This window comes from Bidens hawaiensis, unplaced genomic scaffold (assembly GCF_021521415.1).
Source record: "Bidens hawaiensis isolate Kalapana, Puna unplaced genomic scaffold, B.hawaiensis_p1.1 tig00019072_1, whole genome shotgun sequence".
NCBI lineage: Eukaryota > Viridiplantae > Streptophyta > Magnoliopsida > Asterales > Asteraceae > Bidens > Bidens hawaiensis.
Window position 1 is genome coordinate 342,239 of NW_027492893.1, and position 62,226 is coordinate 404,464.

A 62,226-nucleotide genomic window follows, 5' to 3' on the forward strand; every position below is an offset into this window, starting at 1 on the left:
ATAATTCCCGGGTTTGTCAAACCAGCTCAATCAGTTGTGAAAGTGAATACTAATGTTTCTACTTCGCGTGCAGATGAAGTAATCATTGAGGATTGGGTGGACGATGAGGAAGATTTACTTGTTTTGCCTAATAAAGACAATTTTAATAATGCTCGTTTTGAATTGTGTGATTTATCTTCTGTTAAGACTAATGCTTGTGTGGGCTCTGTTTTTAAGAGCATAAACAATCGTGTGGTTGAATGTTCTAGTAGTATTAATAAGTGTGATGTATCTTTAAATACATATGTTAAACAGGAAAATGCTAGTAAATACACACCACCAAAACCTGTTAAAGAAGTAAACACAGACATGAAAAGTGCAAGTAAATCAACCACTAAGGTCGATGCGAGACAACAAAATTTGCTGTTGGTACATGATGTCAGTAGTTCAGTGTCTAGTGTCTGTAATCGAGTCGTTTGGATTTGAGTTTGTATGTAAGCGAAGTTGCTAACAAGTTCGCTGATATAGGCGAACTTGTTAGACAAGCAAAGTTAGTGACAACTTCGCCTGAACATGTCAGGCGAAGTTGTCGTGATATATATGTCCTAGGTTACGGCTTAGAGACGAATTATTATTGAACGAGTTCATTTATTCAGAGAACGAGTTAGAGAGAGTCTGTATTTGGTGATCTTTGTGTCACGTGTTTACGGTTGCAATATAACGTGTTTGTGTTTATTGTAACGTGTTTAATCGTTTTGTCTTCTACGCTCGTAACGTCTTACGTAGGGATTCCGCACCTACGTAGAACGCGATATCTCGTGTAGATCCGGCTGGGAACCTACAATTGGTATCAGAGCTTTTGCTCGATTGTGTGGTTCAGGATTATCACGCGGGTGTAGAAATCGTTCCGTTCGACTATTCGCGGGACGAGTTTTCTGAGTTTTTGTGTCCTACTCACCTCCTACAATCATAAACAACCCATAACACCTTCACAAACCTCGTAAAATCCAGAAATCTAACCTGCATATTCATCGTGTTCATCAGGCGAAGTTGCCGTCACTGTTCGTAGGGTTTCAGCGAAGATATAAGGTTAAGCGAAGTTATCCACAACTTCGCCTACCTTCTCAAGTTCGCTTATCTCAAGCGAAGTTACCCACGACTTCGCCTACTTCACAAGTTCGCTTACCTTAAGCGAAGTTATACACAACTTCGCCGAATCAGGCGAATTTAAAAAAGAAGCGAAGTTCAGAATCAGCGAAGTTCAAACTTAAGCGAAGTTATCCACAACTTCGCCTACAGTACTGTTAAAAATAAAATTTTTATTTTTTTATTTTTCGGGTTTCTGTGGGTTTCGTGAAAGATGTCTTCAATCAACATTACGGAACTAGTTAAGATGGAAGTGGAAGCGGGTTCGGCTACAAAGGCACCGAAGATGCTTAAGAAAACTGATTATGTAGCGTGGAAAGATCGTTTTGAACAATATGTCAAGTACCAAGATGCTAAGATGTGGGTATGCATACAAGATGGTTACATTCCACCTACTACTGAGTATGAGGGTCGTGATCAGATAAAGAAATACAAAGAGATGGAAGAAGAAGAGAAGAAAATGTATGAGGCTGAAAGCAAAGCTCATGCTGCGATTACTATGGCTCTTCCACAAGAGATTCTACACACCTTCAGAAAGTATAAGACTGCTAGAGAGCTTTGGGAAGCTCTTGAAAGCCGTTTTGAGGGTAATGTGGGAATTCGTGCTTCAAAGATTAAACTACTTAAAACCCAATTCTCGGTCTTCAAGTACTTGAAGAATGAATCACTTGATGATATCATCACTAGATATTATCATCTGATGACCGAACTCAACAATTATTCAATTGCTTACAAAGAAGATGAGATTGTTGAAAAGCTTCTTGATGCTCTCCCACCGAAATGGGAGATGTACACCGTGTTGATGAGAGAAGACAAAGACTTTGCCGACTATGATTTGGAAACGGCAGTAAACAAGCTACGAACTTTTGAACTAAACATGGTTCGAAAAGAGACACCTACTGATCAGGTTCAAGATCTAGGAATGTATGGTGCAAAGGTTAATACAAGTTCAAGTTCGAAGTCTGATTCATCTACTTACTACTCAAAGGGAGAGTCGGGCGCTAACTCAACACATGAAGGTCATGTATCTCTCAACATGAATGGTGATGTATGCTTTGTAGCGGGAGGATCAAATGCTTCTAACCCTCAAGCAACCAAGAGTAGTTTTTCCCCAGGTGTTTCGAACAACAACTACTCATGGATGCCCATGAGTGTTAAATCTGCTGAACAGCAGGTTGCTCTCTATGCATCCTTCATTGCTTCATATGAAAATTACATTCAGGGTAAGATTGTTGATCCTGCGACTTTGGATGAAGATTATGATCAGATCGATGCTGATGATCTGGAAGAGATGGATCTGCAGTGGCAGATGGCGATGATTGTGAGAAGGGTTAAGAGGTTTATGAAGAAGACAGGAAGGAAGTTTGTTGGTGAGAGACCGGGTTTTGACAAGTCAAAGGTGCGCTGTTACAACTGTCAACAGAATGGCCACTTTGCGAAGGAGTGCACGAATGAGAGAGTTGAACGTAGTCAGAACAGGTCGACACACCAGAATGGGGGTGGTAATGAGACTAGAGCCATGATTTCCAGACAAGACGGGGAGTATAACTGGAATCTGCATGTTGAAGAAGTGTTCGAACATGCCAATTTGGCAAATATCAAAACTGCAGATACTGAGGAAGTGACTGGCGAAAGTGAAGCTTACATGGCAGAGGATCAAAATGAAGCTTGTATGGCAGATGTGAAAAATCAGCTCACCGAGGTAAGTACTAAACTCCCTTGCACTAAGTGTGAAAATCTGTCTGAGCAATTGACAACTATAACTGATCAGTATGTTAGTTTGGATGCTCAATTTAAAACCTTAAAAGAAGAACATCATTTCACTAAGGCTAGAGAAAATAGTTATAAAGTAAAAATAAAAGCTAGTGAAAAAGATATTAGAAGTCTAAAAGCAAATCTAGCTGAAAAAATTAAAGTAATTGATCTGAGCTATGAAGTGTTAGAAGAAAAAACCAAACTAATAGCTGAAAGGGATAAACAGATAGCTGATCATCAGGTGAGAGTGGTGGAACTAAACAGGAAACTTGAGAAATTCAGAAATTCCACCGCTATACTTGATCACCTCGTTAGTGATCAAGGTTCCCCAGTTAAAAGGGGAGGAATTGGTTATCATGAAGTTCCACCACCTTACAATCATAATTACACTTATGATCCTAGTAATCAAAAATCTGTTGATGTGGATTATAGTCAGACAGTTCCGGTTAAGGTAACTATTAAAGATCCAGAAGTTAGTAAAGGCGAAACGAGTAAGCCTGTGTCTAATGTGAAAATTTCTGTGCCTAGTCCTGTCTCATCTAACTCGGACAAGTCCTCCGAGTCGAGTGAGACAAAACAAGAGGCAGTGTTACCAAAAAGTGGGGAGAAACATAAAACAACTGAAAAGAAATCTCCACTAAACCCGTATGTCCCACCTTATGTGAGACAAACGGGCAGTAATACAGCCTCAACATCTAAAACAACTATGGAAAAGAAAGTTGAACACAGGAGTTGTTTCAGATGTAATCAATTAGGACACCTAATTGCTGACTGCCCTCTGAAGAAGAGATTCAGAGGTGTGAGGTCTTCAAAATCTGAGAAAAGAAACAGTAATCAATATAATGGAAAAAATGAAAACTCATCAAAGTTCAAAAATTGGTCTAATTCAGGTTTTCAAAGAAATAGATCTTAGTTTTTCACTGCTAACAACCAAACCATAAGTAATAATTCATTTAATTCATGATGGTTTGGATGGCCTCATAGTCAATCTCCAAGAAGGTATCCTTTTAGGACTTACAGAAATTATTCCGATACTAACTTTGGACTACCAAGGTACGGGATGTATCGACCCAAGATCAATAGGTCTTGGGCCCCCAGATTTTAATCATCTGCTTTAATCGTGCAGGAACAGTTGAACAGGGCTGCAAACAATCAATGGGTTGTGGAAAGCGGCTGTTCCCGGCACATGACGGGTAACAAGAGTTTGTTACACGAATGGAAACCTGTTCAAGGAGGAAGAGTGAGTTTCGCTGGAGAGAGCGGTGGAAGGATCACAGGAATTGGGACTGTGACGAATGGAAAGATGACTTTAGAGAAAGTGAACTTTGTTGAAGAATTGAAGCACAATCTGCTGAGTGTTTCGCAGATCTGTGACAAGGATTACACCATGCATTTTACCAAGAATGAGGCGATTGTGTTGCATCCTGGTTTTAAGATACCCGAGGATTGGATTGTTATGAGGGCTCCAAGAGAGAAGAATACGTATATCATGGACATGAGGTCGACTGAAATGGCCACAGAAGAATCGTGTCTTTTGACGAAAGCGACTGAATCGGAGTCCGAATTATGGCATAGGAGAATGGGGCATATTCATCTTCGGAAGATGAACTACATTGTCAAGAATGGGTTGGTGTTGGGTGTTCCCTTGAAGAATTTCAACTTCGAAGACCAATGCTTATCATGCAAGAAGGGAAAGAAACACAAGAAATCCCATCACACCAAGAAGATTAATTCTATAGTCAGTTCCCTAGAACTACTTCACATGGATCTCTTCGGTCCAGTGAATGTAAAAAGTCTAGGAGGAACATCTTACTGCTTGGTGATCACTGATGATTTCTCTAGATATTCCAGGGTATATTTTCTGAAGTCAAATGATGAAACTGTTCAGATGGTAAAGAATTTGATTACCAAGGTTGAGAATATCATGGGAAAAAGGGTTAAGTACATCAGAAGTGACAATGGGACTGAGTTCAAGAACTATGAGATGGAGATCTTCTGCTTACAGAAGGGGATTGAACACCAGTACAGCGCTCCGTATACACCGCAACAAAATGGAGTGGCTGAGAGGAAGAACAGAACTTTAATTGAAGGAGCTAGGACCATGCTGGCTGATTCGAAACTTCCCGTGGTGTTCTGGGCTGAAGCAGGTTGCAACAGCCTGTTATATCCTTAATAGAGTGTTAACTGTTAAAAGATTAAATAAAACCTGTTATGAACTTATGCATGGGAGAAAGCCCAACTTGAGTGGTCTTGAACCATTCGGGTCACCGTGTTCGATATTAAAGACCAATTCTAAATTTGGTGAAGTAGCCGACGAAGGAATCTTAGTCGGATACGTTGTTGGGACTCCCAACAGCGGGTCTTTAATACATCGACCAGCAAGGTTGAGGTGGTGTGTAACACTGATATCACAAGTTACAAATCACCAAAACCAAGCACGGGACCCGCCGCGGTTTTCGACTATGATAGACTTTTTAATTCTTTTAACATACCTTATTTGGATTTTGCAGAAGTTGAGGAAAGAATGGCTAGGAAGATGATATGCGATGAGGAAGACACTTTGGTGCAACGACCACAGTATGATGAATGTCAGCCTTCTTCGTCAAATGCTGTCAATACCCCTGCTGCCTCTACTGAAGAGGAATTCATCAATCCGTTTCACTCTCAACATCAATCACCCATTGATGAGCTATCTTCGAACTTGGAAGATAATCTGAATGTCAGTGCGGTTCCGACTACGAGAGTTCACAAAATCACCCATTGAAGAATGTGATAGGTGATCTGTCCGACGGTGTACAAACAAGACAAAGCTTGAATGAGCACACCTGTGTTTATACAAGCATTAAAGATTCAGGCATAATCACCGAATGCTTATACACCTGCTTCATCAGCCAGATTGAACCAAAGAACTATCAAATGGCTCTCAAGGACAACTCGTGGGTCGAAGCCATGCAAGAAGAATTAGCCCAGTTTAAGAAGATGGAGGTATGGAACTTGGTTGCAAAACCAAGGAATGTGCATGCGATTGGCACAAAATGGGTCTTCAAATGCAAGAGAGATGAGAAAGGGATTGTTATCAGGACCAAGGCGAGGCTGGTTGTTAAAGGCTTTAATCAGTAAGAGGGGATTGATTACAATGAGGTGTTTGCTCCTGTGGCAAGATTGGAGGCCATTCGTTTGTTTTTGGCATTTGCTTCTCATAAGGAGATGAAGGTTTTTCAGTTAGATGTGAAGAGTGTGTTCCTAAATGGTAAAGTCGATGAGGTTGTGTACGTTGAGCAACCTCCGGGTTTTCCTGACCCTGACTTTCCCGATCACGTGTACAAGCTAAGTAAAGCACTGTATGGACTACATCAGGCACCTCGTGCCTGGTACTCAACGTTATCCGACTACTTGCTTGAGAATGAGTTTGAAAGAGGTAAGATTGATAGCACATTGTTCTTCAAGAGAAAAGGGAGCGACTTACTACTGGTGCAAGTCTACGTGGACGACATTATCTTTGCTGCATCAAAGGTCGCCATGTGTCAGGAGTTTGAGACCGTCATGAAGAAGAGATTTGAAATGAGTGCTATGGGTGAACTAACTTTCTTTTTAGGACTGCAGGTTGATAAGAAGAAAGATGGTATGTTCATTCATCAGACGAAGTATGTCCATGATGTTCTCAAACGTTTCAAGATGGAGGACAGCACTCCATACGATACTCCAGTCTGCGTCAACCACAAATTGGGTGCTGAGTCAGAAAACGATGCAGACGTGGACCCAACCCAATATCGGGCTATAATAGGTTCTTTAATGTACTTAACTGCTTCTAGGCCTGATATAATGTTTGTTGTTTGTCTTTGTGCTCGCTTTCAGGCAAACCCAAAGGAATCTCACTTGAAGGGTGCGAAGAGAATATTGAGGTATCTCAAAGGCAAACCTAAGCTGGGGTTGTGGTACACAAAAGGAGGAGACTTGGAGTTGGTCGCCTACACAAATTCTGATTATGGAGGGTGCAATCAGAGTCGGAAGTCTACAACTGGTGGATGTCAGTTTCTTGGTGGCAGACTAGTGTCCTGGCAATGCAAGAAGCAGACCTCAGTCGCAATTTCAACCTGTGAAGCAGAATACATGGCAGCATCCAACTGCTACTCCCAGGTTCTTTGGATTTAACAACAGTTGCGCGATTATGGTCTGAATTTTACTCTTACTCCTATTTGCATTGATAACACTGCTGCTATCTCAGTAACTAACAATCCCGTTAAGCACAGTAAAACTAAACACATTGACATACGTCATCATTTTATACGGGATTGTGCTGAGAAGAAACTGATTGAGCTCGAAAAGGTTGATACGCTAGATAATTTCGCTGACTTGTTTACGAAAGCGTTTGACAAAACTAGATTTCAAAACCTTGTTGAGCTGAATGGGATGATCAATCCCGAGTAACCATGCTTTATGTTTTTGTAGAATATGAGGATAGCCATTAACCAGATGACTGAAAGTGACCGGGGCGGTTTATGATGTGTTTTCATTCTTTCGCTGAAAATTAGTCGATCATACTTAGTTAAAAGGACACATACTTGTATGTGGTCGGTCCAGCTGATCCATTGGATCTTGGGACAGCCGTTTACCTGAAAATTTCAATTTGATCGGGGCGATTGAAGTTAAAAATTTTTTGGGAGATGAAATTATTTTTCAAGTCTACTACTTCGTAAGAAGTTCCTTTACTATGTTTAACAGAAAATTGATCCAACCTTGGAAAGTGATACATATATTGATTCTGTGTGCTTAACTAGTGAAGTTATTAGGCCTAAAAGACTTTAGAACAGTCATTGTATGTCATGGTAGCTTTTTATGGTGCGTAAAAGTATAAGTGATACTAACTAAATCTACTCGATTTTACGTGGAAACTTCTTAAGAGTTGTGCATGTCTCCATATATATCTTTCTGAATGATAGGCAGAAAAGCGATTACCCAGTCATACACGAGCCCGTGAGTGTTCTGATTCCCGTAAAGATAGCGTGTCAAGATACTGCAGTGATCCAGATTCGGGACTTGCAGTAGTTTATCTGAAGTTGTGTAAATACTTAAAAAAAATGTGTGAGTTACTAAGACATTATAGAGTTCATAATGATAAGACGTCTCAATCAAGATGCAAGATAGAGAACGGGAAGATGAGTCTGAAAATCGAAGAGTAATTTCTATTTAATCAGACACTAAGGGTCGAGGTCAACTCGGGGTGACTTGGGGAAAGCCAAATATGCTTTGAGAATAGATAGGAGGCATCATAATCTCTGAGTTGTTACCCACTTAAGTTTTGAGCTTAATTGAACCTAACCCGTATCACAGAAACGATGAAAACCATTCTAAGTTATTTACCTGCTTACAACCTGTTTCTTTTTGTCATAATACAGCTGAACACGGATCTGTGTGACAGTCATGTAGTTAGTATGATTCCTGTTCGGATCTTTTCTAAAACATGGTAGTCCCTATCGAGACTGAAATTTGATCCCGTGTACTTTATTTTTAAAATTTTTCTACTTATATAGTTGTATGATTTTATACCTGGTTACTTGGTCTTGATCATATCATTTAACGCCTTAAAGGATGTTTTAAAACTTAATTGCAAATTGTTCAAATTATAGGGGTTTGTTTTGAAAATTTTAATATATAGGCGAACTTATCCATAACTTCGCCTGCAATAGGCGAAGTTATCCATAACTTCGCCTGTCAAATTTTGACCCTATATAAAGAAGTTTTAAGGTCAAACAGTATCATTATTTCAAAAACCTAAGCGAACTTATCCTCCGAAACCTAAGCGAACTTATCGTATTATCGATCTCAATCTTCTGTGTTCATTCTTTCTTTGTTCTAAGTCGATTAAAGGTGTGTAGGGTTTATAGTTTCATATACTCATTGTTTTTGAGGTTCATCATCGGTCGTTTCGACTCGATTATCGACCTCGTCTTTCGAAACCTTAAACACCCGATTTCAAGCTTGTTATTACGTGTTCGTAATATACCTGAACGTCTAAAACGTCATTAAATCATGTGTTACGGAGTCCTCGATCTCCAATTTCATCATCTACACGTCATTCGATAAACCTAACTGTTGCCGATTCGAATTCGGCGAAGTTACAGTTTAGGCGAAGTTATCCGTAACTTCGCCTGATTATGGATTTTGAAACAGTTTATGAGGCGATGTTGTGGTTAGGCGAAGTTATCATTAACTTCGCCTGGACCTTTTTACTTAACAGTTATCAGACGAAGTTCAAGTTGAGGCGAAGTTGTTCCCAACTTCGCCCCACCTCTAACTTCGCCTATACAGAATAAATCACAACTTCGCTCATGGTAACAGGCGAACTTGTGATTTGCGTTGACGTGTATCTAACTTAGTCTGTTTCATGCAGATATGGCTGCTGTAGGTGGTGCAGGCGGTGATGACGGTGGTGATAACCAAAGACAGTTCTTCCCGGGTCATAACATGTACATAACATTAGACCCGGAGGCGAGCGGAGTTGATGATTTCCGCGAAATCATCACATTCTTACTACGCTGGCGTATATTCCACGCGATTACGACAACACTGCCGATATCCTTGCCCAACATTGAGGATTTTTGGCAGACCGTGGAATATGACTGTAGAGTCGAGCCCCCGGTGATGCGCTCAACAGTCAACAATCAGATTGTTCAGTTCTCTTCTGAATAGATCCGGGCGGCTTTACGATTTGGAGATGAGACGAGGGATGACCCGACAGATTTTGTGGCTCCTTTCCGTGATGGAGCGTTTTTGAGGATGGGATACTCTGGTCCCTTGGGAGATACGCAGAGAAGAAAGGGGTTTCTGCTTGACCAGTGGCGCTTTCTCATGCATGTCATGATTGTGTGCATGTCAGGGAGAAAGGCGGGCACTGATGGCATGGGCGCGACCATGCAGTCGGCTATGACTGCTCTGACTTATAACAAGCGTTACAGCTTTAGTCAGATGGTCTTCTACGAGATCGATCGACAACGAAGAGTTGTGGCGCGTGAGAGATTTATCATGTATCCAAGATTTCTCCAAATGATCTTGAATCATGTTGCTCCAACGCTACCTCAGCGCCGCCCAATCTGATACATAGAAAGTGTAAGCAAAAGGATCTTTGCCCAATGCAGATCCTCCAGTGCGAGGAGCAAATCTGAGCTCCGTCCTCGCCATACTCCACTATTTGGGTACTTAATCAACCCTGGGTATGTGCCTGCTCGTGGGGACGAGTTTTGGGACCCGGCACCACAATAGGCAGGAGCACCTCAAGCTATACCTGCTGCTCCTGTTGTGTCACCGGAGGAGAACGTTGACCTTGACGCAGAGTTTGGCGGTCAAGGATTTTTTGACATGGAGAGGGTTGATACAGAGGAGTATGTGCAAGTCTCGGTTGAGAGGGTGTCGACTGTGAATGTTACTAGGACAGCTGCTACGGTGGCTGGTTCTGATGAGGCAAGAAGGATGTTGGTAACACATGAACGGACTCATGAGAAAAGAAAGAGAACTGATGATGATAGCGAGTCAGATTACGAGGAAGAGGTACAACAGTTAATACACAGATCAAGAAGGGAACGGATAGGTGCAGGTTCTGGAGCTGGTGAGAGCTCGAGGGTGGTACGTTTCACCCCACTCGCACTATCCGGTATGACAATGGTTCCCTCATCATTACAGGTTACAAGGCCAAGCGCCACGGACGTTCCCTTGGTGGCTACCTCATCTGCCTTTGGCCTCCCACCAACTTCATTCCAACTACCGACTCCAGAGATCGTTTCGTTGCCGCCTACGATTGTTACTCCAACGGAGGTCGTGGCACACTTTATTGAGTCGACGGTTGTGGCCACTGCAGGGTTATCGGTGACGATACCACCTGCGGTTACGTCTTTGCCTACTTCTGAGGTCCCGGTTACATCGGAAATCCCTCCTCAGTACACTCAAGATATATCACATCTGAGGTTTGATTTCGATGCAACCTTATCAGACTCAGAACGAATAGCAGCACTTGAACGGGTCGTGGCAGAACAATCAAGGATAAATCTTATCCAGACCCAGGCTATTCAACGCCTAGTTGTAGAGAATCAGATGCAGTCGTCCCTGCTGGTAGAACATGGAAAAATCATAGATGCTCTGAAGGAGTTCTTGGCATCTCAGGGGGGAGACGAGCTGTAAAGGCGATGAGTTGAGGACGAAGAAGCGCAATGATAGAGATGATGATCCCAATGCATCGAAAGGTGCAGGTGGTGAGTTGCCAAGAACTGTACAAGCTCTTGGGACTTCCACAACTCAGGGGGAGTCGACAACTGCAGCTGGTGGTGATGATGTGGTGGAAGTGGAGGTTGAGGAGATGGATGATGACTTTATGTGTGATGATGATGTATTACCGAGTGATGAGATAGAGAAGATTGGTGAACAGATTGTGATTGATGATGAGATAGAAGAGGGAGAGATAGTAGAAGAGAATGTGGAGCATGAGATACCGGAAGTAGATAACGCAGATATGAGTCAAGAGATTGGGAATGATGAGACTGAATGGGAAGAGCAGCCTAGATGGAAAGAAGGCTATGCTCAGTGGTTCGTCAAAACGAAGAAACCAGCGGTCACTACAATGTTCAAGAAGAGTTACAACATTAGAGGCTATGCTGAAGCGAGAAAGGGGATTATTTGCTGGATATACGATGAGCAGTTGAGACTCTTCGTGATTAAGAGATATGATGGCGTTCAGTACTTCAAAAGACTTTTAAGATCGTTGAATACACTGCCAGAATGTGAAGTGAAAGACTTAGCCAGATTGGGATTGATAAATCGAAGTGATGATAATATGGCTAGAGTTATTGGGAAGATTGTTTGGAAGGAAAGCATAAAAGAGAAGAAGTTTGAGCTGTTGAAACCACAAAAGGGAAAACTTATCGAAGACAAAGATCGTGGATTGAGAGTAGATGGTAAACCTTGGATGATTATGAAGTATAAGCCGATCCGGTGCCTTAAAGAAGTGCTGATGAAACAGATGCCCAAGGATGTGCTCAAAGATCTAAAGTGGTGGTTTGTTGATTGTGAAACAGCTGAAGCAGTGATAGAAGACGAAGATGAACAAGAGCTGCTAAGAGTTTATGATCCGATGCATCTAGTGAACTTGTCGCAAGCTGATCTGCAGGTGCTGAATGAGAAGAAAATCTTTTATATTCCTACTTGGAAAGACGAAGCGAAGAAATATCAAAGAATTGTATCAGTTTGTGTACGCGAAGGAGTTCATGCTTGAAGATGAAGATGCAAGGTCGTTGAAGATTACAAGACACGTGTTTGAAGATAAAGAGTTGAAGCTACTGCCAAGGGGGAGTCTGTTGGTACATGATGTCAGTAGTTCAGTGTCTAGTGTCTGTAATCGAGTCGTTTGGATTTGAGTTTGTATGTAAGCGAAGTTGCTAACAAGTTCGCTGATATAGGCGAACTTGTTAGACAAGCGAAGTTAGTGACAACTTCGCCTGAACATGCCAGGCGAAGTTGTCGTGATATATATGTCCTAGGTTACGGCTTAGAGACAGATTATTATTGAACGAGTTCATTTATTCAGAGAACGAGTTAGAGAGAGTCTGTATTTGGTGATCTTTGTGTCACGTGTTTACGGTTGCAATATAACGTGTTTGTGTTTATTGTAACGTGTTTAATCGTTTTGTCTTCTACGCTCGTAACGTCTTACGTAGGGATTCCGCACCTACGTAGAACGCGATATCTCGTGTAGATCCGGCTGGGAACCTACATTTGCAAAGTAGATCGGGACCAGGAATTGGCCACCCAGATTTACATGTGAAGCGACAAACTTGCTTCAACTGTGGCATTCCTGGTCACATTGCTAGAAACTGCCCGCATCGTCCTTATGTCCCATATTATGGACACCGTCAGAGGAGCGTGCCTCGGAATACTTTCAACAAATCACATTCAAATAAATCAAAGTATTTCAAGGCAAGTCGTTTTGATGGAAATTGGATATGAGACAAGGCCGATCGTGCCAAAGTTAGACAAGCAACTCCTGCCATGTCTCGAAAACATGTCAGAAAACTGAGTTTGGTTTCGAGACCTTCACATGTTTCGAGATCGAAATTAAAAAACAAATCAAATCTTTCACGGTCTTCCGATCATAAACCTGAGACAAAGCAAATCATTTGCGTGAGCCAAAAAATTTTAAAACCGAAATACAAATGGTTACCTAAGTCTCCGGTTTTCAAAACTCAGAACTCCTCATGTACAATTCTAGATAATCGGGAAGACATGTCTTGGTTACCCGTATCTAAAATTGATAAACTTGGTGTGCCCAGAGTGACTATGGACTGGGTACCAAAATCTAACTGATCTCGCACATGTTGCAGGAACGGTTATGGAGGAATATCATCAGACCACGGTATGTTGATAGTGGTTGTTCCAGGCACATGACAGGAGACATATCTCAACTGCATGACATTCAAATCTTTAATGGAGGGTATGTTTCCCTTGCGAGAGGGGAGAAGGGAAAAGATTACACAGAAGGGTACTTGTCTATCAGATTTATGACAAAGGTTATCTGGATGCAACATCGATTGATGGACTACGGTTTGAAATTTCTTAATACTCCTATTTTCTGTGATAATGATGCTGCAATTGCCATTGTTAAAAACCCGGTTCAACATTCTAAAACCAAGCACATACATATTAAAATTCATTTTATTCGTGATTGTTACGACCGGAAGCTAATTCATCTTGAACAGGTCCACACTGATTATAATGTGGCGGACCTATTTACTAAATCGGTCAGAACAGCCAGATTCAATGGGCTTGTAGGGTTTCTTAAGATGCTACATTTTGAGGACTGAGTATTTTTGAGGTTTAAATTATGTACATAAATTTTTTTTCTTTTCATAATTTCTGTACAAATTTAGGGGGAGAAAAAGAAAAATACACAGAAAATTACAAAAAGAGTGTGTGTGTGTGTGTGTGTGCTTAATAAAAAAAATCAAATTGTTTTGCTCTGTTGCTTAAAATCATGCCGGTTGCTCAGGTTCAACGGACATATTTCATATGTTTGGTCCCGTCATCAATTCTTGACTCACGAGATAGCCATTAATCTACGGACTGAAAGTGACCGGGGCGACTGAACATTTATAAAAAAAAAAAAATTGTTGGTTTAACTATCGTTTTAAGTTCTCTCACTGAAAATTATGTCGGTCGCCTAAAGTTTGAGTGACACATTTTATGTGTTTGGTCCTATCGTCTACCTGTAGACTCATAGGATAGCCATTCACCTAAAACCTGAAGGTAACTGGGGTGATTGGATTTAAAATTGTCTTCAGGATTACCATCTAGGAAGTGATATTAATATTTAGCTAAAGCTTATTAGAAGCTCAAAATATTTTCAAATGAAATTGATCCAACCTTTGAAAAATGATAGAAAAATTGATTTTGCGTGCCTAACGTGTGAAGTTATTAAGCTAATAAAGGATTTTGATAAGTCATTGATGTGTTTGGTAGCTTTCTATGATAAGTAAAAGTTTGAAGTGATATAAACTAAATCTGCTAAACTTTTGTGAAGAGTCATTTTGAAGATGCGAGCATGTCTCTAGGTACATCTCTCCGAATGATAGGCAAAAAAGTAATTACCCAGACATACACGAGCCCGTTAGTGACTTGAAGCCGAAAAAAACTAACTTATTTCTGATTAATTAATTAAATAATTTAAATTATTTTAAAGGCTTAAAGGGGCACCAGGGAACTACAGGGGTGGGGCATTCAAGTATGTCCTAAACACCCTGAATTTAAGGCTTGTAAGTCCGGATGGCGTGTAAGTCCAACGTTCAACCTTAAAACCTAAAATTTATTTTGTATATAAAATTTCTTTGATCAAGCACTAGGGGGTTGGAGTCAAATTGGGGTGATATGGGGAAACTGAAATTCGCTTTTAGAAGAGATAAGGGGCTTCATGGGTCCATAAGTGATGAACATATTAGCTTTATGCCTAATTGAACCTAATCATATCACTATCGCAATGAAAGTCATACTAAGTTCCAAATACCTGCCATCAACCTTTTCACTATGTCAAAATAATGCTGAAAATGGATCATTGTGAAAGTATCTTAATCAATATGATTTCATGTTCGGATCTTTTCTTAAAAAGAGTTGCTCATTTTTAAACAGCTGAAATTTGATCCCAATATATGTTAAATGCTCTAAAGGCTAGATAGGTAAATTATTTTTGTTTTAGTTTACTTTTTATTCTATTTTATTTTTAATTTAACTTTATTTTTATTTTTTACCTCATGACTGCTTGTGTCGAAACAAATGTCTTTAAGAAATCATTTTTCACATGAATCGGGGATCGTTTTAGATTATGAATTTTGACGGTTACTAGTCTTGACCCTTAGGCCATTCTGTTTAGCACAATATGTCCATAATATTTGTGTTTTTGCCCAGTCATCTTTGGGCCAAGCTGTTTGTGTTAATGGTGCTCTCGGCCCATCTGGGTTCTCGGTTCAGATGGGTATCTCAGAAGTTCAAAAAGTTTTGTTTACAGATTTGATTAAGTTCGGAAGGGAGTCAAAGTGGTTTATCAAGGTCTTCATCCATTGGTTATGTTTAGAAGATTTGATGAGATCAAGACAGATGTTGATGCTGCTGGTGTAGCTGTAGCTGAGGAACATGTGGTTCCTGCTCAAAGGCACGTTACCACCTTTGATACATTGTCCAGTGATGATGAGTCTGATAGTTCTCCTTCACAACCCATGGAGACTGAACATCAGATACAAAAGTCAGTACCTACTGCTGAACAAGTTAAAGAGTTCGAAGCGTTCAAGAAAAAGTTCCAGTTAACTGCGTTGAAGCCTCCTCAATCAGTCGCTGTGACACATGTTGAAGACGATATTGAAGAAGAACCAGCCACCGATCTCATTCCATGAAAACGACAAAAGTAAGATCCAAGACCGGGTGTGCTGGCTAGTGATGTGATACCAACTACTCAACCAACTGTTGCTGAGCCTGTTACTGTTGAAGCTCAGACAGCTCAAGGCCCATCTAATGTTGCTCAACAAACTCAAGAACAGATTTTTGAAGATATTCTCGAGCACGACTAAAATCAAGCAATAAACCAAGGGGGAAATTGTTGGGCTATATTTATGGTTTATGCTTTATTTATTAGACGTAGTTTTTGGGCTTAACTGGGCTAATATATGTAAACCGAAATCTTGATTTCGGTGGGCTTTACTTTGTTTTGGGCCTAGGTTGGTAGTCTATATATATGATGTATGTAACTCATTGTAAGTGGTTGATCATCAAGGTTGGTTCATTAACTTTTGACCGTGTAAGTTGTTAAGGGCTTAAGCACCCGAAGTATAATATATGTGTGTTTTGAAGCTTCTTTATTGTGTTTGGTGTGTTCTTGATCGTTATCATAGAATCAACTTAGCGGTTAGTTTCCGCCTAACTGTTAAGTACATTGATATCACATTGAAAGATCCAACACGGGACTTACAGTATGTGAATGTGCCCCATGCGTCGATGCCAAAGGATAGAGTCCTTTTCTGTTGCTTTTGATACGAAACACGTAGCCAAGAGCGAAACACTTACATTACAACTCATGTCTAGTACATTGATATCATTTGATCGAGGTGATCTTGACAACCATGTCTTCAGGAATCGCCGGTTTAAGGATAACACATTCCGTATCTGTGAAAATTGTGGTAAACTTCTTATCACATATCTGCGAAACACTTAGCAGATTATGATCCATCTTTTCACAATAATTAACCTTTTCAAACGTCACTTTCCCATTTGAAACTTCTCCCTCCTTAGTAATCATCCCACCGTTGTTACCAGCAAACCCCACGTAACCCCTTGAATATCTTTGATGTTATTCAGAAGATCCAAGTTGTCGGTGATATGCCGAGAACATCCACTATCCAATATCCACTTGTGACTTGACACGGATCTAGATGAACTCTGCACAAAAGGGTAAAAAGATTAGGTCAAAATGGCAGCCCAAGCCTCAGTCTTGGGCTCTCCCTTTGATACTTTCGGAGATAAATATAAATTAACACTAGCATTCGGTACTTGAGAATAGGTGACCGGTTTCTGGGTTTTCCTTTTTAAGTAACCGTCACGTATTATTCCCGAATCAATGTTCTTACAGATTGGTTGAACACGGTCAACGAATTTGTTTAATACATTAATAGGTTCAACCCGAACGACTTTCTTTGGATTGACATATGAATACATTATAACACACTCATCAATTTGTTTTTCTTTCATATTCTGACTCAGTTCAGTCTTACGATTTGATGAAGATTTGAGATCATCAACCTTTGCTTTTCATTTTTTTTGAAATATGACCCGGTTCATCACATTTAAAGCATAGATGTGTGGCTAATGATTTTTGTGGTGAATCCTTTGGTTTGTTTTCATGCACAGGTTGATGAGTATCAATCTTAGACGTTTCAAAAGTTACCTTCGTTGGAACATCACGTTTGAATCCCTTTTTATTTTGATAAAATTCCAGATTGGTAGAATTCGAAAAATCTTCCCTACCGGATGGTTTTACAAATTTTATAGGTTTAAACTTGTTACCTTTTGTATTTTCTTGAACATTCTCAAATTTTAATTTGGTAAATCTTTGTTCAAGCTCAGTAACTTTTGACGTGTCATCTTGAAAGACACTTTCAATCATTCAGGATTTAAAAGATTCAAAGGAATTTCTTTATCCGAAAAAACTTTTGACAGTCCTTTTAACTTAAATATCTTCCCACTAGAAGAGTTAGGTTGAGGATTGATGAACCTCATAAACTCCTCATCAGACACAGAGGGTTTGTCTAATTTAGGTACTTTAGGAGATACCTTAGGAGTTTTTGTTGATGAATCACCCGAAGGCTTTGAACCATACACTGCTTGTTCAAACTCTTCAGGTTCACAAAAGATGTGATTATCAGCAAGGATGATTTTGTTTTTGACAATCTCATATGGTTCAGACAACTCCTCAATAGAACCGTCCAATTCATTTTTGGTAAACATTGATTTACTTTTGATATGAATCGATTCTAGAGATAGTTTGTTTTGAACAACATTATCAGATTCAACAGCAGGCATTTCTGGACATTGTTTTAAATCAGGAATGCTACAATAATCTCGCTTAAAAGGAGGAGGAATCTCGACGTACCCCAAACCCACTTTCCCATTTTTCTTGTGAGAATTGTTTACTTCAATGATCTCATTTAAGAGAAATAAGGAATCTCGAAATTCTCCAAGTTTGTTTTTCAGTTCTAAATCTTCATTTTCTAGGTTTGAAATGCAAGTTCGGAGTCGGAGGATCTCCTTGAAATGTTGCTCAGCAACAATTATCTTACATTGAACTTCAGCTTTGAGATCATGATTACTTTCAGACAGATTTTTAATTTTTAGTGTAGATTGTTCCAGTAATTTGGATTTCTGTCGATAGTATTCATTGATAATTAAATGATCTTTTATGAGAGTAGTGTTCTGATTTAAAGCTGATTCAAGTTTGATTTTGAGTTCAGCACATTCAGCACACTCAATCACAACAGCTGAAGGTTCAGATACATTAATTGAAGGTCTAGGACATACCTCTTCAATTTTAGCCATGCAGGCAAAAGATTCGGTTTGCATAGATGAACTCTGATCCGAATCATTTTCCGAATCTGAGGTGTCGCTTTCTTCAGATACATTATTGCTGCTAGCATCTTCAAACTTCTCAGCATGTTCAAAAACAGCAAGGTTGGCTTGATTTCCCAATAAACGTTGAGACCAGTCTACACCTTCATTTGCGATGAGAGCTTGAGTGTTAAACGACTTAGTTTTGTCACTTTCTGATGAACTCTTCTTACTTTGATCACTTCCCGATGAAGTCTTTCCCGGAGTTCTCTTAGCATTGCGTGGCCCTGAGTACTCCTTCCTTGGTTTATCACATTCTTTGGCAAAGTGGCCAAAGTCCCGCAATTATAACACTTGACTTTCAGTTTATCAAACCCAACTCGCTTGTTAAAGGTAGGAAGGTCTTTTCTCGTTCTTTGCATAAACCTTTTCACCTTTCTGACAATCAGTGCCATGTTCCACTTGAGATCTATCAGTTCTAGGTCATCGGGATGAATCTGGTCATAGTCTTCATCAATAAACTCACTTGTTTCAATCTTGCTACCAACCAGTTGTTCATATGAAGTCATGAATGCACATACAAACGCAAATTGTTGTCCAGCTTCTTGAAGGTTCACTTTAGGCAACGAACTTGAAGCATTTGTATTTGACCCGGAATTGGCACCAGTTGCCATGAAGCATACGTTAGGCGAACCATTTACATTAGCTGGCTCTTCTTGTGCTTGAGTGAAAAATGTTGTGATTGGAACTGAGCTTGATGTGTTATTTGCTGGCAAAGCACCACCATAAAGAGAAGGATTCTGATTTTGATTATCTTTCAATGTGTTCTGGCACTTCAAATCAAATTCTCTTTCCTCTATCTTGTTAATAAATTGCACGGCAGTGAGTTCTGTGTTACGAAAGAAACCATTTTCCTTTAACACATAAAGGAAAGTGGAGTATGATGAGGGTAATGCATTCTTCAGAGTATCAATTTTGTCGGCTTCAGTCAACTCAAGATTCACACTTGACATTTCCACAACAAGATGACTAAATCGATTAATCATCTCCTCTACAGTTTCATTCTTCATTAAAATAAAATTTCAAAATTGAAATTTTACGAGAGTCTTCTTACTCTCGAGTGCATTTCCCAAGCTTCTTCTTTTCAGAGTTGTGAACAAAGACGCACAAATCTTAATAGTACTATATTGGTGAAAGATTTGCTCGGGTAAAGCCATTGTTGGAGTTGAATAAGCCTTTGTCTCACTTTCAAAGTCTTCAATTCTTGTGCTTCATAATGCTTAAATTCCTTTGGAGTACAACCTAGATTGTCACTACCTACCAGAGGTGCTGTATAAACATCATCTAGAAACCGTACACTGCTTGGATGTATCGACCCTAGATGCGCACGAAACCTCGATTCCCACCGAGCAAAATCTGATAGTTTTAGATATTTAGGACACTTGTTATGACTACCAATCTTATTGTCCATCGTCACCATTTGTTGCATTAAAGCATTCTGGGATGGTAATGCATAGTACGAAGCATTCTGAGAAGCCATGAGATAACAATTTTGAAACTTAGAGGACCAAACTTGTCAACACTTAAAATTTATAGCTACTGTTCACACGAATCAGAACAATAACGAATGTGAGGTGCAACGAGTAACGAATGAGAGATATTCGTTAACGATTCAAGCGAATGTGAATAGTAATGATTGAGGATAACGAATTGTGAAGGTTTAGCGAATGTGACTGGTGAATGTATAGCAAATGTGATTAACGAATGATGACTGAATAGCGAGTGCGGTTTAAGCGAATGAAAATGACAAATGAATAACGAATAAGAGGTTAATGAATGGCGATTGTGTTAACGAATGTGACTTAAGCGAAAGCCATAACGAATGAAAACTTTAACGAATGATAAGTTGGAAGATTTAACGAATCAGTCTTCAAACACTTACCGAATCAGTATTCAAAACTTCAAACCTTCAACTATTCAGATTTTCATCCAAATCAGTCCATATTAGTCCGAAATCACTAAAACTTACATCAATCTGTTCGTAAATCAATTCTGAACCTTATCGCACTAGTCCGCAATCACAAACCACAACTAATACTCTCAATTAACCATTTCTTCAAACTCTAGTCCGTAAAACCAATTCACTTCAATTAGAACTCAATTCAAACTCAATCTGAAATCAAATCTACTCAAACTTCGATAATAGTCTCCATTATCTTATGAACACTCCGATATATACTTAGAATAGTCCAATTACGATTTAAACAGAACCTTTGTTTAACTGTAACCAATCGAATCACTAATTAGTTCAATTCATAACGAAATTGAATTAATCAATGATGAATTATTAGACAACGAATAACAAAGAAGATCAGACTGAATGGCTCTAATACCACTTGATTGAGCCTATTAGGATCTAGATCTTATGATGACATCTTGTAATTCGTTGATTATGTATACGATTAAGCTTGATTACGTTATGTGTGTGAACTGTGTGTGTTGAGAGTAAAATCGGGCAGAGTAACGTTACTTGAGAGTGAATAATCAGAACTGTTACATTAGATGAATATCTTACAGGTATTTATAGGTGATGACCACATTCGTTAAGTTACCTTAACGAATGGGTCATTCGTTACATTAAAGACTAACGAATGAGACATTCATGCGTTATACATTACACATACCGAATAGCCATTCATTCGTTATGTTCCATTCATTAAACAGGGTTAACGAATGGGACTTACATTAATACAAATATGACACATTCGTTACCTGCCTTACGATTAAGAAAAATGGGCAGATTACATTAATTACCAAAATGCCCTTTTACATTAAACCATAATATAATAATAAACAAATAAAGACCGAGACGTACAAAACATGTATCAACAGTCTCTTCCATAAACCCGAATGCACCGAGCCCATTGTCAGTTTCCACTCATTTAAAAAAAGGATCAGGAGCGTTAAAGTGTCGAACCGAGCATCACAAAGCGAAACTAAAACAAGCTCTTAGTCGCCTCAGTCGCTAAACATAATCCTAGTGCTTAGTGAGCTTAAACTTCTCTAAAACTATCTTTATATTTATACAAGTTATGATTAGGTTAGACAAATCACCCAAGGTTTAGGATATACATTAGCAAGTTTAAAGATGCTTAAATAAAGCATGCGTATATTTCAAGGTTTACTTTTATATGTCCAAAATTTATATAACTTTCTCTTTTCATGCAAAATAACCATTATACCATATATTTTCTAAGCAACCGGGTTAATAACCCGGTTGCTTAGAAAATATATGGTATAATGGTTATTTTGCATGAAAAGAGAAAGTTATATAAATTTTGGACATATAAAAGTAAACCTTGAAATATACGTTGGCTGAAAAATATGATATTTTTGTTGCCAAAATGATAATTTTTACATAAATATATATTTGAAAAAATAATTATACAATAGATACAAAAAAATAATTTTACGAGTTAAACGCCCAAAATGACATATATAAAGTCGATTTGAAAACTGATGAGCAAAAATATAATTATGTTTTTATCTAACTAAAATATTGTCATAACTTAAAGAAGTAATTTCTAGAAACAATCATATAATTTTGATATATAATTATTTACTACTAGATCAAACGAATTGTTGGTACTTAAATGAAACTGACACTAGTATAAAGTATATATATTCTTAATATTTATATAGGTATATAAATATTTATATAGAAGAAAAGAATATAAAACTGATCACCAATGGTCATCTAACATTTAACGGATGAAACGCTATTAACAAAATAAATGAAACGATCGGTTGAGTGAAAGCAGCCGACACCAAACAAAATATACGAAACAACTAGTTGGGTGAACGCGACTAGCATAAACTGACCAGCGAGTCAATAATTGAAATTAACTGACCTTATGCGATTAGGACGCAAAAAGGCTACGAGAATCGGGCTTAAACAAATCAAAGAGCTAATTGCATCTGCGTTCACGAGGTGAGTTTCACCCCCCCCCCCCCCTTACACTTTTTACTGCTTTTGTAACACTGGGGGAGAAACCTACTCAAACTTATTTTTATACAATTACCAGACCATATTATACTTGAAATATATTATAACCTTGTTTTATGCAATATAACTAAGTTTTATGTGAACACAAGACTACAAAATACTGATCATTCATTGGGATTGAAAGATCATTCACTTGGGATCGAAAGATCATTCACTGGGATCAACAGATCATACATTTAGACATAAGATCATTCAATAGGGACCGAAAAGTCATTCACTTAGGGATCATATGATCATTCTCTAGGGGATCATCAAGATCATTCACATTTTAAGCATTAGCTATGCTTAGCATAATATTATACGAATAGGACTAAAGAGATGAATCCTTGATCATGGTTGGCCACTCAAATCACTGATACGCATTATAAAGCAAGGCGCATAAAAGTATTTGGCATACATGATTTATAGGTCAGAAGTTGGATATAGGCTCATATAATGAGATACTTGCAGTCCAAGCTAGATGTACGAGGTTTGAATCATACTTATACACAAGATCATTACTATTACTAAAGTTTTTGGGGAAACGATTACTTTCTACGACCCCTAAATTATTACTGTTACATGATCATTATTAAGGGAAGACGCTTTCTAAATGTAGTATTTGGAATATCTGTGATATTTTTATGAAAAAACGTATTTCTATTATGAACAAAGAATTTCTACTAACGTTTTCAACAAGATGTTTTTCGTGTTATGAACACATAAACCTTTTTATAGCTTTCTTGGAAAACCATTTTATATTACGACTATAAAACTAGTGAAGTCACCAACATTATGTTGACGTTTTTGAGTATGTTTTTCAGGTTAAAACTGAAGTCGTGGAATACAAGTAGGGACCCCACATGCATAGTAGGATTAGGATACCATCTTTTGAAGGATTTCATCATTATAACTTAAAGCATTTTGAAATCCTATTATGTATTTTGATTAATGCATGTTTTGTAAATGTTTTAAACAATTGGTATCCAATATAAATTTGTGTCTGCGATAATCATATGCTTATGGTATACATGACATCACGCGTCCGCGCTTCCGCCTTGGTGGGGTGTGACAAACATGGCTCTGGCATGGTAGATGGAATGAGTAGTTGTAAAAGTAGGATTACAAGACCGAGTACTCCCCGAGTACTCGCTACAAGGTACGTCGCCGAGGGGAGTTTCTTAAACTCCGCCTAGTTACTAAGAATCGATCAAATATGGTCAACCTCAACCAAAATCACATTTAGTCGATGGACTTGAGCAGATTTTGACTTAAAAAATAAAATATAATTCTTATTTCTATAATATTAGAGAACAAATATCATTTTTTTAATTAATTATTAGTAATTCTTAGAATAATTTATTATGTATTTCTTCTATTTATATTGATACTTATATATGTTGTTATAAATATTAATAAAATAATGATATTTGATATATATAATATTCAAAAATTAATTTTTTCCATATTTACCATGTCCGAGTACTCGGGGAGTACTCCGAGTACACCCAACTCCCTAGTCGACTGCCTAGGGTCCGCCTAGCGACTTTTGCAACCTTGGCAGCAGATAGCTAGAGGTTCATCTTGAATGTCTGCAATTATTTGGCGTGAGTAGCCTTGATCACCTCGAGATCCTTCTTCTAGTGATCACAAAGTTCGGATTTTTTTGCAAGACAAAGGGATTTGGCCTCGTCGATCTTGGAGAGATTGTCTACCTTCTCCTACAGGCTTCAAGTTCCTATGCCATGTCGTGATAAATCTTCACGATTGCTCGAGACCTTGCAAAGGTACAAACAGGTTAGTTCCCAAATATGACTAAAGGTAGGACAGAGAATTGTAGGGATCCCGACCTGTTGGACAATAGGCTGAAGATTTTCGAAGGTTAAAGTTTCGACGGTATGAATAACTGCATCGCTCCGCTTCCACTTCTTTGACGAGGAAAGTTTGCTCTTGGAAGACAGGACAGGTGGTTTGGAAACTTCGGCGGTTCTTGGCTCTTTCTTCTTGAGGATATTTTCAAGATCCTCCAACATTAAGTTTTGCTTAGCTGAGAAAGAAATCAGATTTCATGTGAATATGAAAAAACGGTTTGAGATTAAGTTTGGTACTCACCAAACATGTTTTCCGAAGTGTGGCTCGCAGAGGATGAGGCAGGGGTTTCTAAACGAAAACTCTCTCCGTCTTTGGGATCCTCAAAATTGTAGGGATCCTCTTGCAGGCTTCAACTGTTGCTGGTGCGAGATCCTAAAACTTTGGTGCTGCGATAACAAAAAAAACAGATAAGTATTGATTTCAATAAATTATTATTTCAATTTTTATTTAATTCTACCCTTGATAACCCACTGGAAAGGAAGATTTTTGCCACCTGGGATGGAATCCCTTTGGACAAAAAAGAATTTCCTATTCCATTCCCCATTGTTTTTGGTTGTTTTCAGAATCAGGTGAGTTTGGCCAGGAACAATTTGGAATACGAATCTGCTAGAATAATGTGTTCTCAAGCGGTAAACAACAGCTAAATCAGAGATATCAAGATAAAGATTGTGGGTGGTGATAAGATGATTCAACATGAAAAGAGTCCTCCATGGCATTGGCATCATTTGGGCATAACTCAAGCCGGTGACTTTGAAAAACTTTGAAATAAAAGGCAGGAAAGGATACGGTAGGCCAAGAGAAAAAGGGTAGTAAGTAAAACAGACCCAGTTTTTGGAGATGAGATCGGACCGCATCTGTTTCTCGAAAGGACGAATAACAGTTCCTTCGGGAAACACCTCTTCAGTTTGAAGACGCGTTATATCACGGTCAGTGAAATTGCATGTTTCGAGGTTTGGGAAAGCAAGCAGTTCCTGATTGAGGAACTCCTCACCGGAACCTTGGATGATATAGAGGATCTGGTTTTTTTCTTCGCCATTGGAAGATTACGACTACGACAGAAACCCTAGAATGTTCGATGAAGAAGAAGAAGAAGAAGAAGAAAAAGAGAGAAAAAGTTACCTTAACTCCTGGTTGAAGAGAAGAAATAATACTTGGGGATAGTAAATATAGGCAATTATTCCTACATTTAAGATGTGGTGGTTAATATGCTTGGGAATTTGATCAAAGTCTTTTCAAATTAGCCGGGCTGACGTCATCAAGATAAGAATAAATAAAAAATATTACCGTTGTAAATATGGTTTACAGCTGGCATATTTTTTGGGGACAATTGTTGCGGGTCAAATTCTCAACTGGATCCTAACTAGTATCTTGAGCGGTATCCTTACAATCGGGATCCTTAGCAGGTTCGGAATCATGAGCCCTATTTTGTGTGAACTTACTAATATACTTGCAGGGTACTTTTTGGGTAACAACCTGGGACGGCTAAAAGACTAAGTCTCGCTAGTATTGCGGAGTTCTAGTTGAAAAGCACGTGGAAGTCAGTCTATAACGGTCAGATGAGTGCAGCTCAAGTGAAGACCTAGTAAATAGGCTAGTTTTTAGGATAATTTGTTATTTTTTCTTCCTATAAAAGGAGGCTGATTGAAAACGTTAGACGCACTTTATTCTGCACTCACAATACTCACACTTGTACTTAGCTCTCGTTCTCAGGCAGTTCTCGAATTGTAACCGATTTTACCTTGTTAATAAATTGAGGCAGGGGATAGTTTTGAGGTTTTTTCCAAAGATCCCTACCATGCATGATCCTAGGCTTTTCCTCGCTATATCGTTGTATCACCCTTTACATTTGCTGCATTTACTTAGCTTGTTATTGAGAAACACACTACCTCACTTTACTAAGTTGTCAATTATTGCTTCGGTAATTTTTGACCAAAACAATACCTATGTACAAAGGCCATTTGAGCTAAAACAGAATCAAGAAGTTCCCAATTTAGAATGTTGGATGCTTTTTCGAAATCCAACTAGACAAACATTGCCCTCGTTTTCGCCTTTTTTATCCAAGAAACGACCTAGTTAACGACTAGAGGCCCGCCAAGGATGTTCTGATCATCGATAAAACATGATTGAGCATCGCTCGTCACTGATCCAATGATCTTTTTTAAACGATTTACAAGAATTTTTGAAATGCAACCCTTTACGCTAATGGGCCGCAAATCGGCAATGATATGTGTTTCCTTAATTTTAGGAATTAAAGCAAGAAAATGATTTCCTAGCAAAAAAAAAAATATTTATCTAGCACGTTCGACAAAACCGGTCTCTTAGAATGGGCCAAAAGTGTGTTATGAAACTGAAACTAATCATGTCCAGGTCGGGAGTCTTCTCTCCATCGCAATCCTAAACAACGCCTTTATCTCTCCCTTCGAAAAATTGACAACAATCCCCTCAACTTCTGAAGAAGTCAACTTCTTAAAATTATCATTTAACAAGAATGTTCTTCTTGATGAACTGTATACCGAAATCGAGAACATTCAGGATGGGTATATCCAAAACGAGTATGGGACCAAGTATGTTATTAGTTTTAAAAATTTTACACGGATGTAGAATGGTATGTGATTAAGTGATACCTGGCTCGATTACCCAAACCACATATTTGTTTATCCGGACCATTTATCCAAAAAAAAAAACTTTTGTTCATCTACACTATTAATGTTTCAAACAAGAATTATGAAGCATTCCATCAAGTATCAAACCAACCGAATAATTTGAATAAATTTTGAAAGTAATCACATAAATTATCAAAGTCTTAAATCTTAAAAAATTTTGTGACGCCAAAGTCTCAATGATATATAATTTATTATTTTTAATTATTCATTGTATGGAAAATAAATTTTCCTTTTAGAATAAGTATAATGTGATATTATTTAAATTTGTATGTTGTGAAATATATAAAGTTATATAAAAAGTATATAATGATATTGTTTATTTATGATTACGGTTATACCTATTTAATTTATCATAATATAATTTGTAGTAGTGCTTATATAAATAAAACTTATACAATAATTATTACAGTTAACAAACTAGTGTGTATACCCCCAAAATGTAATGACCTAAAATACACCTGTTGGGTATTTGATCGGTATGGGACAAGGATTACCAATACCTTACCCGAACATTCTAATCCCTATTAGCGATAATTTCAATGTAATATCATAATAAGGTTAATCACTAATACGCATTTATTTTATCTCTATTTAAATCATGAGTATCGAATTATAAACATATTTCCGTACATATATGTTAAATGATAAAAACTATATAACGTTTACAATATACATATATACAAGTTCACCTATAATTTTAGAATGTTTGGATACATTGATGGATGCTTGACTATTCATATATTATTTAATTTGCAGCCTGTGCATTGGGGATATATTTCAATGGTAGATGCTGAGACAAGACTGTTAACGTACGCACTCCTTGATCCCTCAAATCAAAGATTCGTGTTAATTACTATCTGACTCAGGTATTCCATTGTTCAACTTCACCATGACTTGTAATTATCTTGTTAACTCAAACTTAAGCTGCATAGCCTCTTTTGATGACAAAAGAAAATCAGGTTGTGGTCGCCACCCAACATCACTATTCAAGATTATTGGCGAAAAGAGTCTTAATGGTTTGAAGGGAATCGTGATCTTGCTCTTGAGATTTTGCGGAACAAAAATACTAGTCTTTTTAAAAAAATATTGTCATCCACCATGTTACAATAACGAACATTATTTACCAATGATAATAAATAACTAAATATATCATATGGAGGCTTAAACCGAACTCCTACACATGTTGATCGGTCAATTGTGGGCCCACATTCGAGAAAATTTGCAGGGAGAGATTACAAAAGAGCTTTTGAAGTTGATTAGATTCGGTTCTACCGAATGTGTTTATAATGATAGCACGGCACCTATGCTTCTGTTGTTTGCTAGGAAGTTTACACAGTACTTTAAGCTCGTTGTTAACCTTTGCTCCTTCGTTGTTTGCTGCTAATAATTAAAACGGGCTTGTGAGTCTAATGAGCATAAATTTTTATGGGATCTATGTCTGTATTAACAAGTTTAAAAGTGTATATACTAACGGTTAAGTTAGATAAATGGTTATTTGAAAATTGGATTTGTCTCGTACCATAAGAGAAACTTGACAGTGTTTTCATTGATTGAACCTAGGCATGGCTATACCCTAATACACCGTGACACCAAGATTACGTCGGGTTGAGAGATTGAAGGATTTAACCCAAACATGGCTCTTTTTTAGTTCACATCAAAACATCAACAACACTAACACACCCAATCTCCAAACATGTGTCATTTTATATATCTAGATGTGTTAAGCCGATTTGCAGATAGAAATCAGTTGCTTGTAAATGTGTCAGTTAGGTTGGCGGGTGGTAATGAACAATGTTGTAAAAGTCGTTAGGCGGTCGACTGAGAAGTTGCGAGTACTCGGGAGTAGTCCGGGACTACTCGGAAAATACCTAAGGAGTACTCGGCCGAGGCGGGGAGTACTCGATCTAGGCGGGGAGTAATCTACTAGGAAGTTTTACAACATTGGTAATGAATGGATTAAGTGGGTCAAAGCTACTTCGTTAAACATGTTGGCAGGCAGACTTGTTTTAACTAAATGGGTTAATCAAAGTTGGAGTCTTATTCTTAACTCAGCCACCCTCTCTCAAAATGAAAGATGACAACTTCCAATCAATTAGTGGTTGGACGTTCCTTTGCCGGAAAAGATAAAGTCAATATTTAGTTTCATATTTTTAATGATTTTATTAATATTAAATTGTATGTAGATTAATTAAACGGGTTTTCTTTTTATTGGATCCTTAGATGACTTTCCATCCTCTTTTTTATTGGATCTGTAGTTAATGGAGGCTCAGGTGTCCCGTTCTCATTCAAGCTTTGCCACTAATCAGCATCTTCATCAACTTCAAGTGAAAAAAGTATGAAATCAATTAAATTCGAACTAAATCTTTGTGAAACCTAATCTTGCTGTAATATTTATTAGCAATATTCACACAAGTGAGTTAGTTACTTCAACACCAATCCATCAATCCATGTTCAAATATAGTGTTCATTTTACACGGTCAAATAAAAGATTATAAAAACTCAAAAAACTATGTAGAAAACACAAGAAAATTGAGTAACGAGTAAAACTAAATACGAAACAATACTTATTTTCATAACAAGTCAATACCAAACACCTATAAAACGGTAATAACTTGAGTAACAAGTTACCCTTTCTTAGACGCATATCATATTCCAACAGCACACAAAACTTGCTCCTTAAGTAATCACCAAACCAGCCCCTTTCGTCTTCTAAATATATCAACACTCATTTGTGACTTCTCCGGCTTGTTTGACTTCTTTGACTTCTCGAGTCTACTATCTAAACTATTTCTAGAAACTTCTGGAAGGTCAGCCGGCAACTCAACCATGTCTGCAGATCCAGTTTCAGATACTTTCTTCTGATTCTCAGCATCTGTTGTCAGGCCTGTTGATCCGTTTGTGGCCCGTTTTGACTTCCCGAGTGCCAAAACGAACTTTTTCAAGTGCCGAATGAATTCAGGATAAAACTCAAGGTTGCAGTGGCCCCCACCCGTTAACCATAACGGTTCATACTTGTTCTTGCAAAGCTCCCATAATTGTTTACCGTGTGAATGATCAACAACTTCATCTGATGTTCCCTGTAAACAATATGATCCGTTAGGATTTGAGTTAAATGGGTTTGGGTTGTAACGGATTGGCACGCTAATGACACGATAAAAATGGCGCCTAAACAGGTTCAACCAGCCGTTAACCCCTTTATGATACATTTAACCCATTTAACTGGTCATGTTAAATGGGTTAACAGGTCCGGGTGATAAACAGTAAAACAGGTCAACATGTTAATGACACGATTAAAATGGTGTCCAAATGGGTTCAACCAACCTAGCCCGTTTAAGACACAATTGACCCGTTTAACTAATCATGTTAAACAGGCCCGGGTCATAAACAGGCTGATAAGTTAATGGCATGATTAAAAAGGGTGTTTCTAAACGGGTTCAACCAGCCTAGACACAGATAACCCGTTAGCAAATCATGTTACATGTGTTAACAGTCCACACGAAACGTTTATAACCAGTTTATCAAAACTACGTAATTTTATTATTTTTTTAAAGTAGCTAAATATAATCATGTTACGAATTGTTCTTTTAAAGGATATTATGGATTTGTAATATTTATGTTATCAAACAGGTTGTATTTAATCATGTCAAAACGAATCATGTCACGTAACCCGCTTATGAAACAAGTCTGTGTTCGTGTTTAACTAAATGGCACGCTTAGTTAAATGAATTGCTTTCGGGGTTAATACCCGCGTTAACCATGTCGTGTCCGACCCATTTAACAGAGCACGACACTATAAAACCGCAATGATAAATCTTACATGGATGACAAGAACCGGGCAATTCACCAAACTGATCTTCACAATATTCTGAAAACAAAGGGTAAAACAGTAATTTATCAATTCACAGCCAAAAAAACAAGTCCAAAATATATGAATATGCATATTAAACTTTAATAACATTATTATAACCTTGTAGATATCAAACCAGTAGGTTCGTTTGACCGGATGCAATACTCGTAGGCCTGAGAGGATTGGACTGTGTAGTACCACACCTCGTAAGTCAGGTATGCGCGATGCAAGGTCAATGGTGGGCCCACTACCAACAGATTGACCATACAAGATTAATCGATCATCTTTAACATTGTATTTCTCTTTGAGGCATTTATATACTGCGTCAACATCTGCGTATGTGTTATGCTCGGATGGCTGTCAATAAAAAGGGATAAAGATTGTATTATATAATGGTTATGGGGTGTGCTTGGATAATAATATAACGGGTGTAGGGAGTTGGACTGCGAACCTTTCCCGTTGATTGCCCGTAGCCGGAATAGTCGTAGTTGCACGTAATCAGAATACAGTAATTAACTAATTTCGTAAGTCTAATTAACTAATTATTGGCTATTACAACTTTAAATTGTGATAAGCATATATGCAAACACCCCATGAGTATATAACTATATATGACTATATGCAATTCCAGTTTTCTATGAACCAAACAGGTTAGAAATTAAAGAGAGATTCAAATCTCATTCAACTCATCAATCGAATTTCGTAGCGAATTATGCGAACAAAACAGGCTAGGAATGAAATTCATGTTCCAATTTTATTGAACTAAAAGCACCATAAAGCGAGAGAGAAAAGAAAACAATACCCAACAAGATTAACACGGAGACGAAGGCTCAATTGAACGAAAAGCTCGAACATCTGACCCAAATCAGCAGCATTACCATGAGAATACAATACAGTAGCGGAAGCTTTAGTATATGCATGTAAATATATATGTATATATATTATAAACATTATACAAATGACATTTTCGTTTAGGCTCGCAAGTCGGCTCAAACCCGATTGTTAACTCCAAAAGAATATTGAATATTTTTTTGAAAAACATATTATAAAACTTTTTCACCAAAAATTATATAATTATCTAATTGGCAACCTGTAATAAAATATAGAACGTGACATTTTTTTAGTATAAAACACACTGTGTAAAAGGTTTACCAAGAAGTGATTGTGCTTTATAAAATTATAATCGACTATGAATGGGATACCATTTGGTACAACTGAATAATGAAGATTTGTAACAAAATATATTAAATCAAAAGTAAAAAAGAAAAAAGAAAAAGGATTAAAAAAAAATTAAGGATGTGTTTGTTTTTGCTTAAAACATCTGCAGAAGGCTTATGTCTGCAGGCACGCAGACATAAGCTTCTGAAGACTGTTTGTTTGTTTTTTTAAATAAGATCAGCAAACTTTTTTTATGGTCTTAGAAAAAAGCTATTGTTCAACTTCTTCACATGTCTTCACACTTCTTAACATCCTACCAATACCCAATGTCCTACACCACCACCACCCATCATGCGCCGCCACCACCACCCACCGTCCGCCACCACCACCATTGTCCACCACCACCACCCACCGTCCACCGCCACCACCGTCCATCACCGCCACCACCCACCGCCCACTACCACCACCCACCACCACCACCATCCACCACCCACCACCACCGTCCATCACCACCACCACCACCCACCCATCGGCCACAACCATCATCCACTACCACCATCCACCATCCGCCACCACCACCCACTACCACCACCTAACATCCGCCACCAACACCATCCACCACCCACCACCACCGTTCATCACCACCACCACCCACCACCACCACCACCCACCCACCCGTCGGCCACAACCATCGTCCACCACCACCACCCACCGTCCGCCACCACCACCACCACCCACCGTCCGCCACCACCACCACCACCTACCATCCGCCACCATCACCGTCGACCACCTACCACCATCACCGTCCATCACCACCACCACCCACCGTCCGCCACCACCACCACCTACCATCCGCCACCAACACCGTCCACCACCCACCACCAACTATTTTACTAGTCGACAGACGTTAAATGATTTTCTATCTACTGTGATATGTATGATAGATAACTAATTTTCAGCTTATGCAGACGATACCCAGTTTATAAAACAATCAATCAATCATGCCCAGTAAAATCCCACCGACAGCAAAGCTATAAGTAGGGTATGGGGAGGGTGGGATGTAGGCACACCGTACCTCTATCCAAAGGAATAGAGAGGTGGCTTCCAGAGAGACCATCGGCTCTAAGTACATGTGAATGAAGCAAAATAAAGGAAATCAAAGTTTAACAGTTATATAAAAACTACTACTAATTATAATAATATTAATAATAAGATCACAGTTTAACAGCTATATAAAAGCTAATAATAATTATAATAATAATAATAATATATGTAAGGGAAATACCATTATGGTATGTGACCTAAATAAGTTAAGTCTAAGCCCTAAGGTATTCAATTCTTTCTAAAAATCCTTAACTTTAATTCTACTTCTCCACGAATTCCTATCCTCAACCATGTCCTCGGAGAGGTTTAGGTCTATCAAATCATGCCTAATCCTCTCATCCCAAGTCAATTTCGGTCGTCCTCTACCCCTCCTCCCCTCTATAGTAATGTTTTCTACGGATCTAACAGGATTCGTCGTCTGTCTTCTCTTTACATGTCCAAACCATCTCAATCTCCACTCTCTTATCTTGTCTGCTATGTTCGCCACCCCTAATCTCTCGCGAAACACACCGTTTCTTATTCGGTCTAGCCTTGTGTGCCCACACATCCAACGTAGCATTCTCATTTCTGCTACCTCCATCTTTCGCACTTGTGCCTTCTTGATAGCCCAACAATCTGTTCCATATAGCATTGCAGGTCTAACTGCCACCCTATAGAATTTTCCCTTTAGTTTAGTCGGGAAACTCTTGTCGCACAATATACCTGTGGCTTTCCATCTACACCATCCTACCTGAACTCGGTGGGTCACATCACTGTCTAATTCCCCATCGCTCTGTACAAATGATCCTAAATACTTGAACTTCGTTACCTGCGGGACCACCTGCCCTTCAATTGTGATCTGTGCGTCTTCATTGTCGTTTATCCCACCAAAATCACAGTGGAGGTACTCCGTCTTAGATCGGCTAATCTTTAAACCTTTTGTCTCTAAGGTTGTTCGCCACTCCTCAAGCCTCATGTTTAGATCTTGTTTTTTCTCAGCAAGTAACACAGTATTATATTTTCAGATTGCAGACTTTCAGACCACATCTTCAGTTGCAGATCTGAAATCAGATGAAATCAGATTGCAAACAGTTTTTGTCTTAAAAAACAAAGAACACCTAATTGAACCTATATATAAAATGTTTTCTTACCATCACCACTCTGGTTAGGTAGTTAGTGAGCTTTTCTCAAAATATTTTCTTAGGGATTTGAGTTCTAAGGCTAAGAAGGAAAATTTTGCCAAAAGCAGCTTTCAAAAACAAATGTATATTTGTTGATTATAAAATAAAACAAATAAATAAATAAAATGCTTTCTTAAGTCACTCAATAAAATAAACATAAAAATGACAAAAGAAATCAAATGTTAACAAAATAAAAGAGAAAGTTTGTTTATACAATGCATTACACAATCACAATTCACAATGACCTCACGCTTCGGCTCTAGTAGTGCATTCCTGGTCTAAGTTTAAAAAGTTGCACGATTAAGTTATGAGTTTATTTTATAACAAATTTGAGTTCTAGCATTAGCTTTCGTTAAAATTTATATTAAGTTTGTGTAAAGTAACTATTTAACCCACATGACTCTATTACCTTCATGGCAAACTACACAAACTAGAGCTGTAAATGAACTGAACATCCGGTGAATCGTTTGTAAACCACTCGATGGAAAATTTGTTTACGTCTGTTTGTTTAATAAATAAGCAAACATATAATCTGCTTGATTAACATAAATGAAAGAATACAAGCTAAACAATATTATCTATTGATCTTTATATAATTTATATTGTTATGAAAGGTTTTATATACATAGGTGTCACGATAAAACTTTCATTCACTTTTTTAAAATCTCTCACATCCATTCCTCATATATATTTATAATCAACTATATAATACTTTGTATTTTTGCATTTTGCTAATTATAAATTAAACAATTTGTGTTTTACTAACCACATGCTCCTCATAGATGCCATGGCCCATATGATTGTTACATGACTTAAACGACGGTGTAAAAGGTTATTGAGGCTTGCCAATCAATCAACACACCCTAACAAGAATAATAGGGAAGAGAGGACATGAAAATAGTAGTTAGTCATTTAATTATCTGGATGCTTACAAAAAGAAATCCCCATAACAATAATGCCATCCTTGGAGCTTTTCACCTCTAAATATTCAAGATCCTTGATAACACACCTAATTTCTTACAAAATACTTCATAAACCCAAGTCCAAGGGTCTTGACCTTCTAATAATTTTCATAAATCAAACTTCAAAAGTCTTTACCTTTCAAATGCAACGTTACATGCCCACCTAAATTGTACCATTTCGTTTAATCAGAATCACATTCTGGAGCAAAGTGACCAAGTTTTCCACACCGATAACATTCATTTGAACCATAACGACATTCACCCTCATGCATCTTCCCACAATTGCTACACCTCATTCTTCTTTTACGCTTTCTTTTAGATCATTCCCCTCTTCCAACTGCCTATTGTTTTCACGTTCAATCAGTCTCACGGCCTCAATCATGCTCTTATAAGTAGTTACTTCACTTATCAAGATAAAATCTCTTATGTCAGCCCTCAACCCACATACAAAATCATATACCCTTCTCTTTTCAGAAGAAAGATAGTATCAAAAGAACGCTAACAAACTGTGATACCGATCGGTATACTCTCGCAAACTTTCATTTCTTTCTTGTTTGAGTGACTTGTACTTTTCCACTAATTCCAGCTCCACATGCACCGGATAAAACTCTTCTTTGAACAGCTCCTTGAATAGGCTCCATGTCATCTTTGCTGGAGCCCCGAGCCGGAGCCCACACGTAACCTTAACCATGTCCCACCAAACACGAGTTTCTGATCTCAACTTACAGACGGCACGCATTACCCTGTCCTCGTCAGCACACCTAAAAAGTCTAAAGCTCTCCTCCATATAAGAAATCCAACTCATCGCGGATACTGGGTCACGTACTTCACTAAACTCAGGGTATCCATGAAGAATCGCCTCCTCGTCATCACTTGATTCATCCACTGCTTCATATTGAAATATATGTCTACCATATCTTGTTGCTTCCATCCTGTTGCCAGTGTACAAGTAAAGCCATATGTCTTGGCAATAAAACAGAAAAAAGTATAACTTTACCTTGCAATGAAAGTCAACAAAAACATAATATAAAAGCTTAGCATCAGACATTATAAAAGAAATCAACATATTTTTTACTCTCGCCACATGCCAGCTAGCTTTGCAAAGCAGTCTACTTCCACCACGGTTTTGTTCAGGCGTTAAAAATCTCATAGCAAAATACATATATAGACAGAGCTTTTGCACCAAAAAAGCACATGAACAAATAAACATTCCATAGAACCCTTTTAAATACAGCATATATAATGTATCTCGTTTATAAATAAAGTTACATGAAATGAAAGTCACATAGAGCCCAACCAGTAATGTGCCTATTTTTTATTACTCGCCTAAAAGTCATAAAACGCATTTAGTATAATAAATTAATTATAATAATAATCTTGGTGTAATCTAGCTTACTTAGTATGAATTAACTCCCAAATCAACGATTACTAGGGTTGACTCATTAAGTCAAATTTACACGTATACATCCATTATCTAGAACGTAAATAGACAATATCATTTCATTTATAATTCTTACTTACTTACTTGACGGGTTTCAGCTGAAATTAGACAACCATGATGATTAATGAGGAAGGAAAGGAAGAAGAAGACGAAATGTCAATTTTAATATTTTTATTATGCGCTCAAAATTAAAAACCCCCAAAACAGGCTCGAATGCGTTTTTATTTCTAAAGTTATTGGGCTCAAATGTGGTGAGCCACCATTATGCCAAGAGGTGCACAAACCGGTTTTTTCTAATAACTACCAGCTTTCGGATATGGAACCGGACTCGGCCCTCGGGTATGATTGGGTATTGACAATACCCGGGTTCGGGCTGGGTTCGGGTATAGAACCGGTTATTTTAAAAACGGGTATTTGAATACCCCATTTTCGGGTATTGATAAAACCATATTTTCGAGTTTTTTTCGAGATTTTTTCCGGGTATTTTTCAGGCATTTACCTGGTATTTTCGGGTAACTTCGGGTATAGGCCGTGTATTTGAAAAACCTGGTTTCGGTTTTCGCCATTACCGGGTACAAATTGGGCCTGGTTCCGATTACGGGTTTGGTACTGAAATTCATACCATATCCATACCCTACGGGTAGGGTACGGATTCGGATAGTAAAAATCAGGGTATAAAAAACCTAGTTTCGGGTTTTTTCGATCCGGTTACGGGTTCGGGTATTTTGTGCACCTCTATACCTTTGTCATTAGAGGTGCACAAATCAGGTTTTTCTAATACCCGGTACCGAGTATGGAACTGGGTCTGGGTATGACCAGGTATTGACAATACCCGGTTAGATTCGGGTCTTGCGTGCACATTGTTAGGAGGGTCGGGTCGACTTGACTCTTGGGCATGGTCTACACATTTTTATGCTACATACATGTAAGAGGTTGGTTTCACGACTCAAGCGGATGCCATTTGTGTCTAATTAATTGAATGACATCCTGTGTTTTCACTCGTTTAGTCATTTGCCATATCAAAGTATAAGGGTATTGTTTAGAGCTCTCCTTGGTGAGCTTGACACTCGGGTCTCCACCTTCCAACCTTATGGTGTGACAATCTAAGTGTTACTTGCCTGTCTACCAACTAATTCAGTTTTTCATACCCGTTTGAAATATAAAAAAAAATGATTTACATTTTCTTAGTAAATTGTTTTATTTAACAACGGCTAGAGATTACACCAAGATTACTTCCATTCATAACCCAACCCCAACCCCAACCCCAACCCCAACCCCAACCCAACTTTTCATTAAAAAACTAATTTCTCATTCCTTCACATACACAACCCAACCAAACTCAATTTTTCACTCCCATTAACTTTTAACTAAATTAATAAGCTTTATGGTTATTTTATTTCTATAAATGTTATATTACAAATATTAAGAATAATTGTTTTATATCAAAAATGATTTATTATTAATCTTAATTATTCATCTTAATTATAAAATTAATAGAAAATAGATATTGAACATGTTCATATTATCCGTTACAAAAAGAGGATTTTTTTTATAAATGTGTGTAAACATATAATTTTTGTATTCAGATAACGTGATAGTATTTAAATAAAAGTTGAATTAAAAAAAAGTATATATATCAAACCAATAAATCATGCCATATATCAAAAAGTTAAAAACAAATAATATAAAAATACCCGAGCAAGGGTTGGTGGACCGACCTTGGTTGGGGGTGGTTGGTTGGATAATTGAATTTTCGTTTTCTTTGTTTATTTGTTCGCCGACCGACCAAGCCAATGGGAATGGTCTAATAACAATCGGGCAACTCTATAGTGCAAGCAACTAAGAGCATTCACATCCTTCCTATATCTTAAAATCCAAAATTACAACACTTTCAACAAATATTACATTTTCACTTTTCTCTACTCACAACCACTTTCAACAAATATTAAAAAATTATAGGGGATGAACAGTAGTTTTTCAAATATACCGGAAAAATCACAACATTTACTCTCTCATCTACTTACAACACTCTAAAGGCCTAAACCATTCCTTACATTATAAAAACTTATGTCATAATGAGGGATAAGATGTAAATGCTGTAAAGCAACCACCCCCTCATTATTAAGGCCCTTCAAATCAAGAAATAATAAGAGCATTCACGTCCTGCTCGTCAAATTATGTGAGTGATGTTTTCATAATTTAAGGAGTGGTTTAAAGTATTGTGAGTAGATGAGAGAGAACATGTTATGATTTTTCTATATATTTGTAAAGTTTCTATAGCACCCTATAAATTTTTTAATATTTATTGAAAGTGGTTGTGAGTAGAGGTGTTCAAAAAAACCGGTTATAGAACCGGTTTGGTCGGTTTAACCGAAAACCGGTTAATAGAAAAACCGGTTATTAAAAAACCGGTTAGACCGGTTATTGAACCGCCGGTTAGTACTTCGGTTACTCATTCGTGGACAAAAACCGGTTATTGAACCGGTTAGTAAAAAAACCGGTTAAATTTAAAAACCGGTTATTAAAAAACCGGTTAACCTAAAAACCGGTTAACCGGTTAACGGTCAAAAACCGGTTAACCTAAAAACCGGTTAACCGGTTTTTGACCGTTATAAAACGGCCATATGACCGTTTGGGTCCTTTTTTGCCCGTTTTTTCTTGATTTATAGCCGTTTTTTTTAACATTTTACCCCCACAAACAACTATATATAGTTTAGGTTGGGTAGGTTAGCTCACACTCGATTATACAACTCTACTAGCTCTAAACGTTTATTTCATACGCGATTATTTTGTTATCTCACACTCAATTATACCACATTACCACTCCATACGCTCTTATTTCGTAGTCGTTTATTTCATGCTCGTACTCGTTTATTTCATACTCGATTATACGCTCTTATTATCATGGCCTCCCAAAGTGCTGCTTCATCCGTCAACATTGGTGCCTCGAACACAGACATAACGGTCGTTCGGATCATCCCCACGAAACGAAACCAAGATGTGTGGCAACATTTCGACCTATGCGAACTGTCTAACGGTCGCCAAAAAGCTCGATGCAAGCACTATTTGAAGTTCTATGCCAAAGATGCAAACTCCACTTTAAAAGCGCATATACAACAGCGCTTTTGCAAGGCCTTGAAGGACGAAGCGGGAAGTAGTTCGCAGCCGGAGATGACGAATCAAGGAGGGGTGTTTACGTACGACGTTGAAGCGGTACGTCAACAGTTTTCAAACTTTGTGATTCAACAAACACTTCCTTTCAACCACTTCGACAACCCTCAATTCACGGAGATGATGCAAAACTATGTTCAACCACGCTACCAACACGTAAGTCGTTCGACCCTTAGAAGAGATTGTCTTAAAGCATGGAAAAACGCTAAATCCGAACTAATTTCATACTTTTCAAACTTACAAACTGGTGTAAACTTAACAACGGATGTTTGGTCGGTACCTCATGGTTCGCCAGACTCATACATTTGTGTGACGGCTCATTGGGTTGACCCCGAGTCGTGGCAAATGATGAAACGAACCGTTGCGTTTCAATTGTTTGATTACCCGCACACGGGTAGAAATATTTTTCAAATATTGGATAAAGTCATTCGACAATACAAAATTGAAGATAAAATCTTTTCAATTTCGTTTGATAACGCGTCCAACAATACGGCCGCGGTTGGCCATTTAAAATTAAAGTATAAATCTATTTGTGATGGAGCGTTTTTTCATAGCCGATGCATTGCACATATTATCAACTTGGCCGTGCAAGATGGGTTAAACGTGATCGAAACGCAAAGAAACAGTTTTAAAAGAATGTTACGAGATGTTTTTAACAACAATAAAACATTTTCAAGATACAAAAAATTTTGTGTAGAAGCTAATTGTCAATGGTTGGGGCCAAATTGGGATTGTCCAACAAGATGGAACTCGACTTGTAATATGTTTGAGAAAGCCATCCAACAAAAAGAATCATTAATTGCGTTTCATCAAATTTTGTCAAGTATGGGTAAATGTGCACCATATGATCCTAGAAACTGGTTATTGATTGAGATCGTTACGGAGGTCCTTCAAATTTTTAAATCTTGCACAACTAGTTTATCCGGGGTTTACTATCCAAAAGCCCCATTGCTTTACCAAAAATTGCTGTCATGTGCACAAAGTTGAGTGAACTTGATTATAGGGGTGCACCTTATTTTGATATGGGTGTAAAAATGAAAAAAAAATTTAGAAAATATTTTCAACAACTACCCGCTGTTTTGACATGTGCTGCTGCGTTAAACCCTTGCATCAATGTTGGTGGTGTTGAAGCTTTAATAGAAAAAATTTGTGATGAGCTTGGGTTAAACGACGATCAAAACCCCTATTATAGCCAAACTTTAAAGAATGCTTTCAACACCACCTTGTCAAACATGTATGATGTCTACCTTACAAAATACGGGTCGTCTTCCCAAATTCATGACTCGTTAAGAGCTGTTGCCCAATCCCAATCCCAAACCGACCTTGAAATGGGGATGTACTACATGATTTGGGAAGACGCCGGTAAACGTCAAAGGGTAAACACCTCAAGCAGTGAACTTGGAAGGTATGGTGGTACCAACTTTGTGAAACACATGACTCCGGATGAATTTAGAAGTCTTGATTTGCTGGCTTGGTGGAGAGGTAAGGAGGATGAGTTTCCGATCCTCGCCGCCATGGCCAAAGATTTACTAACGGTCCAAGCTCCACGGTAGCTTCGGAGTCTGCTTTTTCTGTTTCTGGCAGGGTTATATCGATTAGGAGGACTCGACTCACTGCACCAGCTATAGAGATGTCGATTTGCTACAAGGATTACTTGGACTCTTTAGATAGGGCACAACATCAACGCTCACTCGAGGGGGAAATGGAGTATGAAGCGGGCTTGTATGAAGACGAGGTCAATGAAGGACACACTAAACCAATGACCGATGAAGAAGCCGCGTACGACGATTACCTAAGAAATAGCTCGGGATCGGGTAGCGAAGAAAATTAGTTAAAGAAACAGCAAACATGGAGGCAAATCATGAGTAAGAAACAGCAAGTTGTTCATGTAATCGTGTCTAAGCATTCTTTTTCCTAATATGTGCTCTTATTTACTTGTTGATTTGGATTTTTCTAATTTAGTTAAAGAAACAGCAAACATGGAGGCAAATCATGAACAAACTGCGATTGGGAACAACAGGAGCATCTGCTAGTTCACGATTTAATGTTTGTATTTTTGAGTTAAATCATAAACAACAGTTCTTGGCAGAGATTTCTTCAGTGTTAATGATTTAATGTTTGTATTTTTGAGTTACGAATATGCGATAACGATTTAATGTTTGTATTTTTAATGTAAAAACTATAAATGAAAGTTATGTGTTTTTAATCTTTGGTTTGTTGAAAACATATTCACCAACACACACTCATACTCATCTTCCAAGCAAAGAACCCTAACAACGAAAGCAAAGAATGGCTTCGGTCAGTCCGTTTTGCCTTGTAGTTACCGGTTTGCCTTGTAGTAACCGGTTTGTTTATACTGTGAAAAAATAATGGTCTTCATTAAGTACAAAATATAAAAAACAAATATTCGTATTTGAAACCGCGAAATTTAAAAAAAAAAAAAAAAAAAAAAAAAACCGGTTAATAAAAAAAACCGGTTAATAAAAAAACCGGTTTATTAACCGGTTCTAACCGGTTTCTAAACCGGTCCTAACCGGTTAGACCGGTTAGGGTTTTGACAGAAAAAAACCGTTTATTAACCGGTCGGTTATTAACCGAACCGGTTTTTTTCCGGGCCAAAAAAAAATTAACCGGACCGGTTTTTTTAAAAAAACCGGTTTGTGCACCTCTAGTTGTGAGTATAAGAGAGAGAGAAAATAATGATAAAGGTAAAGAAAAATATTTTATTTAATTAAACAGGAGAGAGAAAAACGGTGATTTTTAGTGTAATTTTGGATTTTGAGATAAGGAAAGGGATGAGAATGCTCTAATTTACTTTGGGAATGTTGTTGAATAATGTTGTTGAAACCTAGTAATCATGGCATAATCTTGGTTAATAGAAACTAATTTACTTTGAGAGTTACTAGTTAGAAAAAAAAATTACTCAAAAGGGAGCACCTTTGGGTGAAAGATATCTTTAACTTTTCCAAACACAAAAGAAAATCATGATGATGAAAATACCATCCATAAAGCTTTTCATATCAAACAAGCTAATATTAAAGATCCTTGTCGACACAATGTGTCACATAAACCAACCATATTTCAAACTAAAACTTTCGGTTTCTTAACAATCATACGCTAAAAAAACTAGGCATGTCCCAAAACGACATTGCTTATGCACCCACACCGATAACATTCCTTTAAACAGAACCACATTCTCGTACCAACTGACCAAGTTTTCCACAATCGCTACATACGTTTTGTCGCTTCTAACCGTCTATTGTTTTCATATTCAATCATTCTTGCAGCCTCAATCATGCTATCAAATGTAGTCATACAACTTGTTGGGATAAAATCTTTTATATCCGCCCTCAACCCAGTTACAAACAGGTATATCTTTCTCTTTTCAGCACTAAGCGAGTACCAAAAGACCAACAATCTCTCAAACCGAGCAATATACCCTCGCAGACTTTCGTTTCTTCCTTGTTTGATCGACCTGAACTGTTCCATCAGCTCCTGCTCCACACGTACCGGATAAAACCTTTCTCTAAACAGTTCCTTGAACCGACTCCATGTCATCTTTGCTGGAGCCTCGAGCCCACACGTAACCTTAACCGTCTCCCACCAAACAAGGGCTTCTGATCTCAACATACAGACACCATGTGCTACTTTGTCCTCATCAGCACACTCCATAAGATTAAAACCATCCTCCATACGAGAAATCCACATCATCGCTGCTATCGGGTCCTGTACTTCACTAAACTTCATGTATACATGAGAAAATAGCACCTCATGATCACTAGATTCATCTGATACATGTTTACCGTTTCTTCGTGTTACGATCCTGTTACTTTTTTTTTTTTTTTTTTTTTTTTTTAAGACAAAAATTTTATTTATTTCTACTGATGAAACATAGATATTACATCAATATAGCAGGTAGGCGGGCAACAAGCTGCGCCGCCACCCCTTTCTGAAAAGTGTAAAACCATATGTCCTAGCAAAAATACAGGAACATGTGAGCTTTATTTCATTTAAATTTTGTAAGGGATTACATAAGTTCTCAAAGCTTTAAGCTACCAATCTGTATCCTTAAATTTGCAAAATCATGTCAATCAACAAAAATACATTATTATGATATGACAACTACATTTTCAGTTTACTATGTTATACAACTTGCGAGCTTTGCAAAACAGTCTATTGTGCATATTTTCACTACATTTTTGCTCACGCGCCAAAAAATCTCATAGCAAAATGGGTATATACACAGATTTCACATTTAAAAAAACACATACACATCATCAACCAATAAACATTGCATATTTGCATAGAACACTTTTATGTGCAACATACATGTATGATAGAAACTATGATGTATCTCAATTTATAAAGTTACACGAAACTCGCAGCAGACTCAACCAGTAGTGCGCCTAATTTCATTACTGCCTAAAAGCCGTAAAACATCCAGTTCTAGAAAACCATCATTCAAACCTGTTCAAGCTCAATCCATAGCAAATTTCACCAAAAATAACATGAATTATTATTATTATTATTATTATTATTATTATTATTATTATTATTATTATTATTATTATACTAGCAAAACCCTAGGTTGAAATGCAGCAAAAATCAGTGGAACCAAACAGCAATGAGAGTCAAAAAATGAGAGTCAAAATGTATTATATTGATTTGGAAATTGAAGATGAACTTAACCTATTTTAGTATAATTATTATATGTATATATATAACGTGAAGCATGAATATGTTAGGGAATTAGTACCTATAATATCGACTACGTAACTTGACATGATACAGTTTCATAATTCTTACTTACTTACTTGACGGACTTCTCTCACAGTTGGTTCTCTGCTTCTGCGTTACAATACAGGTATTGGGCTTGAGCTATGGTCAAATGATACGTCACCACACGTTCACACACACCCACCCATGCTTACACAACGTGGCCGGGTCATGGTTGCTGCAACTTATTTTTGATTTCATAAGTTGTTGGTTATTTTACTACGTAGTGGCTTTATTATTTTTGGTTAATTTCTGGTACGTTTACTAAATTATTGTTTCAATTGTCGACTATCTATTATATATATCTATACCCATATTATATATAAAGCATGAGTAAGGGATTTTTTAATTTTTAAGAGCTAAAAAAACTTGTTGCTTTAAATACAAAACATAATGCATAAGATTAAGATATTTAAGGGGTAATTTTGTCTTTTAACAAAATCATATACAGTTGATTTTAACTTATTCAAAAATAATTATAAGTTTGGTTCTTTAACTTTAATAACATTTTGTTAATTTATATAATAATTATATATATACTCCTTTATTTAAACCAACTACCCCATGACGTTTAAACGTTTATAACTTTTTCACATGTTATTATTTTTAAAAAAAATTATATCATAAAACAAGTATTTTATTCCTTTTAATATGAGTATGATATTGATATACTTTTTTCATCTTAAAAACTTAAGGTGTACATGCTTATCATTAAGGACCGACAAAAGGGTTGTGCGGGTTTGACCGTTCGGGCCATGGGTCTAAAAGGTTAAGGTTAGAATGGGTCGATTTTAAAAAGATTAATTTGGTTTTGGTGGGGACGGGTTCGGGCCGAAATGGGTCAAGTCAGAATGGATTTCGGGTTAGAACAGTGTCAGGCGGAACGGGTTGGCATTACGTGTGCACCGACACCTGATTGCGCGCGTACAATCGTTGTGTGACGTGCTTACTAACACTGTTATGCTTCCAATGCCGCATTACGAGCATATTATCGTTGGGTTACACGCGTACTGCTATGATTAGTCACGCACTTATTGAAATAGTAACACCGATTACGTGTTCGATGTCATATTACATATATATCCCGTTGCATTGCGCGGGCACTCAGCTAATTACTAGTAAAGTGTAGGGTTGTGGACTTGTGGGCAAATGTATATAACGGTATATTATTGTCCTTTCTTTTACTTGATATAATGAGTCACTATGACATAAAACGTTGATAACTATGTGTTTATAATTTTTTTTATGTTTAATCATCTACTTATAATCGTAACATATCATAAAGAAAAACTAATATATTTTCTTTTATTCGTAATGAAAAGGTTAATGGCTATCATTCTTAAAAATGTGAAAAATAGTATGAAAAGTCTCTCATCCCGATTTTTCTATATTAAAGTCCTTAAACTTATCTAGAATAATCACACTTGATAAATTACATAAGTTTAGGGATTTTTCATAAAAATTGGGTTGAGAGTCATTGCTGTTTTTGGATTCTGGGGTGGACCCCAGTTATGTGAAGACTTCTGGAGGGATTACAAGTTATGCTAATTGCCGAGGTATTTTTTTTTTTCTTTTTTCTAATTAATTGATAAAATAAGTCTTGCCCACATAAATGTAACAAAGCATACCAAAGCTGCGTTTTATGATATTGATGCTAATGACTCTTTTGCTCCGATAATAAGACTCTCGCTCCAAGAAGTGTCCTGCATGCAAACATTGTGTGAAACATTTTGACCATCACCGCCCTGGATCTTAAATACTTTGGTTCACAAGAGATAAAACAAATAGTCATTGTAGTCAAGCAGAACACTGGAAAATGGCTGCACCGTAGGAGGTACTGAAACTGCAATTTAATGTTTTCTCTTTAGGTGGGAAATTTCTTATTTCTACTAGATTAAAATGATATTATGATAAAATTAAAGATGGCAAATGGGTTGGGTTGGGTCAAAATGGGTCATGGGTCGGAACGGGTTAGGGTCAAAACGGGTTAGGGTCGGAACGGTCAACTAAAAAAAGGGTTGTTTTGATTTGGGTCGGAACGGGTTAGAGTCAAAAGGTTCGGGTCATAATGGGTCCTGGTTGGAACGGGTCAAGGTCAAAATGGGTCAAAACGGGTTTCGGATTGTTAATAAAAACCCCTCCAACAAATATTCAAAAAAATTAATAAAAAAATCATAACTCAAAATATAAATAAAAAACGAAAAACGTAAAAAAATCAAAACATTTCCGCCGTTGCCCTTGTTCTTAGGAAAAAAAAAACCTTGAGAAATTAACTGAAACCGGAAGTCGACGAAAACGAAACATAAACCAAAACTGAACCGAATTAATCGAAACCGAAAAAATCAATCAAAACGAAACTAAAAAACTGAAACCGAACATAAATGAAACTGAAAAAACAGACCACAACGAAACAAAAGGCCGAAAACAAATCCGAAACCGACCAAAAGCAAACAAAAGAAACCGAAACCCAACTCGTCCAGTTCTCCGAAACCGACCAAAAAGAAACAAAGGAAACCGAAACCCAACCTGTCCAGTGCGAAAACTCGTGTCGGCTCGAAACCTAAACCGAATTCGTTCCAATCCAAAACCCGTTTCAACCCGAGCTTGCCACTTTTCCTTAAGACATTAACCCATATCGACCAATTTCTTTAAATTTTTCGACCCATTTTGACCCGAAAATAAGGTGGAATTTCAAGTGACCCATTTTAATCTATCTTATTAAAATCTATGACCCAAACCAACCCATCATCATCATCATCATCATCATCATCGTACTCAGTATATCCCACCAATAGCAAAGCTATGGTAGGGTCTGAGGAGGGTAAGATGTAGACAACCTTACCTCAACCCCATAGGGATAGAGATGCTGCTTCCGGTGAGACCCCCGGCTCGATAGTAGTTTTGCATCAAGCCTTGGACATAAGACACATAAGACACAATCATCGGGACACCGGCTGATTGGTGCATGTACCGTTGTCTTTCGGCTATCAACGCCACCACATGATGCCTGATTAACCTTCCGCCACTTTTAACGTTATTTTCACGAGATTAGTAAAATAACGTCAAAATTAGTGCAATTTTACTTTTGCCCACCCAAACCAACCCATATGATTTTTAAAACAACCCAAATTGACCCATTTGAAATGGTTTGGGTCAAGATTGCCACCCCTAGATAAAATTATTACAAATCTAGACGATGTGGTTTTCAAGGTGATTCATGTCTTATATGTTGAATTATTAAAACCCAACTGATTTTTTTTTACCTTCTTGTATACGCAGACGGAAGTGACATTAAAGAATTTAGAGAACCTTAGTCCTACTATGGGCTGCGATTCCAGCCCTGAAGGCAGATGCAGGCGACTCGGGACCTTTGGTGGCCTTTGTAGAAGAAATCATAAAAGGAAACAATCACAGACGGTATCGTCTCGTAAGTTCATATGGGCTTTTTTCCAATTCCATTAGTCTAAATATGAATCTTTTGAGTTAGTTGCAGGTCACAATCGTGACCCCGTTTACCTACAGGTCATATTCGGGTAACCTGATTGGTTCACCGGTTGGCCCGTTTAACCCATTTGTTATTATATAAATCTCAAAGGTATATAATCATGCTATTATGTAGATTACAGTTGGACAACGATTCAAATTCAACAGGCATGACAATGAACTATTTGACTTAATTCTTTTTGCTCTCATGTGTATTTCCAAAGGTAAAATCCTCATTTCACAAGCATTGAGATAAAGGGTATTGCTACTTACGTTATCCACTCTTTTTAGTTCATGAGTTTTTATTTATTTTTTATTTAACTTTTTCCCCTTGGTTCCTAAATTACCTCGGCTCCCCTTTAGTGCTCTTACTTGGGCAAGCGTACATGGAAGTTGGTTGTATTTAATTGAGACAAGATTATGTTGAAATCCTTTTCAGTCATGTTTAGTGTCTAAAGGCTAGATCTTGCTTTTGTGTTAAAGGAAGTAACTTTATGTTTCATATTAGATAATATTTATGTTAGGTGAACAAGTGATTGTGATTTATGCTAGATCATAGCAATTATTAGTTTTGTTAAGCAGCCTTGATTCTAATAACATAAACATGGTTTTTTTAATTCTTCTTGTGTGCACTATAATATAGAGGTTCAGATTAACTACAGTCATCTTGCACTTGGAAGTGTCATTAGTTCCCTTGGTGATGAAAAGGAACAAAAAGAAGGGGCTCAGGTTCCATATCATGATAGTAAACTTACTTGCCTCTTACAGGTTGGACACAATAAACAATTATACTAGGAATTGTAAATAGTTGAGCATTTTCGTGTGTTTCCATAATATTAATGGTTAATACTCATTTTACTAAAATGGCAGGATCACTTGCTGGAAACAAGACTCTTATAACTGGTAACTTCTATATCCCAATTGTACTATTTTGTTATAAAATTATTATATTTCATACAAATTATTTAATTTAATAATGATTTTTCCCAGCTTGCGTTAGTCCTGTTGATATAACTGTTAGGGAAACTTGAACGCATTAAAGGTTGCTAAGCGCGCAAGGAGCATTCAAAATAAACCCATGAATTATAGCTACCTAATGTCAAGTGAAATGTAAAAGCTGAGAACAATTGAAGTGTTTGCAAACGGAACTTTGCGCTCATGGTGGTAGCTCCCAATTATGGGCATTTCTATTAACATGTGCAATATTTTATAGACAGGGTTATAACTCATTAAAATCTAATAATGTTTTAGTTCAGGTTTTAAAGGGGAAGGATTTCTTGGCTTGAACATGTTTATGTGATACCATATCAATTAGAGGTGGAAACATTGTCAAGCGAGGCGGATTTGGATAAGATATAGTCCAGGTCAAAATGGGGTCGTGTTGGATTGACCCGAACATATTATGCCAAAAAGTTTTATTATCGTTAACATCATGTTGTATATAAATGTATGATTAATTTCTGTTCACTTTTTAGTTATGTGATTGTATATAAATGTTTGATGTTGCTTTCTATGCAATTATTGTTTAAAATCTATTTATCTTCAATATATTTATTAATTTTGTGGAATTATACCAACCGATTTGAATTTAAATCTTTTTAAAAAGAGTGTATTAAAATAATAGCTTTTAACCGAAAAAAAAAAGAATAAAAATATAATATCTGTCTTAATTTAGCATAGGTGTCATTTTCTAAAAAGTTAAGTTCTAACATCACTTCACAAGAAAATTTCAAAGTTTTTTTTTTCAAAAAACATTATAACATTAAACACAAGAAAATTTTTAAAAATAAATAAACTTATGTTATTATAGCATTCAATGTTAAACATTGAAAACCCCGTCCACCGGACGGGTATAAAACTAGTTCTTTATGGTTTTCATAAATTCATATACTTTTCTAGAGCCGCTTGTGAGCTAGTCGAGCTCAGATTGATACAAAGCTTGAAATGAGCCGAGCTGAGCCCGGATGTCAAATAAAGCTCATTTAGTTATCGAGTCTAAGCTCGAGCCTTGTACGAGAAACTCGCTTATAGGCTCGTCGAGCCTTGTGTGTTTTCAAATTTAACCAATTTTAGACTTGTATGTATTAGTTTTACATTACCCAATTGAGCTCGAGGCAGGCTTTGGCTCGTCTAATTTTTTTTTTCCAAAATATATAAAAGGAAATTAAAAACATATATAAATTAATTAATAAACAATAAACTAGCCGATCTCAAACTTGTAAAAGCAAACAATGAGCTAAGCTTGAACTTTAGAAAAACAATTTAAAACGAGCCAAACTCAAACCCTTATAAGTAAAAAAAACGAGCTAAAAAGAGCTGAGCTCCGTCGACCTAGTTTGAACTGAAATAAAAGGTAGTGATATGCATATATATAAAAAGCTTCAGGGTTTCACTCAAACATACTTGACAACACCACCAGGCCGGGAGCACTTGTTCATTCACCATATCTTGAAACTCTTCAGATTATATTATTGAAGATGGGCCGGTCTCTTGTCTCTCAGTTCCTCAATCTTTCAAATGCCTGTCCACGCTTCACGTATTTGTTTATTTCACTCTCTTATTAATTACCTGTTTTAATTATTTTATTTTATTGTGCATTGGTGAATTGTTGTTTGCTATACTACTTTCAATCAAATTGGGGATTCTAAATGATATTATAATATGACAATGTCTGTGGAATATTAACAGTGAATAATAGACTAGAGTATTATTATGCTCACAAGGTGTTCGATGTAATGCCTCAAAGAGACTAAGGTACTGTTTGTTTTTTCTGCGGACTGCAAGCATCTGCAGGCATCTGTAGTAGAAGATGTGGACCAAACCTCTGCAGTCTGCAAGAAGAGGACTGTTTGTTTTTTAACGTCAACCTAAACATAAACAAATTGAACCTAATAAAATTCTTAACTAGCATAAACAAACTGATAAATACATCTTTTGCCCACATATATATATTTTCCAAAAACAAAATATACTGAAATATATAAACCCAATCAATTGTGTGCATAAAAAAACTTTCAGATATACAAAAAGAATTTATTGTACCACAAGTATATGTGTTTAAAAATACAATCTACAATAACGTCTCGGACCTACGTCTTCATTCTTACAACCTGAACCGACATATTAATTCTTGCAACCTGAACTGACGCCCTCACTCTTGCAACCCAAACCATCATCTTCATTCTTGCAACCCAAACCGCAGAGAGCACCTAAGAAAATAACGTTACATTAATAAAATGATGCTTAAAATATATATGAAATCAGAAAAATACTTACAATTTAGAGACTAGTTTTGGGGAAAAAATGGTCTGCTAATCAAGGGGGCGGAGGAGCGGCGGCGGCGTGGAGCTACGTGGTGGCGGCGGAATCGGGGGTGGAGGGGTGCGGGGGTGACGGGAATTGAAGGTTGAAGAAGGAGGCTGTTAGGATTTGAGAGAGCCTGCGGCTAGTGGTCGCCGGTGGTGCGGCGCCGGAGGCGGAGGCAGCGGCTAGTGCGGCGCCGGCTGTGGAGGTCGCCGGAGGTGTAGGCCGCTGGAGATGAAGGGGAGGAGATGGTAGGAATGAAAGGGGGGCTAGGGTTTTGAATGAGATATCTGATGGAAAATAAAGAAGATGTATAAGACTTGAAAAGAGGAAGGTCCATGTCTTCTAGGATAAGAGGGCGCGAAGACGTTTTTTAATGAAATGTCTTCAGGAAAACAAACAGTCTGCAAGCCCTAAGGTCTGCGCGGCGCAGACATAAGAGGCCAGGAAGATCTTTTGTGAAAAAACAAACACCCCCTAAGATGCGTGTAGAATGTTAAGCAGTGATTCTTCCTAATATTTCGCCACCATATGCTTCTGTTTACTATAAAAACTCAAAATTGTTTCACAACTCTTGGGCATTTGGGGGTAGACAGGTGTTCGGCCCGACTCGAGTTTCCCGTTTACGCTATTTGTTTTGTACATTTTTTGTTTAGCTTTGAATATAGTATACTATTGAGAGTTCTTAATGTTGGCGATCTTGAAACGGTTCATGTGGCATTACAAGTAAACCGCAACGAACGCTGCTGAGGATTCATCATAATCTTCCGGTTATTGGAGGTGTTAGAAGTCACCGATGCTACTGCAGCGTGTCAGCGCCTGAGCCTACTGTTTCGGAGACTTCCTCCACCTCTATAAAGTAAATATTTTGTAATCTCAGTAAGTTAATTTTATTTTTTATTTTTGGTTGTATAAAGTGCTCATCATGAATAATACTCCCTTCATTAACCTAAAAATGTTTAACAGGAAGAGGATTGTGTCTGGTGTCCAACCAACAGGATCTATACACCTCGGGAATTTTCTTGGCGCGATAAAAAATTGGGTGTCGCTACAGGTAAACGTTTCTTTTGTTTATTTATTTATTTTTTTAGTTTGAAGATTTAATTGGCCTTTTGAAATCAAGTTATGTGATAATTTTCTGTTTTTGTTCTTGTTTCAGGATAAGTATGAGACATTATTCTTTATTGTGGATCTCCATGCGGTATGTGTGCTAAAATAGACACACTGTTTGTTCATTATAGTTTATTTACTATTAATATTTGTTTTTGTCAATTTGACAGATAACTCTGCCCTATGATGTCCAACAACTGTCTAAAGCAACTAGAGATACCGCAGCTCTTTATTTGGCATGCGGCATAGACACCTCAAAGGTCTTTTTGTGCTTCTTTTGTTAATATTTTAATCTTAAGAATTGTTTTACCATATTCTTTTTGATATCTGTATATGTAAACTGAATTTCAATTTGACATACAGGCTTCTGTATTTGTGCAATCTCATGTTCGTGCTCATGTAGAGTTAATGTGGCTGTTGAGTTCTGCTACACCAATTGGTTGGCTTAACAGAATGATTCAGTTTAAAGAGAAATCTCGAAAGGCGGTGCGTCTTTTATCGTATGCAGCTCAACCTCTACCAGTTTAATATTTTTATTAACATTTAGTTTGTTAAACATCACTACAGAAATTATATTATTTCAATAATAAATTTAGTTTTGAATAAATGGTTTAAGACGCTTTATGCATGATAAAGATACACTTTGGATGACTTTTGATCTGTTCAACTCATTTGGCCTGTTAAAATAAAAACATAACAATAATTGACTCATTCAAAAGCAAATGAATCAAAATAGCTAGGGGTGTTCATCGGATTGGATAACGGATTATTCAGTTCGGATTTGAAAATTTTAGGACCTATCCGAAATCCGATCCGAATTAGGGGTGTTCCTATCCAATCCGAATTGATTTCAGATGGATTCGGATTGGATTTGGATAATCTGAAATAATCCGAATAACCCGAAATAAAACGTATAACAAACATTCAAACAAACGTCTAATTAAAAAAAATACAAAACCGGAAAATTAAAACAAAACATGCACAAAGAAAAGTCAGACTTCAAACAAAAGTCGAATTAAATCTATGATCCGTCATAATTCTAAAAATTAAAACATATATGAATAAAGCCAAACTTCAAAATAATTAAATCACATGTTATTTATTCGGATTGTTCGGATCTCCGTATCTCCGGATCGATCTGATCCGGATATCCGAATAAGAATTCGGATCGGATTATTCGGGTTTTGGTTTCGATTCTGATTTCGGTTTTTTTAGGATTTCGGATTTTCTAAACACCCCTAAAAATACTTAAAATTGTTACTTTAGTTAGTTAACCGAAATAAGAATGATGAAAATAACATGTGGTATGTGCGTTAGTGCTTTATAACTGTTCGCATTTTACTATCATTCAATTATGCTTTTATTTATAGTTTTGAAATTATGCTTTTATTTATGGTTCTTTTCTTTTGCTTTTCAAAGGGTGATGAGAATGTTGGGGTTGCACTCTTGACATATCCCGTGTTGATGGCTTCAGATATTCTTTTGTACCAGGTAAAGTTTCTTAACCTCCCATACACAAGGAACGATCACTAACTTTGAAAGTTCATTTTATGGAAATGAAAATTCTACCCTGTCTTAGTTCTTAGAAGCTGTCTTTTTTGTTTGCAGTCTGATTTAGTTCCCGTTGGTGAAGACCAAAAGCAGCATTTAGAATTGACACGAGAGCTGGCTGAACGCATTAATCATTTATATGGTGGTAGAAAATGGAAGAAGTTAGGAGGGTAAGAAAAATAATAATTTAGGTAGTTAATTTTAATTATCGATACAAGTCTAGTAGTCTGCAAAGCTTGCTGACTACCTTTTTTATATTGTTTGCAGCCGAGGCGGTTCAATCTTTAAGGTGAATCTTATGCTTGATCTTAATAATTACTATTTATTAATATCTTAATTTTTCATATCTAGTTGGAACAAATACAAATCTTGAATCTTTATTTTTTACTTTTATAGGTTCCCGAGCCCTTAATACCTCCAGCTGGAGCACGAGTGATGTCACTTACTGATGGTCTTTCTAAGGTATTTCATATTGAGCTACACATAAACAACTTGCACTAATTATCAATATTTAATATTATTATTTTAATATTGTAGATGTCCAAGTCTGCTACTTCGGACCAGTCTCGTATTAATTTGCTCGACTCAAAAGATGTGAGTGGGCTCGACTTCATTCCTTCAGTTTTCCATCTTCCGATTATTTCATCTATTGAATAATTGAACTTGATTAGTTAAATACTTAAATTATAGCTTGTGTTTGATATAATTGTAAAGTTTCTACCTTTATATTGACTTCATTTTAGGCAATTGCAAACAAGATTAAGCGGTGCAAGACAGATTCTTTTCCTGGGTCAGTTCTATAAAACACTGTTTTTTGTCCTCTTTTTAATTTTTTTTTTTTGTGTTTATAATTATTGGATTTGGTAATATGTTCTGACATGTCTTCTATACCACTAGGTTGGAGTTTGACAATGCTGATAGGCCCGAATGCAATAATCTTCTTTCAGTATATCAAATCATTACAAATAAGACAAAGGAGGTAATTGCTTTAGTTTTCATATAATTCAACAGTATTATGTGTATTTTTATTTCATTTTGAGCATTCAATCATCAATAAAGTTGCGATATTTAACCTTTACAGATTTTTATTGCAGGAAGTTGCACAGGAATGCCGGGATATGAACTGGGGCACTTTTAAAACTGTTCTTACTGATGCTTTAATCGATCATCTCCATCCAATCCAGGTTTGTATTCGCTATGCGCTTCAAAGATTAAACCTTTTCAAATTACAAGCGTTCTTTGTGAATCAATTTTAAAAAAATATTAATGCACACAATCATAAAATGTTACTTTTTTGCAGACACGATACGAGGAAATTACGTCTGATCCAGGCTATTTGGACCAAGTTTTAGCAGAGGGTGCAAGCAAAGCTGCAGATATAGCAGATGTGACTCTTGGTAATGTATATCAAGCAATGGGATTCTTAAGGAGATGAGAGCGGATATTATAATAAACAAAACTCGAGATTAAGCCATCATATATTGATGCGAATTTTCGTATTTTACCCTGCTGAAAAAGCAACTTAATAGGCATGCTTGCATTCTTTTTGTGCGTTTATTTTAATGGATTGAGTCCAGAAAATGTTTTGACTTGGTCGGTTGGTTGGTGATTGTTGAGGCTAAGAGCCTTGGTGCATTCGGGTCGTACAAAGTTTAGGACTCTCCATTGTAACAATGCTTCTTAACTCCACATTTTATACATGGTCAAACTTAACTTATGATTCCTAGTTGTTGGCTTTGTTGTATCATATCTATACATTCATCTTGCTAGCACTTACTAGCTTGTTAACCAATTGTTTTCTTGAATATATAGGGTGAATAGGTTTTTTGTTTTTTTGTTTTTATATACTTGCACCAAAAGAATAACTTTTTTTTAAAAAATGTTACAAGATTTGTGTGTAAAAAAGTTCTCTTTCAAAGATTCATCACTCCAACTTTTAAAAAAAAATGTGATGGAAGAAGAAAAAGAAAAGATCAAGGCTTAAAAAAGCATGCATGTAAAGAATGCAGGCAAAGTGACACCCTCTCAGTCAAAATAATGGAAGATACATGTGAATTAGACTCCACACGAGTTCATTGATTGAGGAATTACGTAAGCACTTATGTAACATAAAAAACTTTATTTTCCCTTTTTTTTTCTATATAATGTAATGAGCGGAAGAAAAGAAGGCGTCAAATTCTGACGATTCTACTTCAAATGTGACAGGTGATAACAGTAGCAACATCAATAAAAAAAAAAGTTTGGAACCCAATCATGCATTCTTCATAGCTTCAAGACTGAGAACACAACACATAACATGCTTTCAACATGTTTACTGTCAATACTTAAAAGAGTAACTGTACACCAACATATTTACACCGACGCAACTAAGGCACACGTAACCACCAGCACACAAACACTGATCAATACAATCACTGGTCACTAATTCCTCCTTCCTTTTTCATTCTGAAGATAAACTTAGAAGGAACTCTTGACAACACAAAGTTACCATGACTGTCTACTTTCCCATACGAAGCAAGATTTGGGGCCATCACGATCCTGCATTTGCTTGATGTGTCACACCCCATTTCAACGCCAAAGTATGTCAAATGGTCTGAAATACTGTTACCCGATACTGATCTGAAATATTCACAAAACGTAGTTGAGAGACGGGTTTTCAAAAAAAAAATAATATAATGTGGATTTAAAATAAACTGTTTAACATACCTGCTACAATCAGGATCTTCACCCGAATCATCACATATCTTCTCAACTTCATAAATAAGAAACCCTAATCCAAGGTTATAGACCCATACCTGCATATTGGAAGAATATAATACATGTGAAACGCTCTAATTTGATAAAATAAACACTATAAAGTAAAACAAATGCTAAAAGTCACGAAAGTCAAACAAGATTACCTCTCTCGGGAAGTGATGATATGTCTTCTGTGGGAAAAACTGATAATAAGGAGGCAAATGTGGGACCATATCGTGTTCGTGTGTCACTCTAAACGTATTTGGTACAACACTGATATAATATGATGCAAAAGCAGCATTGCCAATTCTAGGTTGTCCAAATGTCATAGCTTGAACGTTCTCGGACCCATAAATAAGCTGTAAAAAAGTAAATTAATTATTTCATATAGATCTAAAGGATGCTAAAAGGTTATAATACCAATCATAATTACCGCAAGATCGAGTCCACAAAACGCAGCCATGGCTCCGCCCATTGAATGCCCTGTCACCATAATTTTGAGATCTCCATATATTTCTCTTGCTCTACTTACACCATCAATAATTCCCGACCGTACAACCGTATTGTTATAAGCATTAAAAAATCCATGATGCACCTGAATCAATCGAGACAAAGATGAAATAATGATCACACGAGCAAACACAATAAGCAAAACTATTGCCACGTGTACCTTGCCATCAATGCACCCAGGATACTCAAAGTCGAGCTGTTTCCAGAATAGATCCTCAATCCAATTTTGTATGCTGCAGACATAAAAAATGTTATTCAAACATGAAATTGAGGGTTTAAACTCATTATCTATAAACAATTAAATACCTGGTTTCTTGAGTGCCTCTAAATGCTATAACAATAGCATCAAGATCATCTGCAACCCCTACAAAGGCCTGCAATCAGTATTCAGTCACTATATACAGCTGTGGCACCCGAAAAAGATTATGACAAATGAAAAAACATTGTAAAAAGATGTACCTGCAGGCAGTTTTGAACATCAACAATGAGCTCTACAACTTCAAAACCCTGATTCAAGATAACACCAAGCATGAGCACTGATTTAATCGATGTTTTAAGTTCCACAGAAAGACAAAAAATTGAAACTTTAGTTTCTTAAAAATCTCAAAACGCAGTGTGACTAATGCACCAAAGAATACCTTGGTCAGGCCATCACATCTTGAACAAGTCCATGTAAAAAGATCGGTTAGATCCGAAATGTAAACCTGCATAGTTGAAGTTAACTTTTAGTAATAGCTAATAACCAATGAATGCATTCAACCTAATAAATCCACAATATCATAGTCATATGTTAGCTTATTTCTTTGACATATTATCATTTTATAGTGCATAATGAACTTACTGCAGAAGCATATTCCACCAGGATTGTGGCGAGCGTGTGATTGTAAAGAGGTGAGTGAACCTTGTGCATGATTTCAAGTCCTGTGCCCACAAAAAACTTCTAAATTAAGTAAACCCAAAATAATTTCAGAAAAAAATGTCCTCAAATCTTTTATCCAATATATCATCTACCAACTGTTGAAGGTATCATACATTACTAACTACCTATGATTTTTTTCATTCCCAGTTTCCTGATATTTAATTGGATATAAAACCTAGGGCTATAAAACGAACTGAAAATTCAGCGAACTGTACGTGAACAAGTTGGATGTAAGTTCGTTTACGTTCGTTCGTTTAATAAACGGATGGACATGAACAATAAATTACATCAGATTAATTAAATGAACAAGAACATGGGAAAAAGGCGTGTTTGTTCATTTATGCTCGTGAACGTTCAGCGACGTGTTTGTTAATGTCCGTTTGTTTACGTTCATTCATGCTGGTTTGTTTATGTTCCTTCTTAAAGGCTTCTATTACTTATATTTTATATATTTAGTTTATTACCCAAACATTTAAAGTTTAAAACTTGGGTAACTTAGACCGTCCACACTTTTCCTGATAATGATAATTAAAATTAGTATGTTAAGTATTATTAAGTTAAACTTGATTTATCTTTTGGATGGTTGTCTAAGGTCATGGATTAAAAATGTTATTTCATATTAATATATGTTCGGCCTTTCGTTACGAAATTTGGTTCGGTTATGTCTCCGATCAACGAATGAACACGAACAAGGCTTCGTTCAGTTCGGTTACAGCCCTAAGAAAACTTAAACCTAATGAGGTCACAAAAGGTCAGCAGCCAGTCATCTACAATAACCTCTCAGCAATTTATGTACACATAATCCCTAATTCCTACCCAGTCTTTAATAATAATAACAAAGTGAATGGATTATTATTAATGAAAGTAATTACCTCTAGCAGAAGAACCAACAGACAAACACATTATAATCATCAGTAATATTATCCACCATCTTCGCTCCATATCAAATTGAGTCAAAACCCAAAGTCTTAATCAAATATAGAAAGAAAACAGGATAATCTAACTAACCCTAATTACCAGATCTTGGTGCAAATACAAATTGGGGGTTTTATGGATCAAATTGGATTGAAATTAAGAGGTTTTGGAGGTATTATTATTATTATTAGAGTAATAATTAAGGGAGGAGGAGAATGAATGGCGTGTGCTTGGTGATCGTCTACGAGATGACTGCTATTTTGAACGAATTGAATGGTTAACTATTGTATTTGGATACGTTACTATTTCTTATTTATATATTGCTTGCAAATGCCATCAAAATCACTTCTTGATAATAGATTTCATATTTATCGAATTTCTTAATTACTTTATCTTTATTTAAAAAATTATTTAATAAAATAACCTTTCATCATAGCCCATATCAAACATATCTGTTTAACATTGTTTCAAATTCCTACCTTATTCTTATCATAAAACCATGAGATCTTTACATAATGCTTTAAAAGATTAAGGGCTGTTTGGTTTTTTTTAATTGTCATTAAGAGACTGTCTTTTAATTGTTCATAACCTCTTAATGTTTAACAATTAGAGCATTCTCATTCAACCCCTCATATTATGTGTGGGATGTTTTTATAATTTAGAGAGTGATTTAGGGTATTGTGAGTGAAGAGTTTTTATATTTTAGAAAAAATAGTGATTTTTCTGTATATTTGAAAAGTTACTGTTCATCCCCTATAATTCTTTAATATATTTTGAAAGTGGTTGTAAGTGAAGGAAAGAGAAAAGGTAATGATAAAAGGTATAAAAAATATTATTTAATTGAAATGAAGAGAGAAAATAAAGTGAGTTTTAGTGTAATTTTTGGTTTGAAGATAAGGGATGGGATGAGAATGCTCTTAGCCTTAAGTCATTAAGAGGTAACATCTTAATCATTATCAGACTATGAACCATTAAGATGTAGCATTTTAATGGCCATTAAGAAGCCACCAAACAACCCCTGACACTGTATTCTTGAGTTTTTTTTTAAGGGTTTGGAAAAAAAAAAGATAAGAAAAATTTTCTTTTTTTTTTTCATTCTTGAGTTCTTTTTTTTTAATGAAAAGAAAAGTTGGGTCTTTTTTCCTCCAAAATTTTCGAGCCAAATATGGTCTGATTGCGAAGGAAAGCTTATAGCCCATTACAATATTACTGATTTACTCTATCTCAATTTTTTTTTCCATTTGGCTATGAGGACATAATTGTAAGCTATAATTTTTTTTCTTATATTTTCCTTCCGATCTAACTCAAGAATGTAACTAATACTTTCTTTTCTTTTATTTTATTTTAACTCGAGAATGCCTTTTAAGTATATAATTTCTTTCCTTTTTTCCTATGTCCAATCTTATTATTTTTTTTCCTTGTATTTTAAACCTGAGAATGCAGTGTAAGTGTTCTAGGGCGTTCACACGTTAAAGTTCGGTTTCTCGTTTTATTCTTATTATTCACTAAAATTCGTCTAATTAATAAGGTGAGAAATCCTTCCCATATTTTTCTATTGTTTTTATCAATTGTTTTGGTGACTTATGCATATTTACTTGTATTTTATGTATTACATACTATACACAACTAGCAAAGTGTGAATATTATGTGTTGATTGATTAAATGATTAATTGCTACTTGTCTAGTTGTTTTACTTTATCTCATTCAGAGAGGTCCATCATAATCGCATTATAGTATGATCATACGACTGTAATAGTAGCCAAAGCCCGATTCGCAAGGCAATGGTCAACTAACACCAATTATTTGCGCATGGTTTAATTGATTTATACTCACAGTATCTGTTTGCTCAGTTATTCACATATTATTATATTATCAAAACTGATGATTTTCTCACTCAACCTCGTGTTGACAAACTATATTATTTTGTACGCATACGCAGGTTATCATCTGATTTGAGGCTATGGTGAAGAATCATTTAGAGATACCTTAAGTTACTTTAATGAAAGACACATATGTTTGATTTATTACCTTTGAAATATTTGGTTATTTTGGGTTTGTTTTGTAATTTGTTTGAACATGGTGTATTTGTATTTGATTAAATTTTGAATCTAATTAATAAATTAGATATTATCATAATTAAATTGTATGATAGTACCTTGTGAGCTGTAAACTAACGATCCGCATCCCGACATTCCGTCGTACTTTGGGGTGTGACAAGATGGAAGCATGCCAAATGCAGCAGCTGTAACCATCAAACATGCATCACGTACAACTAAAAACAAAACAAAAAAAAGGAATAGTACAATTGAGTGTGAAAGCAAAGTTGAAAAATAATATATATATATATAATAAATTAAACAACCTAAAATACTAATAAATACCCGATTTCATTATTGATAGAGATCCAAATAAAAGCTCGAGTGGGGTACACGAATACAGAGAAAAAACTGAAATTGACGGATGCCACACTTTTGACCCCTTGACTTGATTAAATGAAATTTTAAATATAAAATACGTAAAATGTGGTTTACGGTCAAGTTTTAAATTAAATTAGAGAGATCAGAAAAAATTAAATGGAGTAGTGTTTTCAGGTTTGAAAAGTGACGGATGTTACACTATTAAACCTTAAAACACCTCAAACCAATTGATTTGATTGAGGGGTTTTGATTCAAACATGAAAAAGAACATAAAGGAATAAAACAATTACTCGGTAATCGTCTGGAAGATGAAGAACACTGAAAACTTTGACTTTCAGAAGTCAAAGTATGCAAATCACCACCTTAGAGCTTAAATTTGTGAGGATGCTTTGAGGAATATGTTTAGGAATGATCTAGAATTTTGGATGAGTTATAACCAAGATTTGGCGAATCAATTTGGCTTGGAAAATAATTTTCGTGATCAGACTCCGCATCGCATATCACCACATGTCCAGAGACCACGCCTCGCGTAGCGCGACCCAATTCGGTTGGCGTTGTTCTTGAGTCAAACGTGTATCACGA

General features: G+C 36.8%; 4 protein-coding genes across 4 annotated transcripts; 1 reads left to right on the forward strand and 3 right to left on the reverse strand.

Moving 5' to 3' along the window:
* Window positions 1-29,716: 29,716 nt before the first annotated feature.
* LOC143557614 (uncharacterized) lies at window positions 29,717-36,243 on the reverse strand. The gene is made up of 5 exons (XM_077046650.1): window positions 35,820-36,243; window positions 31,380-31,444; window positions 31,049-31,285; window positions 30,899-30,946; window positions 29,717-30,158 (listed from the first exon to the last, which is right to left on the reverse strand). The coding sequence occupies exons 1-5, from the start codon at window positions 36,241-36,243 to the stop codon at window positions 29,766-29,768; spliced, it is 1,167 nt and encodes a 388-aa protein (XP_076902765.1). The 3' UTR covers window positions 29,717-29,765.
* A 6,909-nt stretch (window positions 36,244-43,152) lies between these two features.
* LOC143557615 (uncharacterized) lies at window positions 43,153-43,671 on the reverse strand. Its single transcript, XM_077046651.1, has one exon. It carries the CDS (start codon window positions 43,669-43,671, stop codon window positions 43,153-43,155), a length of 519 nt encoding a protein of 172 aa, XP_076902766.1.
* An 8,528-nt stretch (window positions 43,672-52,199) lies between these two features.
* On the forward strand, window positions 52,200-55,795 carry LOC143557616 (tryptophan--tRNA ligase, chloroplastic/mitochondrial-like; the record flags this gene model as incomplete). Its single annotated transcript, XM_077046653.1, has 14 exons — window positions 52,200-52,345; window positions 52,453-52,540; window positions 52,646-52,687; window positions 52,767-52,856; window positions 52,960-53,082; window positions 54,016-54,087; window positions 54,205-54,317; window positions 54,415-54,436; window positions 54,544-54,609; window positions 54,685-54,741; window positions 54,891-54,937; window positions 55,045-55,126; window positions 55,242-55,331; window positions 55,448-55,795. Coding segments are annotated over 14 exons (1,173 nt in total), but the record flags the coding sequence as incomplete, so codon positions are not given.
* Window positions 55,796-56,395: 600 nt separating this feature from the next.
* LOC143557604 (lipase-like) lies at window positions 56,396-59,254 on the reverse strand. The gene is made up of 10 exons (XM_077046642.1): window positions 59,185-59,254; window positions 58,235-58,314; window positions 58,032-58,097; window positions 57,853-57,900; window positions 57,700-57,767; window positions 57,554-57,626; window positions 57,317-57,478; window positions 57,048-57,242; window positions 56,854-56,942; window positions 56,396-56,766 (listed from the first exon to the last, which is right to left on the reverse strand). Exons 1-10 carry the CDS (start codon window positions 59,252-59,254, stop codon window positions 56,559-56,561), a joined length of 1,059 nt encoding a protein of 352 aa, XP_076902757.1. The 3' UTR covers window positions 56,396-56,558.
* Between the last annotated feature and the right edge of the window lie 2,972 nt (window positions 59,255-62,226).

What these genes read in the sequence shown, in the direction of transcription:
- LOC143557615 (XM_077046651.1), bottom strand. Translation starts at nt 43,671, where the DNA reads ATGAAGTTTAGTGAAGTACAGGACCCGATAGCAGCGATGATGTGGATT.
- LOC143557614 (XM_077046650.1), bottom strand. Translation starts at nt 36,243, where the DNA reads ATGGAAGCAACAAGATATGGTAGACATATATTTCAATATGAAGCAGTG. An exon ending in GTATACCGATCGGTATCACA is followed by an intron (nt 31,445 to 35,819) that starts GTTTGTTAGCGT and finishes TTACGAAATTAG; the next exon opens with TTAATTACTGTATTCTGATT. An exon ending in ACTGGTTTGATATCTACAAG is followed by an intron (nt 30,947 to 31,048) that starts GTTATAATAATG and finishes CTTTGTTTTCAG; the next exon opens with AATATTGTGAAGATCAGTTT.
- LOC143557604 (XM_077046642.1), bottom strand. Translation starts at nt 59,254, where the DNA reads ATGGAGCGAAGATGGTGGATAATATTACTGATGATTATAATGTGTTTG. An exon ending in ATCATCACTTCCCGAGAGAG is followed by an intron (nt 56,943 to 57,047) that starts GTAATCTTGTTT and finishes TCCAATATGCAG; the next exon opens with GTATGGGTCTATAACCTTGG. An exon ending in GAAGATCCTGATTGTAGCAG is followed by an intron (nt 56,767 to 56,853) that starts GTATGTTAAACA and finishes TGAATATTTCAG; the next exon opens with ATCAGTATCGGGTAACAGTA.